Source organism: Ruditapes philippinarum, unplaced genomic scaffold (genome assembly GCF_026571515.1).
Source record: "Ruditapes philippinarum isolate M1 unplaced genomic scaffold, ASM2657151v2 ctg7148_1_1_1_1, whole genome shotgun sequence".
NCBI lineage: Eukaryota > Metazoa > Mollusca > Bivalvia > Venerida > Veneridae > Ruditapes > Ruditapes philippinarum.
This window is the reverse complement of record NW_026865653.1, coordinates 981-73,069: the sequence shown is the minus strand read 5'-3', so window position 1 is coordinate 73,069 and position 72,089 is coordinate 981. Positions and strand designations below refer to the sequence as shown.

At 32.6% G+C, this 72,089-nt stretch overlaps 1 protein-coding gene and 3 long non-coding RNA genes across 5 annotated transcripts; all 4 read right to left on the bottom strand.

The window, feature by feature from the left end:
* Positions 1 to 22,836: 22,836 nt before the first annotated feature.
* LOC132729920 (uncharacterized) lies at positions 22,837 to 28,703 on the bottom strand. Of its 2 annotated transcripts, XM_060715759.1 has the most exons (4): positions 28,555 to 28,703; positions 26,510 to 26,623; positions 24,128 to 24,246; positions 22,837 to 23,456 (listed from the first exon to the last, which is right to left on the bottom strand). In XM_060715759.1, exons 1-4 carry the CDS (start codon positions 28,568 to 28,570, stop codon positions 22,848 to 22,850), a joined length of 858 nt encoding a protein of 285 aa, XP_060571742.1. In that variant the 5' UTR covers positions 28,571 to 28,703; the 3' UTR covers positions 22,837 to 22,847. The 2 variants fall into 2 exon arrangements, with proteins under 2 accessions (XP_060571742.1, XP_060571741.1); XM_060715758.1 differs by lacking the exon at positions 28,555 to 28,703 and having other exon boundaries at positions 26,510 to 28,102.
* A 7,062-nt stretch (positions 28,704 to 35,765) lies between these two features.
* LOC132729922 (uncharacterized) lies at positions 35,766 to 46,312 on the bottom strand. Its single transcript, XR_009625691.1, has 6 exons — positions 46,192 to 46,312; positions 43,924 to 44,061; positions 41,924 to 42,096; positions 40,366 to 40,438; positions 37,863 to 37,955; positions 35,766 to 36,404 (listed from the first exon to the last, which is right to left on the bottom strand). It is a non-coding gene; the product is annotated as an uncharacterized LOC132729922 (long non-coding RNA).
* Positions 46,313 to 50,115: 3,803 nt separating this feature from the next.
* Positions 50,116 to 53,300, bottom strand: LOC132729924 (uncharacterized). Its single transcript, XR_009625692.1, has 4 exons — positions 53,157 to 53,300; positions 51,557 to 51,852; positions 50,841 to 51,099; positions 50,116 to 50,243 (listed from the first exon to the last, which is right to left on the bottom strand). It is a non-coding gene; the product is annotated as an uncharacterized LOC132729924 (long non-coding RNA).
* An 8,764-nt stretch (positions 53,301 to 62,064) lies between these two features.
* On the bottom strand, positions 62,065 to 71,026 carry LOC132729921 (uncharacterized). The gene is made up of 5 exons (XR_009625690.1): positions 70,433 to 71,026; positions 65,997 to 66,069; positions 65,751 to 65,933; positions 63,937 to 64,022; positions 62,065 to 62,272 (listed from the first exon to the last, which is right to left on the bottom strand). It is a non-coding gene; the product is annotated as an uncharacterized LOC132729921 (long non-coding RNA).
* Positions 71,027 to 72,089: the final 1,063 nt, after the last annotated feature.

Here is a 72,089-nt window from a genome sequence, read left to right as displayed (position 1 = left end):
CAATACATATTTCACCACCCGATGCATCGATATAGCGAGAAAGTATCGCAATACACCAATGGTTATGGTATAATGAAAAATACCTTTAATCCTTAAGTAAAAATCCTTAAGTAATAAGTAATGTAAAGATCAAAACTTGAGGCGAGTTATAATAACAAGTTGAAGAGTTTATTGTTTTGTTATTGTAGTAGTTTTATATTACATTCGTAACTATGCTGAGAACAAATGACCAAGTTTTTATATAGATAAAGTCTGAAAGTCAGTATTGTGATACGTATTGCATCGAAACATAAGAATCCCAATATGCATCGCATTTTATCAAAGTATGCAATACATATTGTGAATCGCATCGTTTGGAAATGCAAGTATTGTGATATGTATCGTGACAGAAAAAAATGGCAATGCACAGCCCTAATTATAATGTTTTTTTCTATTGGGAACGGTACCGTTTTAGGGTAGTAGTTATATAAAGAAAAAAACACTGCATGAGATAAAGTATAATTTCTGCAAATTGAGCACAATTTCTGCAAATTGAGTACAATTTCTGCAAATTGTCAATTTATAAATATAAAGTACATATTCATATTGTTTCGTTATTAAAAATAAAAATGATTACTGTTTTTTAAACTTAAAATTGTGAAGTAAAATAAGTGTTTTTTCTTTAATTTTTAACAAAAGAGGCAGTGGTAGTACATCCAAATGGTCCAATGAAAGGACATTTGTCATCAGGCAAAAGATCTGGGTTCAAGTCCCAGTTTGGATACAACTATCCTTGCTGTCTTCTTGTTGAAATTAAAGTTAAAAATACTTTAGAAATAATGTTGAATAAGAAATATGATATTTTTTTTTAATCATTTATAAGAAAAATTGTATTATAGTTTTATACCTTGTATCTCGAGGGTTACAACCTGATCTTGTTTTTGTTTGTCTCTCTCTCTTTGTCATACATTAAAAATTCTTCCCCCGTCACCTCGTCGATACATAATTGTACTTCTCCCCAGCAGAGGTCATGGCATTCTTTGCCTGTTCGCATGCCAAAATAACTTGTACAAATAAGCCACATGGAATGTATTAACGCTCTTGGATTGCCATCACCAAGTGTACCATTTTCATACATTTTATCCAGGGTCGCATCATCCAACACTTCTGCAGTTTTTGGTTTGTTGCCTAATCCTAGACTCTTGAGTTGCTGTTGTTTTTTTGTTAATACAGCTCTTGTTTTAGAGAATTCTACATCTTTAAAAATGGATACATGGCTTGATTTTGATTGTATCCATTTTTAAAGATGTAGAATTCTCTAAAACAAGAGCTGTATTAACAAAAAAACAACACTCTGGCAACCTGGCTTCATTTTTTGCCATCAAAAATGACATAAACAATTTCATGTCACTTTCTGTTTTTCTTTTTGTATTTTTATTTTCATTTTCTAACAGGAAGTCATCAGGATCAATTTCCCTAAAATTTCTGTTTGCAACCTGAAAATCTCCATACTCTTCTTTATCATAGAAGTTATTAAAAATATCATCTAGGGCAGAAGCATCCAAATTTGCAAGTTCTTCCATTTTTGCAGACGACAGGAAGTAAATGAATAAAGAGGAAGTACATGTAATTTGTTGTTTGTAAATTAAGAGAGTAAATAGAAGGGAGACAACTCAAGTTGTACTTTAGTACATGTATATGGGGTTCATTGAAGGGGAAAAAAGTAGTTCCGTAGCAGTGAAATTATCAAAATGATAATTTCACTGTTTGAAACAGTGAGATTATCAGGATTTAATCTACTGATATATTTCAATAATCCATTGAAAAGCATTAAATAAAACGTCTTCATGGATTGTTTTACGTATTAATCGTAACGTCTTCATGAAATGTTTTTGGTAAAAATGAGAAGAAACAAGTTGACATGACGTAAAACTTTTAGATAAGAGGAGGCCCTGATAAGCTTCCGTACATATGTAATTTATTGATGATGTGAATGTTTTTATGTTTATTATTTATTGCGAAGTACAAATTGTAAATGAATATTTACAGAAAATCGCTTATCATCGCTTATTGACGTGTATCAAGGAAATAAAAGTTAAAGGCGCATACTCGTTTAGATTTATTTGAAGTAGAACCCAAGTTCCCGAACATACATGTTCTGCTCAAGCACTTTTACAATATAATAAATATATGCTTAAAGCAGCATGCTAATTTTCATGAAAATTTGAAAATGTATTAAGCAGTATAATATTGTTAAGTTACCAAAATAATGCAATTTACACATTATCAATGGCACTTTACAACCCAATGTCCTGTACATTGCTATAAAGAGGTAAAAAAAAATATGCAAAAATTGACCTTACCGCATTAGTAACGCAGTAGAAATATAGTTATAAATACTGAAAAATTAGTAATTAATCGCTAATAACATGTAAATTATTACTAGAATTTGAATCTTTATACCTTTCCAAAAATCTGAGAACATTTTTCCCAGGTTTGATTTTATCGAAATATATTTGCTCATCTGGAGGCGTGCAGCTTTAATATACAAAGTGTTCTAAACATAAAGAATATTTCTAATGATTACAAGATAATGCAATGTTGTGGCTGACTTTGTAATATATCTCGGACAGGTTTAGAGTCCGTTTAAATCACTAAATGAACAAACCAAACTGACTTAAATTAAATTGTTGCTTATTTCCGAGACATATTTATAATTGATTCAGGCTTATTATTTATACACGGTAATTTACAAGTTGTGTTATAAAGTGTAGACATGTCAATGATTAAGTTCATTTATTCCCCAAAAGTTTTGATTCTAATGTCAGTAATCAGTTTTATGTAGCTCAATGTTGTCAAACATTCTTAAAGGGACTCCACTGAGGTTTTTTGACATGACGGGACTGGAAAGTTGTTTTTTAGATAATTACTCCATTTGATGAAGATCTATACTAATAACTTATTTCAGATCATTAGCTCGCTCTGTTTTTCAAAATGATTATTATGATAGCGAAAAATGACCCAAAATTAATTTAAACGCTTTTCACTCAAATCTTACTGACAATAGCACAAACTATTTTCAATGTATTTCTTAGTTATATTTTATTTATATTTCTGTTTAATGTGCTCATGTTTATCTATGTGAAAAAATAAAATGTTATGCGTTAGGCTTATAAAGCTCAATGGAGTTCCTTTAACAGATAAAAGTTGTATATCATCACTTTAAGAACTAAGATTATCATACATCCAAACTGCTGAAAGTTTTCACAAGATTTGAATGGAAGTAACTATAATAGGCCAAAAAGTAACTTCAGAAAAGTAGTCATGCATTCTCATTTAATAAATTTGATGCATTAAAAGTATTTATACAATTTATTTTATTATTAGCATATTTAAAATTTTAATATGGCCTAGTCACTCGAGTTTTATTAGCTGACAACCACTAATCTTGTCCCAATATAAACTGTAAATCTATATCGATATGCTAGGAGACAGAATAAATGCAAATACATGTAATGAGACTTTGGAAAGGTTACATTGTCTTAAATTCTTGAATTTTTGATTATCTACCGCGACAACCAAGGTCAATTAAAGGCCCAGGTCATATCAGAATAACTGAAAACTGTCGGTTTTGTCTTGTGTGTTCTTTTGTCCAAGTATGAATAATATCTGTGAATAATTTATGTTACACGAGTTATCACAAATCAAACTCTTAGGAGATGCATAAATAAATTGCTAATAACAACACAGACACTTTCAAGCTTGCCACTCAAAACTAAGCGCTCAAGCAGAAATAATCAAGCCTTGACATCGTTGTTAGCATTTATTTTTCTTTATTTTCTTTACAATTTAAAAGAAAAAAATCTTTCAGTTTGCTTGTTTGTACATTTAGCACAAGTCTAACTGCTACATATGATAAATTATAATTTAGTTTCCTCCTTCATTATCTTACACTATTACACTATATGTATAAAACAATCATTCACAAGTACACTTACCCTAGTACACACTAAGTTCACGTTTTAAGTTTTTAAATCAAAAACTAAATGTTTAACCGTTGCATGAATTTATTCAAGAAAATACATAGTATAAAAATAAAAAAAAAATTTTAACTTTTACATCAGAAACTTCTTTAAAAATACCATATGAAATAAAACAAAATGTACAGTTCTGACTGATCTATGAAAAACATTATGGTAAGAACATTCTAGTATCAAATAGAGGATATTGAATGAGTGTAAGTTCAATACTGAATTTATTGCACGAGTTGAATAAAATTATATTATGCGAGCCTCTGGCGAGCATAATCTTATTTTATTCAACGAGTGCAATAAATTCAGTAATGAACTTACACGAATTTGATATTCTATTTATCACATACCCAAAATAAAGACTGTTTAAATTGAAATAAGAGTCATTTTTCATTGACACGCCTATAGTATAACGCTAACATTTAGCTGTTTGTATAACGCTAATGACGTCACGTAAAAATATATGCACGTCTGTGCAATACCATTTTTACGGAGTCGCATAATCGGCACGGGTGTGTGATAAAGGTACATATTGCATTACTTTTGTTATAGAGGTAAAACCCCCTTCTTGCTTGTAATAGAGATGTGTAGATCATCATGTGACAGTAATGCAGACATGAACGTGCATCAGTTATCAAAGAACAGTAAAATGTTTCTTGCATATCAGACTGGCGTACCCATGCCGGAAATTTCATCTGGCATGGGGGGTTCCAGATGAGTCGCGTGCTGTACAATGGCACGGTTAGGATGACGTCACTTTACCGTTACATATTATGAAGTTGTAATTCATACGCTGTTGCAAGAAAGTAGTTACGGTTGTAATGATATAAATTTTCATTGAAAATAAAGATAAACAAATTTAATATCCGCCCCTCGGTCACCCGCTCATGGGCGGGTCACCTCGGGACGGATATTCCGATCCGAACCGCAAAATATGACAGATATTATTATTCTTTTTTTTTTTCAAAAATTGGATTGAATAAAAAAAATCGTTTTTTAAATAAAAGACATCATGCGCTATTTTCATTTGCTTTATGCGTATATAAAATATAAGACGAAGAGGTCACTCTAGACATGCAGAACTCATTGTGAAGTCTAACATTAAGGTGTTGATGATGTATAGGTATATTGACAAAAGGTCAAAAGGTCACTTGGGAGGTTCTCATAGTTGTTTTTCAATACTTTGACTACACATACAAAATAAATAAAAAAAAAACGTTATATATATATATATATATATATATATGCTGGCATAACTACAATCAAAGCACAGAAGGCGCTGAATTTGTTTGGGTCTCAGAATGTAAGAAAGGTGCAGGTTGTGAGATTATAAACCAATTTGTTTTTGTATAGTGCCACCAATGCTTTCCAGCGTTTTAATTGTAGTAAATTGGCTATAAGACTAATTGCAACACTGATATTCAATCCAATTTGACTTAAACAATTTGAAAAAAATGAGCTGACTTAAGTGGGATTTGAACTCAAGACCTCTCGCTTCCTAAGCGAGCGCGCAAACCCCTCGGCAAATGTGTATTTATATGTTAACGGCCTGAAGAAAACCATATTATTCTAAATTAGGGTTTGTAACGACGCTAACTGTTGTTTTAACACAAATGTAAATAATCATGGAGCTTACTATAAGCATGTATATCTATAAAGAATAAAACAATATTAGAAATCTTCGACCATTCGGGAATTATTTTGTTTGAAAATTAATGCGCCTGTCATTTGACCATCTTTACGCAGTGATCTCCCCTGAATTTTTCGGCGTTAGTGTACATATAGAGGGAAGTAACCATTTCAAAAAAGCGGACTACTTTCGGCATTTGCAATTAACAGCATTAGAGTCTGAAATTTCGCTACCATTATTTGTTTGGTCTGACGACCCAAACAAATAAAAACAGCATTTCACTAACAAACCAGTTTATGACTAAACAAACAAAACAACTGCTTCCAAAAACAAGTAATACAGTAAAATCAGAAAACATAAGAGGGCCGTGATGGCCCTGAAATCGCTCACCTGTATATAGCCCCCAGGGCAGGGCCAATTTTAACCATGGGGCTTTTATTTGATCAAACTTGGTAGACAACCATTAGAAAATGTGACATGATAAATATCTAAGCTGGGGTTTTTAAAAGAAATGTTTTTAAGTTTATACACATATAGGAAAAAACAATGACCCCCTAGCGGGGCCAGTTTTGACCCCAGGGTTTTTATTTGAACAAACTTAGTAGCATTCCTTAGAAGATATTTCATGCGTACTATCTTAACTTTAGCTCCTTGGGTTTTTTAAAAGAAGATTTTTAAAGTTTTTACTATACAAATATAAGGAAAATCAATGACCCCCGGCGGGGCCAATTTTAAACCCAGGGCCCTTATTTGAAGAAATATGGTAGACACCCATTAAAAGATGTTTCATGCTAAATATCTTAGCTCTAGCTCTAAGGGTTTTTTAAAAGAAGGTTTTTGAAGTTTTATAAGTTTTTATTATATGAAAATAAGGAAAATCAATGACCCCTAGGGCAAGGCCAATTTTGACCCAAGGCTTTTATTTAAAAAAAAAACTTGGTAGACACTTACCAGACAATGTTTCATGCCTAATAATCAATAGCTCTAGCTCTTTAGGTTTTTTAAAAGAAGATTTTTTTAACTTTTTTGCTACATGGAATTAAATTCTTTGAACAATTTTCAAAGTTCACTTCCAAAGAAACATTCCTGTGAAGTTTGGATGAAATTAGCTTAGCAGTTTATGAGGAGATGTTGTTTACAGTATAAGTTTATGGACGGACGCCAGACAAAAAGCGATAACAAAAACTCACCATGTCACTTTGTGACAGGTGAGCTAAAAATGTGATGCATATATATATATGAACAAAATATCCCTGCAACTAGTTTATAAAAATACAATCTTTACTCAATGTTGAAAATGAGCACTTTCATTTTAAATGAAATCAAAGACTTTCAAAAGTTAAAAACAATTATGGTATGAAAATGAAATGGTATCACTATTTCTCAAAGCTTATATAACTTGCATTCTTGACAGATTGGACTTCAGGCTTTGACCTGTAAGACCTTCAGTAAGACTTTTTCCATCATTCATACATTAATATATATAAATTTTCAAATAAAACTAACACTGATACATGAGCAATATCATATAACTCGAGGATGAGTGCATTATTTTAATAGAGTAGAAAAACAAGAGGGCCATGATGGCCCTAGATCGCTCACCTGACCCATCGAACTAATCCGAACAATTACCTAGACAAGCATTCTGACGGGTGAGTCAAAAATGTGACCACTAGTGTGTTAACAAGGATTATCCATATTTGAGCAGTGTGACCTAGTTTTTACCCAGGTGACCCATATTCGAACTGTACCTAGAAATCATCAAAACAAATTTTCAGACCAATTTACAGGATACTTGGATCAAAACAGTTGCCACTAGAGTGTTTACAAGATTTTTCTATTTTTTTCTTCGGTGACTTAAGTTTTTTCATCCGCGACGACCCATGTTAAATCATTCGAGCAATTACCTAGACAAGCATGCTGATCAAGTTTGATGACACTTAAGGCAAAAATGTGACCGCTAGAGTTTTAACAAGGTTTTTCTATTTTTAGCTCCGGTGACCTAGTTTTTCATCCGAGATGGCCCGTGTTCAAACTCATCCAAGCTATCAAGTAGATAAGCATCCTGACAAAGTTTGATTATATTGAGGCAAAAATGTGACCACTGGAGTGTTAACAAACAAGTGTGGACGGACGACAGACATTCAATGACCCTAAAAGCTTACCCTGAGCTAGCTCAGGTGAGCTAAATATATAAATTCCTTATATTTCAAATGCAAAAAGGTTAGAAATTACAAATTCTCTAGACAATTATGCCATTTAACTCTACTTCATGATTCTCTGTTCTTAATTCAAACCCAAGAATATAAAATTCATGTGCAAGCTCTTATACACTCAGATCACTCATTTAGCCGCAACTGCGGAAGAATAAGCATATGTATCAATCACATCAGAAACAAGAGCACCTCTAGGCGGAGCATTATATGCCCGAAAGTGTTTTGTTTCTTTCGTAAGAATGAAGAATTTGTAAGACATGGGAATTAAATAAAGTATTACCTCGAGTTATGCTCCGGAAACTGTTTTCAGTTTTAAGGTAATAGTGACCTTGAACTTTGACCTTGTGACCCCAAAATCAATAGGGGTGTTTTACCCAATATAGACAATAATCCCATGAAGTTTGAACACTGTGGGCCAAATGGAATTTAAGTTAGGGTATGGAAACTGTTTTCAGTTTTAAAGGAATAATGACTTTGACCTTTGACCTTGTGACCCCAAAATCAATAGGGGTCTTCTACCCAATATGGACAATCATCCTATGAAGTTTGAACACTATGGGCCAAATGGAACTTAAGTTATGTTCTGGAAACTGTTTTCAGTTTTAAGGTAATAGTGACCTTGACCTTTGATCTTGTGACCACAAAATCAATAGGGGTCTTCTACCCAATATGGACAATCATACTATGAAGTTGGAACACTGTGGGCAAAATGGAACTTAAGTTATGCTCGGGGAAACTGTTTTCAGTTATAAGGTGATAGTGACCTTGACCTTTGACCTTGTGACTCCTAAATCAATAAGGGTCTGCTACCCAATATGGACAATCATCCTATGAAGTTTGAACACTCTGGGCCAAATTGAACTAATGTTATGCTCCGGAAATTGTTTTCAGTTTTAAGGTAATAGTGACCTTGACCTTTGACCTTGTGACCCCAAAATCAATAGGGGTCTTCAACCCAATATGGATAATCATCCTATGAAGTTTGAATATTGTGGGCCAAATGGAAGTTAAGTTATGCTCCGGAAACCAAATTGCTAATGGATTCTTAGGACGGACGTACGGACGGACAGGACGCCAGGGGGTATAACATAATATGCTCGAAATTCTTTCGGGCATATAAAAAGCATCTGCATGAAAACAGATCAGAAAATCTTTAACATAATCCAGATCAAAAAGCTGCCTATGTCTGCTGCTGCAAAGTTTGTTTCTTGCGGAAGATTTTGTTCATTGTCTCAACAGTATCTGTCAATAAATCATTAAATATTGTTTCAGTTAGTTGCATTTTCACTGCTAATTCATCGTCATCATAATTAGCTCACACAGGCTCTTTTTCGGGCAATTCTTGTACCAAAATTGAGTCAACAAGATCCTTCTTTTTACAAATACCACCATTTAGTCTTTCCAACGATTTTTTGGCCCCATTTAAACCTAATATGTCAATAACTGCTACCTGAACCACGGGTTTTAGCACATCTATGTTGGTCTAAGGGGAAGCACCTTTATAAAACTTGTTAGTTTTGGTTTGTGCCAAGCAACGGGAGAATCATATTCTTCCTCTTTATAAATGTTTCTAATAATTTTCCAGATAAGTCAAATATTAGTTTCTTGAACATACGTCTACTGTTACTTATCAAATCTGAGCAAATCTCTTCATGTGTATAAAATGCTTCTGAAGGGTGGAGATCGGTAAATGGCTTGTTATACTGTCTTTGTTCCTAGAATTCATCTACGGCACTGGAAACTATAGAGACTATTTCTTTCTCCTCATGACGCACAACATAAAACACCTCCTCTGCAAACTTCTTCATATCAGATCTTGAAATGTTTATTTGATCTAAAAGATTAAAAGCAATTAAAACATGGTCAAAGGAATGTAGGAAACAAGAGCTGTCAATGAAAAGTGAATTATGCCTACAAAAGGAAGTTTTTACAATTGTGTTAAAAAATTAAAGTGGAAAATCAATTAACTATGCACAACTAGGCATGGTGACAAACAATCCTGCAAAGTTTCACTGAGATCCACCCAGCGGTTTTGGTGAGAAAAGCGAAGAAAAGCTTATTTTACTCGAAAATTGACCTTTAAGGACAGTAACTGTGCAAAACAAGAGCCGGTTGAGCCAAGTGATGCTTCCCAAATAGGATTTGGATACAGGAAGGTATACCTCTTGTAGTGTCAAAGTTATGTCACAGACAAAGTTCAAAGAGTAAAAACAACCCAAATGTTGTGCACGACACATTGTCTCAATATGGTGATCATTTCTGTGAAATAGTTGTAAAATCCGACTACAAATAACAAAGTTATGGGCCAGACACGATTTTGCTGCAAGGTCATGCTGTGACCTTGACCTTCAAAGTAGCGACCCAAATGTTGTGCGCCACACATTGTCTCAATATGGTGATCATTTCTGTGAAATAATCTTAAAATCCAACTACAAATAACGAAGTTATGGACAGGACACGCTTTTGCTGCAAGGTCATGCTGTGACCTTGACCTTCGAGTAGCGACCCATATGTTGCGCGCGACACGTCGTCTCAATATGGTGATCATTTCTGTGAAATAGTTTTAAAATCTGACTTCAAATAACAAAGTTATGGGCCGGACACGAATTCGGGACATACATACCTACGGACGGACCTATGGCGGGCTCCTGTGTGACAATTTACTTATGTGGCGATAATTTTTTACTTCTGTGACTGCCTCAAAAAGTTATTTACAGCACCAGTCTCCTGCTGCAGTCACATAAGCTTTTAGTTTTCTGTCACACAAGCCTTTAGCTTTCTTTATCTCTTTTCTTGCTATCACAATGCCTTCATGAGAGAAAAATACAAAAGCATAACAGAAGTCTATCTTTTAATGGTGATAGTTTTATTTGACTGAATTCGAGGAAGCCTTAACAATCAATTATAACATAAATAAACGGATTAGTTGAGAAAATTATCCAGAACATTGTGTAATAGTTGTTCAATAAAGTAAATAAACATTCCTAAACTTTGGTGAATTTGTATGCAAATTAATAAAAAATAATCCTTGGATAATGCTAAAACTGTTGAGAGTTTGAGCAGTCTAGTAGTGTTTCATTTTTAATATCACGTTCATGCAAGGGACTTCCAACAGGGACGTTAACCAAATAAACCTCTGTTACTTCTATTTAATACAGTCAACTCCACGTATAACGAACTCGCTTATAACGAATGATCATTAATAGCAAACTAAATCTGACATTCCCGGCCAATTCCTTCTTTATTTTATAATAAATCACATTGCTTAATACATACTCGCTTAAAACAAATTTTCGGCTATAGCGAACCATTTTTTCAAGTCCCAAACAGCAAAAAAGATGTAAATCTCCTTGGTTAAAACAAACAGTTATAATTGAAATATTGGGATGCTCTCTATTAAGATCAGTATATGAATAACGCTATCCGATAATTATGCAATTGAAGTTTTCACAGGTAAGATTAAGATTTTTATAAAAATGAATCTCACAACATAATTTCCTACTTGTACATGTTGTAAGGAAAAATTTGTGTTTCGCACCCTCAGTTTATAAATTGCTGTAAATACCCTATAATAACCAAATAACCCATTTTTTGTTTTAAATATTGACCAAACAATAACAAACAAATAGTAAAAGACAACAAATGGTAAGCACTTTATAGACAAGTACTACATGTCTAAATACATGTAACATGTACATAATATATTGTTCAATAAAATGGCCCGCATTAAATTACCGCTGCGGTAAAATATCGATTATAACAGTAACCAGCTACAGGTATGCCTTTTTCATGGCAAATTTACCCACCCAAACAAGTCAGCAAGTTGTTGCTACTTCCCTTTTAGCGAACTTTGGATACAAAAAGAACGATATCTAAATGTCCCATTGAGTTCGTTATATGCTGAGTCGACTGTATATCAAAAGAACTAGAACTCCGCAAGTCGGATGTGTCGCCTTGTGAACAATATAGTTTAGAAGAAATGGCCAGGAAAAAATGAAATCTGAAAATTAACAAAGGTCAATAACTCAAAATATAAAAAGTGCAGAGCAACAGTTTCTATGTACTGCACTTCTTATCAAGATCTATCATTCTATGAAGTTTCAAGTCAATATCTTTTATAAGTTATGAGAAATAGCCTGGACAAAAATAAAGTATGAAAATTAATAAAGGGTAATAACTCACAAATAAGAAGTGCAGAGTACCAGTTCTTAAACACTGCACTTTTTCTTAATGAAGTTTCATGTCCATAGCTTTTATACTTGAAGAGAAATGACCGAGACAAAGTATGAAAATTAACAAAGGGCAATAACTCAAAATAAGAAATGCAGAGTACTGGTTATTGTGCACTGCACTTCTTCCTAATGAGATCTATTATCCTATGAAGTTTCAAGTCCATAACTTTTATACTTTCGGAGAAATGGCCCGGACAAAAATAAATTATGAAAATCAGCAAAGGGCAATAACTCAAAAAATAAGAAATGCAGAGTAACACTTCTTGTGCACTGCACTTCTTCTTAATGATATCTATCATCCTATGAAGTTTCAAGTCCATAGCTTTTATAGTTGAAGAGAAATGGCCCGGACAAAATTAAAGTATGAAAATGAACTAAGGGCAATAACTCAAATATTAAGAAGTGCCGAGTACCGATCCTTGTGCACTGCACTTCGGGTAATTGAAAGAAACTTGCATACCAAGTTTGAAGTCAATCAGACTTAAAGTGACTGAGTTATGCTTCGGACAAGCCTTAGGGGACACCGATGCCGCCGACTAAAGTAATCAATATATGTCACCTTTTCAAGGCCACACAAAAATTGTAAAATATTCCCTGCATAACTATAACAAGAGGGCCATGATGGCCCTAGATTGCTCACCTGACCCATCAAACTCATCCAAACAATTACCTAGACAAGCATTCTGACCAAGTCTCATAACAGGTGAGTCAAAAATGTGACCACTACAGTGTTAACAAGGATTATCCATATTTGAGCAGTGTGACCTAGTTTTTTACCCAGGTGACCCATATTCAAACTTGACCTAGAAATCATCAAAACAAACTTTCAGACCAATCTCAAGGATACTTAGATCAAAACAGTAGCAACTAGAGTGTTCACAAGATTTTTCTATTTTTAGCTCCGGTTACCTAGTTTCACATGCGATTTCGAACTCATCCGAGCAATTACCTAGACAAGAATCCTGACCAAGTTTGATGATAATTGAGTCGAAAATGTGACCATTAGAATGTTAACAAGGTTTTTCCATATTTGGGCGGTGTGACCTAGTTTTTCATCCAAGATGACCCATGTTCGAACTTGACTTATAAATCATCAAAACAAACTTTCAGACCAATTTACAGAATATTTGGATCACAACAGTTGCCACTAGAGTGTTAACAAAATTTTTCTATTTCTAGCTCCTGTGACCTAGTTTTTTATCTGACATGAAGCATGTTCAAACTCAAGCAAGCAATTAACTAGATGCGCATCCTGACAAAGTTTAATGATGATTGAGGCAAAAAATGTTTCCACTGAGTGTTAATATCTATTTCACGCGTTTCGTTAGTAAAGCGTGAAATATTTGTCTATTCGTAACGTGTATAGTTTATAATGTAAAGTATTGGTCAGTACTTGTGCACGAGTTTTACGTGCTTGATAGTGTAGTATTTAAAGGTTTATGTGTATGAAATATTCATTCTACCAGACGATTCAGTACAAGCAACATTTAATTCGATTTTACTGCCGGAAAGACCACGTGTTTAGCAGCCATGCTGGATCAGCAAAATGAACTTCTTTCAAGCATGGAAAGAATGATATCTTCCAAATTGGCAGAATTTGAAACCTCTCAAAAAGAATTCTCTCAAGCTCAAATATCGAGGATTCATCAGAGTTTGGCGTCGAACGAAAGTTACACTTTCCGTAAAAAGGGGAATGAAGAGCAACACAAGGTCAACGTGCGTGTCCTTGACACGTTGAAGGAAGCTGATGGTTACCTTCAAGACGCTGTGAAAACGGTTCCATGTGAGGAAATTACTTCAGCGCAGAGAAAAATGTCGAAGGTATTGACATTCTTAATCATAGAGAAAAGTTGATAAAGCTAGCAGATTCGTCCGATAGTGGGTGGCGAGTTGTACAAGAATACGAGGCGCATCCTTTAGCTGACGATTCCGACGACGAAAAGAAAATTTTCAGAGCTCAAATGAAAGCAGATCGTAAGCTGAAGCAGGAAAAAAACGCTCCAGAAGTTTCGTTTTTTCGCCTTTCCAACGAAATGCTTTTTATCAGACAAAGGATTCGTCTGTTCCGTCAACGTCTCAGTCTCCAGGAATACAGTCATGGAACAAGTCTAATCCAGGGAAAAGACCGGGCACCTGTTTCCGTTGCGGTAGACCAGGGCACTGGCGCGCTGAATGCAGAGTCATTGATGACGTACACGATGAATAAAGATTCACAGATAAGTAGAAATTTAAATTTTTTATTTGAGAAGTCTGAGCTTTTTAAAGAAAATTTTAGTAAACGACAAATGTACAATTTTGTCACCAGTTGGTAAATTAAAATGTCTTTGAAACATTGGGAAAATGCTGGTGGCAAGTCAATACATTCTTGAATTTGTAAAATCTGGTATAAAACTTCCTTTTAGAGATACTTCCTAGTTCTGTTTATTTTTAAAAATAATAAATCAGCACCAGAGATAATTCTTCCTTTGTAAGGGTGAAAATGAGAAAGTTTGCTAAGAAAGGGCTTGATGTATAAACAGAAACTCTAGAAATGCCGTACATTGTTAACCCTTTAACAGTGGGCTTATGGGAAATCGGGGAAAAGCTCGTTAGTTTTAGATTGTAGGCAATGTTTAATCCTGAGCTTTTTAAATTCAAAAATGTCAATTGAGGAAAATCAGTTGCCCCTAAGCAACTGTTTAAAAGCCGGAGATTTCCTGTTTTTTCTTTTGAATATAAGAAAAGTGCTTTATCACCAATGTCACTATCTTCAGGGAAAACATCGAAAATATTTAGGTTTTTCATGGAATTATGACAATCATACGCATTTTTATGTTTTCAATGTTCTTCCTTTCGGAATTTCTACTGCAGGTTTTGTATTTACTAAAACTGTTAGAGTTGTGGTAACTAAAATTGGAGATCACTTGGTTTTCGAACAAGTTTATTTTTAAAGATGCTGGGCTCCGGGGTGAAAGCCTACTTATAATAAAGCTTTTAGAGAGCTCAAAATTTCATGCATCAAGACTTAATCAAGTTCGGGTTTTTGATAGCAGCATTGTTTGCGTTTACCATGTCCAGAGCATTATCTGGTTGGGATACATTTGGGATACTTGTAATGGTAAAATCAAAGTTACAGATTGACGCATTCCAAAAAACAGAACTTCTTTTGAAGGATTTATAGAAAAGATACACGTAAAGGTTGCGTCCTCTTTCCAGTGCGTAGAGCGTGGCGGCGTTTTGATTGGTCAATTAATTTCCATGCAGTCGGCAATTGGTCAGTTTAGTAAGATTAAGGCAAGGGCATTATATAAACTGTTGTCAAAACTAGCCGTGCTAGTTGGGAAGCTCCGTGAACGGTTTGATAACTTCAAGAGCTTTTGACGAGATAGTATTTTGGGATAAAAATTTAAGAATTTTGAACAGTGGGAAATTAGAGTCTTTCGATTTCACTTATGATACAGGGTAGTACCGTCTTTTGTGACGCCAGTGGAGCTGGATATGCTGGATTTATCGTTGAAAATGTTTTGATAGTCCCGATTGTCGCTGTTGGTCCGAATTGAGAGGTGAATTAAGTTCAACGTGGCGGGAGCTAGAAGCAGTACTATAGAGTTTTGAATAGTTTCAATTTCAAGCCTGGAAGGGCGACAGGTGTTAGTTAATACTGATAATAGAAATGTTGTATCTATTTTAAAAACCGGTAGTTAGACAGCCATTTTTGCAAGACATATTTCAGTTAATGTCTACGAAATGTGTCATGATCACAAAATAGATTTATTTCCTAAATGGATTCCAAGAACAGAAAATAAAGAAGTCTGATTTTTTAAGCAGGCTGTACAGATAGTGACGACTGGTCACTCGAAAATAAAATTTTGTCTCATTAGAACAGAAGTGGGGCCCGCATACTTTTGATCTTTTTGCGTGTATTATAATACAAAATGCCAAAATTTTTTATTCAAAGTACTGGTGTCCAGGTACTTCCGGCTATAGATGCTATGAAATTTTATTGGTCCTTTGCGCGAAAAATTATTGGCTCGTTCCACCGCCTAGATTTAGCTTAGTCAGTGTGTACGTAAAATACAGAAAGAAAAATGCAAGTGTACAATGGTTTCTACCCATGTGGAAGTCTGCGCCATATGGCCGTTGCTTTTTTCTGATGATGTAAAGAAAAATGAATATATTCAGTGAATATGTTGTTTTTTCAAACCAGGAAAAACTTACAAGAAGAGGTCGAGGCCGAAATAGGATTTTCGCATTGGTAGACCGATATCCATTTTGCTTCATTGCTTTAAGATTGATATAATAAGGAACACGTGATGTATTCAATGTTTTGTTATTGCGATTTTTGCAGGTCTGAGTTGAAAAACAGAATTGCACGAGGAATACAGCCAGAGGCTGGAATACCAACATGACCGTTCGATGATCTTTCCTTTTAAGATGGCTTCTGTTTTTACACAATCTGAAAGTGAGTAACAGTTTAACTGTCCACCAAGTATTATTTCTTATTTTCAAGAAAAGGGAACACTTCATTAGTTCCAAAAGGGCGGATTATACTATTCCTGCAGTTCTCCAATTCAGTTATAGCATTATATTTAAGCAGATCTTATGTGACTAAACATTCGCCGAATGTCTGCTGATTTGCAATACTTGTGACTTATAGTGTATTAATGGGCTCATTCGTCTTAAATAGAATCTTACCCGACCCAACAGACAATATGTTTGTGATTAACTTAATGGAATCTTCCAAACGAACACTTTCAAAGCTGTTATAAAAAGGAGCAATCACAATCAGACGTTTTTAATACAACTTTTATGCTCCGGATAAATACTGTCACTGCAATTGATGTGCTAGTCATTCGCGGATTTATCAATGATTTTATTAGCTTACTCAGGTTTTTTGAGGTTTAATGAGCTTAACAGCTAATTTGCATTGTAACGATATCAGTTTTTACGGAAATCATTTTTTCTTTGTATATCAGAAAAAAGCAAGACTGACCAGTACCGACACGGTAATACAATCGTTATTTCAAAGGGCGGTATCAGTTAGCATGTCCGATATAACATGATTAAAAGAGTTATTTTTCAACATTACGGGTTTTCGTCAGTTTCGGATGACAGCTTTCATGTTAAATACGTGGTATTTAGGGGGATGATATCAAAAGGAAAATGTAGTTTTATACACAAAAACAAATCATTACAGTTATACTAGGGTTAGAGAATGTTTGGTTTCTAGATTAAAAGAGGTTTGTTGGAGATTCGAAAACATCGGTTTACATTCTCTTCGCGCTGGGGCGCTACCATGGCGGCTAACGCTGGCGTTAATGATAGGTGCTGGAAGAGGCACGGACGTTGGAAAGGAGAAAATAGTAAGGACGGGTATGTGTCGGACTCCTTGGAGAGGAGATTGAATGTTTCAAAATCATTAGCGCATGTAGCAAGTAAATCTTCGTTATTTCTCAAGCCCGCTCTTTTTTGTGTTTTTCTAAAAATCGCACGTCTGGTATTGCATTCATGTTTTTTGTTATTTCTTTAAACGAATGATTAGTGAAGAAAAGAACTATCTATTTCACGCGTTTCGTTAGTAAAGCGTGAAATATTTGTCTATTCGTAAACGTGTATAGTTTATAATGTAAATAGTATTGGTCAGTACTTGTGCACCGAGTTTTACGGTGCTTGATAGTGTAGTATTTTAAAGGTTTATGTGGTTTATGAAATATTCATTCTACCAGAACGATTCTAGTACAAGCAACATTTTCTAGTAAAAATAATAGGTGGAAATATATGCATATGCACATAATGTTTTTTAATTGTCGTAAAACATTAGCTGAAAATGTAAAAGTAAAAATCAGACTTTATACATACATGTACATCAATCGTTATTGTATAAGCTTAAAATCAGATTTTATGCATGTATCAATTGTTATTATATAATCATTAAGAAAAACATCTTTTTTTTTTTTTTTTTTTTTTTCTTTTTTTGAAAATTTGTAGTAGGGTTTTTGATAATTATTTTTAGAAAATTGTTTTTGAAGACCAAAAAATTTGAGTTATAATTTTTCTTTTATATTGTGTATTGGCTATAAGCCGCTTATTATGATGCTATTAAGGTTGTTGAATTTTAACTCTTTTTATATTATTCATACGTAAAGATGTTTACAATAATAATTAGATAAATTATTTATGGTTTTCAATGGGCAAGATTTGTTATAATGAATATTGAATTAGCGATGTTCATAACTTTTATATCCACAAGGAATGAGGCCCGACATTCAAGCGACTGAACATTGACAAACGGGCACAGGTTTTTTCAGAGAAATTTCCATTTATTTTAAATGTTTTGATCTTGTTGTGTTTTCCTGGGCGAGTCGGTTCGCATACTTAATATTTTTGTCTTTCCTTTCCGGCGTAAATTAATTTTCAAAACAGTTATACATCAGACTAAGTCTTTGTGTTTTTCTCTTTTATTTTTTAAGAAAAGGAACGTTATACATTTACTTGAGTATCTCGTGGATATTTGGTTGTATTATTTTTTTGCAATATCAAAACTGCTTAGCTTCATTAACTGCTGTTGAATTTGTTCCTCTCTGCAAAATAAATCGCACGTCTGGTATTGCATTCATGTTTTTGTTATTTCTTTAAACGAATGATAGTGAAGAAAAGACCAAGGTTTTTCCATATTTGGACAATGTGACCTAGTTTTGGACCCCAGGTGACCCATATTTGAACTTGCCCTAGAAATCATCAAAACAAACTTTCAGACAATTTCAAGGATATTTGTGGATCAAAAACAATAGCCACTAGAGTGTTAACAGGATTTTTTTCTATTTTTTTAGCTCCTGTGACCTTTGTTTTTCATCCGAAGATGAATGCGATGTTCTAATTAACCAAGAAAAGTATCCTGAACAAAGTTTGATGATGATCGAGGCAAAAAATGAATGACAGCTAGATCTGTGTTAACAAACAAATGTGGACTACGACGAATATTCAACGATCCTAAAAGCTCACAGTGTGATAGCCTAGCGTGAGCTAAAAAAACTTAAGGGAAAGAGTGACAAGCTTAATATAATAGTCAAGCTTTTGAAAAGTGAGCAAAAACTGGCATCATAAACTGGCATCATTTAATTACAAAGCTTGCTAACCTTATGGTGTGCCTTGACAAGCTAATAACACTGGTTTACCATATAAACATTAGTTATCTTAGAACCATGGTTATATGTAATACTGATATATCAATCAGACAAAAACATGTAATACAAAACATGTACTAGTATCTCAACCCTAAACAAACAATGTACTAGTATATCAACCCGAAACAAACAAACAATAACAGTAATACATGTTCCAGTCTATCAAAAGGAAACAAACAGAAATACACACTGGGGTTTATCAACCGGAAACAAACAGTAGAATAGATTTACCAGTTTATCAACTGGAAACAAACAATAATAGATTTACCGGTTTATCAACTCCGAGATGACCCATTTTCGATTTAATCACAGCATGCTCAGGTGAGCTAAAAATCATCTCTCTTAATAACTTAAATAAACCCTGCTGACTGCTTCATGAAACAAGAGCTGTGCTCAACTTTTCTTTTTTTTAATTCAAATTTAAAAATGTTTTCTTGACTAGTTTTGACTTTATATTAAAAATCAACAAGTACACTGTACTACTGATCATTTTATGTCCTCAAGGCAGTCTACCAAACTGTATTCAAATTCCCAGCAGATTAATCAAAATGAATTATCCATTTAATCTGAAATTGATGCATTCAGATTTTAATACCCCTGAATTAAAAATTCATATCAATTCCAAACAAGTAATAGAGATACAGAACGAAAGGGAGCAATAATTTGCAATAAATTCAATCAATTGATATCTACTCAGACACTTTACAAAACATAACACAACTTCCAAGTTAACATTTGTGTTGTTGACAATGTTTTTGTAACATATCTTCATAAAAAAGATGAAATGCAAAACATAATTCTTAAAAAGCTTTCTCTTGAAAAAAATATATATACATGATTTGTAAAACATAAAAAATGACACACAAATCAACAACCCAATTGTGACTAGAAAATGTCTGAATAGTACAACTTTTGTAAGCATTTCACATAAATCAATGAAGCAAGGTTTTTTAAGTTACAGATAATCATAGCAATAATCAGTGTGGGAAATAAAAATAATTTGACCTTAGTCAAGACAATACAGGAGTCGAGGTAAATTTGAGTTTGATGTACATGAAGGTCCTGACCTAAGAAAATTAAATGTTGGGTCATAATATGAAGTAAAGCCATTCATTAACAACAGTTATAGCCAGTTTGTAGATTGTAGAAGTAAGAAAAACAAGAGAATATCATTTATTTGACATTGACAGTCAAAGTCAATTTAAGGTTTTTAATCATAACCACCCTAATTATTTCAAATGGACTTGTCCATCTTTAAAAATTTGAAATATTTACTGTATAAATTGTGAACATTGGAGACCATGATCACACGGCATGGATGCACTGGTCGCACGGTAGATTATTTTGCTGACAGCAGGCTAAAAGTTAAAAACTTTAGTACAAAAGGGAGCATAATTCAGTCAAAATACATGGCAGAGTAATGAATCTTCAATTATGACCCTAAGAACATGATTGTGTAAAGTCTCAAGTAAATATCTTTGAAGACCTTTAACAAAAATTTCTAAGTTTCAAATGGGCAAATAATTCTGTAAATATTGCAGGCAGAGTTATGCAATTTTGCAAACTGATGTACATTGTTACTATAAAAAGTATTTAAGTATTGTAAATTTCAATTGAATATCTCAAGCAATAATCGAGGTATTTGACTTTACAAAAAACTTTAAACAAAATTTCCAACATAAAAAGGGGCGTAATTCTGTAAATATTGTAGACATTCTGTAAATATTGTAGACATTCTGTAAATATTGTAGACAGAGTTGTCCAACTTGTCAGTCAGGTGTACATTGTTACTATTAATAAGTATTGTAAGTTACAATTGAATATCTCAAGCAATAATTAAGATATTTGACTTTACAAAAAACTTTAACAAAAATTTCTAAGTTATAAAATGGGCATAATTCTGTCAATATTGTAGGTAGAGTTATCCGACTTGTCAATCTGATGTACATTGTTACTATAAACAGGGCTCATCCGGAAGGGCGATTCAGGCGAAAACTTCGCCGTGTATATTCCAATTTCGCTCTTCCGATTGATCAAAGAGAAGTCAACATCGCCGATAAAATCTTAATTCCCAAATAGTAATTACTTAGCGATGTAAAGAGCAGAGATTGTATCCGCCCATATGACGACCGCTAATTATCATTATCCAATCAGAGCGTCGCTTTATACTACCCTTCTACCTGTAAGCGAAGCGATAGACCGCTTACTCTAAACAGTAAATAATGAGAGCATCGACCCGAAACGGTATAATTGTGTGATAGTTTTGCGAGGTTAATACGGGATTTGGCGATAATTATACATTGTTTTTTCCCCGATTATCTAAACACGTGCAATCTTCCCCAATTGATATACACGATGCACTTCGATGGTGGGTTTTTAACTCGAGTAAAGGCGATGTGCAATGGATTTTTCATGGCTATCACAAAACTGTTAGTCAATTAAAAATAATCAATTTCATTAATGATCAGCGACCGGATTAAAAACTTAATCATAGTTTTGAATGATTTCAGTCTGTTAACATAAAATTTTTACTGTAAAATTGTTATGTCGCTCACGTCATGGCTACCGGGCGAAATGCCCAAACCTAGCAGTAAAAGAAAGTTACTGATTCTGATACACCTACGCGAAAATTTAAGAAAACCATTACGCAAAAATCTTGCGATTGGTATGTTGTAGCCAGGGTGGTGTTTTGGCATTGTTCTTTTGTAGAAATGCCAAATTTGACACAGTTTACGCACGTGGGCAAGACTACATATCGGTCGTATATCATGCAACGTATATAACAACAAAATTTGTCAAGAAGAAGAGTTCTTATTGTTTCAATATACATATTTATTTTAATGTCGTAAATATGACGCTCAGATTAAGATTTATCAATATTGTAAATTTTAAAAAGCATTATTTATAAAGATATTACCGAATTTAACATTTCATGAAAATAAAGGGAGGTAATTAGAAATTAATTTTCTACAATTTCTCAGTCAAATTTTTCAATAAGAAATGAATGCATGTAATTTTAGTGATCAAATATAATGTGCACAAATGTTTGCAATACATATTTTACATATTCTTTGATGTTTGAAAATTGCTTTATAAGCATAATTATATGCATATAAATCTGACATTACAACATTGAGGAGTTTCAAAGAAATTTCTGTTACCAGAACAGAATAGAACATATTTTATTAATCAATATCCAAGGTGACTTCATCTTCTAATAAAAGTGAGGAAAGAAAAAAAAATGAAATTGAATTTATCATCACATCTTTTCTTACACATTATTATCAACAAATGTACATGAAAATATATAAACACATATTTAGAGAAAGCTTATAAATAGCTGATCAATAGAATTATCAAAAATAATTTTTTATATTCATATTTGCAGCTCAAAAACATTTAGATGCCATTGCCAGATCTACTACTAATTAATCTACTTTTAATTAATACTACTATTAATTAATCTACTATTAATTAATTAACTATATGTTAATGCATACACATTGGGTTGTTTCCCTTCTCCCTAATTTTCGCGAGGAAGTCACTTCTCCCTAAAATTTCCCCCCAGGATGAGCCCTGATAAATAAGTATAAACTTTACAATAGTCTTATTTTTTTATTCTTTTGGATCATAGCTGATACTTTCTTAACTATGAGGTGCCAGTAGCGCCTATGGAGTTCACCTCCATTCTTCAGGCTCTGTTGCTTTGCTTTCACACAATCTTTTTTTGATGGTGTCTTTCCTGATTCAATGAGTTTCCCCAAATACAGATGTATTTCTTTCACTTCTTTTTCAGTCCATCTTTGTCTATTTTTCTTTTTGGATTTCGAGGGCTTGGCAGATTTATCAAATTCCATCCTTTCTTCTCCGCCTTCCTCATCTGTTTCTTCCAGGTCCATCATTGGTTCATCCATCTCTTCATCTTCCCCATCTACAGACCTGGCCCCTTGTGTTTCACATGCTTCATGTTCCTGCAGTGGCAGCCCTGATTGTTGTTGCTTGAACATTTCTGTGAATTCTACTTCTTCCAACTTTTTCCCAACAAAGTTAGACTGCAGATTTAAATCTTGCATGAGGAGAATTTTACCTATGTTCACTCTTTCAATATAGGGACTCATGGTCCTGTAGTGGTTCAAGTGTACTTTTGTTGTATGACCCAAATGTCTGCAAACTTGCTGAAGCTCGTTTGGTGCCAAATTCATCACCTGGAATATGAATAAATCTGTAGCTGATTTTCAAAATAACCTCGGACAAGAACAACTCCTTGCCTGAGGACTGAAACCAGGGCTGTGTTTGAATATTTACTACTGTCTTTTTATTCATTACAATTTTTTTTTGTATTTTAACGTGAATCATGAAGAATTAGATTAAATAAAATAAACATTTTTGAAAAATAGTTTATTTTAACCACAATAGCAGGAAGTGATACAACTGCTTTGCATTCTTAGATCCCAAAACTAAAATCATATACAATGACTAGTAACCAGTCAACAGTAGACTGGGGTTTGTTTTGTTTATGTGCAAGATACTTTAGATGTGACATAACCATTTTACAACAGTCTTAACTAAATAAAGGATAAAGTTGCAGCACAGAAAAAGCCAATCTCATATAATTTGAGCTTTGACTTCTCAGTGTGAACTTCACCTTAAGAGATGCAGACCTGGCAAACTGTCTCATGCAAATAAAGAAGTATGCTGAAGCATTGTGAAATCAATTGAAGAAGTACAAAGTTGGAGCCCTGATAAAAGAACAGGATGGATTATGACTTTGAGCTCAAGATCATTCATGGTACAATGGGTGGCGGTATAAAAAGATTCGTTCATAGACACTTCAAAGATTCTACTAGACAAATGGTTCCATAATCATGTTACTTACCTGACAGAGGGTAGCCATGTATTTCCTCAAATTTGTGCTGGTTAGCTGTTCTGGTCTTGTCAGTTCACACTCTGAACAGACAGCATTAAGACTGTCATATGCCCTTCTTGGTCCAAATTCTGAAAATTAGGAGTTAAGTTTATCACAAATACAATTTTCTCTAACAATTAAGATAATTTTTAATTAGAACTAGAACTATCACTAAATGTGATTAATACCCCAACAAGACTGCTTCGGAAATGAGGATGTTACTGGCAACAGAATACCTTGTAAAACAAAATTTTGTCATTGACTTCTATGTCTCTTCCGAAACAATCACACAAGCATACAGAAATAAATTTTGATTTTACAAATGGATACAAACTGATTCAGTTGAGCTTGTGCTGCAATCAATTACTTGTGTGACAGTCACACAAGAAAACAGGTATAATTTTGATTTTTTAACTTGTTACAAACTGAATCAGTTGAGCTTGTGCTGCAATCAATTACTTGTGTGACAGTCACACAAGCATACAGGTATAAATTTTGATTTTACAACTTGTTACAAACTGAATCAGTTGAGCTTGTGCTGCAATCAATTACTTGTGTGACAGTCACACAAGAAAACAGGTATAACTTTTGATTTTACAACTTGTTACAAACTGAATCAGTTGAGCTTGTGCTGCAATCAATTACTTGTGTGACAGTCACACAAGAAAACAGGTATAATTTTGATTTTTTAACTTGTTACAAACTGAATCAGTTGAGCTTGTGCTGCAATCAATTACTTGTGTGACAGTCACACAAGCATACAGGTATAATTTTGATTTTACAACTTGTTACAAACTGAATCAGTTGAGCTTGTGCTGCAATCAATTACTTGTGTGACAGTCACACGAGAAAACAGGTATAAATTTTGATTTTTTAACTTGTTACAAACTGAATCAGTTGAGCTTGTGCTGCAATCAATTACTTGTGTGACAGTCACACAAGCATACAGGTATAAATTTTGAATTTACAACTTGTTACAAACTGAATCAGATGAGCTTGTGCTGCAATCAATTACTTATGTGACAGTCACGCAAGAAAACAGGTATAATTTTGATTTTACAACTTGTTACAAACTGAATCAGATGAGCTTGTGCTGCAATCAATTACTTGTGTGACAGTCACACAAGAAAACAGGTATAATTTTGATTTTACAACTTGTTACAAACTGAATCAGATGAGCTTGTGCTGCAATCAATTACTTGTGTGACAGTCACACAAGCATACAGGTATAATTTTGATTTTACAACTTGTTACAAACTGAATCAGTTGAGCTTGTGCTGCAATCAATTACTTGTGTGACAGTCACACAAGAAAACAGGTATAATTTTGATTTTACAACCTGTTACAAACTGAATCAGTTGAGCTTGTGCTGCAATCAATTACTTGTGTGACAGTCACACAAGAAAACAGGTATAATTTTGATTTTACAACTTGTTACAAACTGAATCAGTTGAGCTTGTGCTGCAATCAATTACTTGTGTGACAGTCACACAAGAAAACAGGTATAAATTTTGAATTTACAACTTGTTACAAACTGAATCAGTTGAGCTTGTGCTGCAATCAATTACTTGTGTGACAGTCACACAAGCATACAGGTATAATTTTGATTTTACAACTTGTTACAAACTGAATCAGTTGAGCTTGTGCTGCAATCAATTACTTGTGTGACAGTCACACAAGAAAACAGGTATAAATTTTGAATTTACAACTTGTTACAAACTGAATCAGTTGAGCTTGTGCTGCAATCAATTACTTGTGTGACAGTCACACAAGCATACAGGTATAACTTTTGATTTTACAACTTGTTACAAACTGAATCAGTTGAGCTTGTGCTGCAATCAATTACTTGTGTGACAGTCACACAAGAAAACAGGTATAAATTTTGAATTTACAACTTGTTACAAACTGAATCAGTTGAGCTTGTGCTGCAATCAATTACTTGTGTGACAGTCACACAAGCATACAGGTATAATTTTGATTTTACAACTTGTTACAAACTGAATCAGTTGAGCTTGTGCTGCAATCAATTACTTGTGTGACAGTCACACAAGCATACAGGTATAATTTTGATTTTACAACTTGTTACAAACTGAATCAGTTGAGCTTGTGCTGCAATCAATTACTTGTGTGACAGTCACATAAGCATACAGGTATAACTTTGATTAATATTCCAATCTGGTAGTCCGACCAGCCTAGTCGATTCAAATCCTAATTTCTTACACTGATAATAGCGTATAGGGTGCGTTTTCAAGACAAAATTACTATTTTTTCATGGAAATTTTATTTAATAACTGTAATTTCTATTTCAGTTTCTTTAATCAGATCATTATAACTACTGGAGGTTCTACTTACTATGCGTTGTCTGCATGACAATAAACAATGCCCGGTTTGTGCATCCTAACAGGCCATTTAACCTTTTTTGGTAATCCAGGTAAATGGCAATAATAAAACATATCCATCTTGGTTCTGAAATAAATATGAAAATGGTTGAAAGGAAAAGTGCATCATTGCGGAACTCAAACATATGACCTAAAGAATAACAGAACAAGACCAGGGCATCCTAATGCTTTAAAAATTTTATATATATATCCAAAATGTAAAGTTTAAAACAATACGGATAAAAATAGCGGGAAAAAAGAGAATGAAGTGATGCCTTTTCCAGTTTACATTGCAATTGTTTATTTACAAAACTGTAATTTATAAATAACTGAAGAGAAATATCAACCGGTTTCACCTGTTAAAGGGATCTTCAAGATATATATATATCATCATTTTCTAGATTATTTTTTAATCAAGTTTTTAAAGATCCTTTGTATTTCTTATTTAATATGAAGATGACTTGTATGGATCATGTATACTTATACTAAACTGTTTGGAACAGTTGAACTTCATACAAATATGGCAGTGTATTAATCATTCACTAGGGGCCTACCATACATATTAAGTTAATTATAGTACAATTAACATGTAATATTGTAAATAAAAAATACTTTGCATGATGATAAAGTTTTTAAGGGAAAAAAACGATAAAGTGGTGACTGACTCTTCCATGTTGTGGTTGGACCAATGCTTGGCATATAAAATATTTCTTTAAATTATCTGAAAATCTTTCAAGTTATATCCAGTTTAGGTCACCGTTGCTTTTATTTACATCTTTCTAAATTTTATCCTGGTGTGGTTCACTTCCTGTGTAGTCATATGACAATGCTTTATAGTACGCAAGGGACCATGTGTTATTTGTACGTATAAACAATTAAAATCTTTTAAAATTTGAAGACTGGGGCTGTAAAATTTGCATTATATTTTAGGTACTTGTAAATGTATTTACCTAATTTGCTAGTTTCAATTTATTCAAAATGTTTTCTTCGTCAGATTAAAAAAGTTTTAATTCGAAAATCAAACCTGCATCATTTAGTACCGTACGCTGAGCAATGGTACAATTTCACACAAACCACACTTGTTTAATTCCGGGGTATCTTAAGCTTACTGCGATGTACGTCATTATGTGATTAGCGAAATTTACACAATGGCTATTTGAAACAATATAATTGGCCTTGAAATAGAAAATCCATATAACATTGAGGTAAGTTGACTTCAATTTAAATTTGTCGAGCCTTGGTCCACCCATTCTAGTTCAGTATTATAATAATTTATACACCGATACAGTCTATGTATACATAAAATTACTTTAAGCACTTTTAGAATCTGTCCACAATAAAATCCATGTGTTATAATCCTAACCCTAACCCTCTAACCCTAACTCATAACAATAACCATTAACCCTAGAAGAAATTATTCCTTAAAAAAAATAAAGTAGTAGACTTTACAGTGGGTGGGGTATTGTCAAAATTTGTAGTTAACGGTCAGGAGATGCTATAAAAGATAAATTTATCAATCAATTATTTTAAAAAACCTTAGAAAGGCTCATTAGAGAACAATTTTATATGCTAATGTATCATTCAGACTATACCAAAGTCTTAAAAACAGGTGCATTCCAATCAAACCATACAACCTATTGTTTATATCAGATTCGTACTCAAGACATTTCGTACTCAATATTGAATGTACAAGATTATGTATAAACTACCATATATCCATTGTCAAACTAACTGAAGGTATATTCACATTTCTCAAAAATCGTTTCAATACACAAAAGGGCTTCAAAATGAACAATTAACAACCCCATTGTAGTAAGAAATGGGCACATGACAAATAAAAATTTGTCACACAGGTCGCCCATTTAACTTTTTAGGAGTTTTTCCATTTAATTTAACTTTTTAGGACGCCCATTTGACTTTTTAATGTAAAAAAGAGGAAAGAAACTGTAATACACAATTAGTGACAGCATAAATTAACTTCACTGAGTGTGAAAGAAGTATTTAAAATTTAAAACTTACCTTCAAGAATCAGCATCAAGGCTAAGGCTAAATTCCCGCCAAAATCTATGGTCACTGAGACGCTTTTGAAAAATACGAAAATGAAAGCATCTCATAGACATGGATCAAAACCAGTCTACGAATGAAAATAAACCAGTCTAATGATGAAAGTAATGGTCTTGTCCAATGCTACACATGGCACTTACGAACTTTCGCTATACGTGTATGCAGTATTTCGATAGAGCGGAAGTCAGTGCGCGAGCATGCGCTTTGCCATATCTCGTTCAGTTACCGCTCACGTTTTAAACTCGGTTGCTATGAAGCGACCGTTTTAAACTCGGTTGCTATGAAGCGACACTAAGTGTACATGGCTTTTACAACTAAAATATCAGACAAACACATTAAAACAATACACATAAACTACACATAGCTGTTTTCCATATTAATATTTTCCATTTGAAACTGATAGTCAAACAAATATCTCAATATTCTTACCGATTTAATGTATTGTTTACATGTCATGACAGCAACGCTGTGTGTTAGATTACTTTCGGTTCAGAAAATTCATTTGTTTACCATCAAAACTCATATGTTTACCATAGGAACCATATATAGATAGAAAGCAAATTAAACAAAGGTAAAGAAAAAATTGTCCGTTTCTGAACAAAAAATCGAATAAATAAATACAAAGTCTTTTTAAAATGTCCTTTCTTTGAGTTCATTTGAAAGGGGAATAATTTGGTGGAATTTTAGACAGGGAAACAGGGAGTTATCTTACATGGCTAGGGAAAATGGCCGACTGAAATCATGCAAGCAAGTTAGTGCATGGACCCCAAAAAATTATTGGACATATTGGTGCTTGTGCTGCAATTCTAAAAATATAACAAATCGTCACAGAAGGTATTTTGGACACAGTTTGGACACTATTTCTTGTGTGACTGCCACATAAGTAAAAAAATGCACCACAAGTATACTTTTTTTGGAAAAAGTGCCACACAAGTACACCTCTGTAAAGTCGTCCGGACAGATGGACAACCCGAAGACTATATGAATAAAAATAAAAATCAAACGGAAAAATAAAGAGAGTATGCACAACTAGGCTTGGTAACAAACAATCTTGTGAAGTTTCACTGAAATCACCTAAAACTTGACCTAATAAAATAGTCAGCAATACCACAGTAATAAACATGTACTACCATAGTCTGTTAGATTCTACTGTCCCAATTTTTTTATTTCTGCTCCACAAAAAAATGTGATTAAATGGTATGTTTAAATATTAAAAATTTAATAGAGCTCTATAACAATTTGATTATATAATTACATGTATTGTGACAATATTTTCTATTACACCCTGTATTAGTTGTTATGCTGTTAATAATAACACATTTAACAAAATGACCTATATAATATTACTTTCAAAAACTGTAAGGTAGGTAATATCAGTATAGATTAAAGCCATGGAACATTTAAATTAACGATAATGCCATAGAAAGAAAACACTACAATTTTTTCTTCTTCTCCCAATATTGTTCTAACTTTACTTGTAAAATAATGTATTTTTGAGGCATGTTATATTATGTACTGTGTATATACCTGTATGTTGTTTAAAAATGTTTAATATATTTGCTATGTATATGCTGATGTCTCATGGAAGATATGGAAACTGAATGTTTTAGCCTCATTAAATAAAGTTGTTACTTACTTACTATCACATTAAATCACTAGAAAGTAATGTAGCATGTTACGTCAAGTTAAGAATATCCTGATTGAGGTAAAAAAAGAAATTGGTATGTTTTACTTCTATGCATGTAACATTATGATTTAGTCTAAGAATAATAGTTAGAACAATCAGTAAAATTATGTTCATATCATTACACAGTACAGTAACAAAGCCATGCACACCAAACAAGAAAAAAAAAATGACTTTTCATTTGATGATGCAGAACAATTAAAGTAAAAAGTAAAATCCATACAAGGTGGGGTCCTATTTTAGAAAAGACAAAAACTCTGTTGAACATGCTTTGGTTACACAAATTACATTATAAGTAAATTCTGACATCGAGGTTTACCAATCTACACATATGCTTCAGCTGAGATTCGAACTCAGAACTCCTCTTGAAGTCTCTCATGTAAGAACAGACTAAGAGATGTTTTTCGAATTAAACTACAAAAGCTAATCAATTGGTAACCAGGATGATACAAATTAAAATGCCCGTAGTATTTGGAATGTTTCTGAAATGAACAATGAATTCTTTACTTTTTTCTTAAAAATCTTACATTCATAGTTATGATAATATCTATGTGGAGATCAAAAATGTTAATATAATTTTATCATACATAAGTATTATCATTGGATTTTAGCCTTGTTTCCAAAGTCCAAAAAAATCCATATCAAATTTACACTGTAGTCTATTTAACCTAGTTTTATTCCAAAAAGTCAATATCAGAAACATATTGTACTTGAACTAAAAATGTTAAAACATTGGTGGTTTAAAATAAGGATGCCATTACATATCATATTAAATACTGCATGTTTGTAACGTCTCTTTTCATTGGATAATCGAGACGTTTATATAGTTTTACATACACAGCTGCTGTCAATTCATGAAGATATTGCGCTTTAATCCTCTCAAAATGATGATTGCTGTATTATAAATTTGTTATAAATATTTTTTGACAGGTTATATGGCCATATATAATCGGTTGTTGGCAATATAACACTCGCCTAGCAGCTTGGGTTATATTTACAAGCTTTTATATAGGGCCATATAACTTGTTACTGAATTAAGTATATACTGATTCTATTATCAATAGGACTTCAAAACCTTTATTGCACTCATCTGTTTAGGTTTTATAGTTTTATATTCATGCAAGACATTTCAGTATTGTACTAGATAACATAAAACAACCTCATAATTTTTCAGATATGAGAACACAAGCTGTTAAATTCCAGTTTCTAAAAATTGACACAATTCTTATTGAATTCCATATTTTTTTCTAGAATAAATCTGACAATCAATATTATGATAATATAGCATGAGCTGCAATCGCTTAGCAAGGGCCACACTTGACTTTTTCTTTTTCCTAAAGTCAAACACGTCAGACAAGGAATTATATTGTAGTATATTGTTTCGGAAAGTTTCTTCTTGTAGTAAATCTAAAACATATAAGCTAAGGGAAGGAAATATTATATCCTATACAAGAGCGAGAGAAATATTTTTGTATCATATTTCTATTTTAGGGTTAGACAGGTCGAAATTTGGTCTCCATTCATTAAGGTCTGGGGGAGCTACAGCTGCAGCTCTTAAAGGTGTGACAGATAGGCTTATTAAGAAGCATGGTCGTTGGAAGTGTTTGTTGTTTTTTTCAAAACAAGGATATAATATTGTTTAATTATAAATAATTTATGTTTGTCTTAAGTTCGAAAGAAAACATAAATTTACTTATTTGATCTTGAGCGGCAACAACAACATGACTGTAGCAATACATCTTTTATTCTCAAAAGTCAAGCTAAGGAATAAAATATTAAAAACATAATAATTTTTGCATTTTAATTGTACCTAGAACTGCTTGCTTACTTTAAAGTAACAAAAGAACCTACACTGTTATTTTTTGCTGTTTATTTGTGATTCACAAGAAGAAAACACAGAGACTGATAAGTTGGTCATGAAAATAATTTGATATATGATAATTTTATGTACCAACATTATATAATCAGTTCAATAAAAACAAACGCTTTTCTTAAGCTTTCGACGTTTAGTCTTCTTCAGAAAAAATTGACGTTTATAACATAACAAATGACGCAACGTCCATTTAACTATACGCTAAACACAACGTGACATTAACACGGGAATAAAACTTTGTCAAATAAATACAGAATCTTTCATGAATATAAATACAGCAATATACAATAAATTACACATATAATATGGATCTGCACATGTGATACAAAAATTCTCATAATTAATAATAATAAAAAACCTTGATATGAGAAAAAACATACTACATGTATATGTATACCGGCTCAATAATGACAAAGTTATATATTGTACAAAACTTTTGCATTCATGCCATAAGGAGATAATGTGTTAAGCTTATGAATCCAGTATGATTCTTGTAATAAGCGTTCCATATCATCGGAGACAATCTCTATGGGCATAAATTTAAAATCCTTAATACAATGATTAGTTTTATTGAAGTGTGTAGCGACATTGGTTGAAAATAACGGATCGGAAAAATTGTTGATATCAAACCTATGGCTATTCATGCGTTTAGACACTTGTTGCTTTGTTTGACCAACATATTGACCTTTACATTTATCACAAGTGACAAGATATATAACATTTTTCGTAGAACAATCAGTATTGTTATTTACATGATAATTCTTACCAGGAATATTAGTACTACTAAATATATTGCTTTCAATAATAGAGCTGCAATGTGTACATCTACTTCTATTACATTTGGATGAACATTTCACATTTTTGTTATTAGACCTAACATTAGAATTAACGAGAATGTCTTTTAGATTTTTAGGTCTTTTAAATGCAACCAAAGGTTTACTTTCATGAAGCTTTTGCACAGAACATTTACTTAAAAGTTGAAGTAAATCCCAATACTTTTTAATGATATTACTAATATTAGGTAAAGTTGAGTTATACTCAACAACAAAGGGAATTACACTGCCATCACTTGTTTTGTTGTTAGTGCACTGGGCCTCATCTTGTGTTAGACATGAAACCTTACTAAGTGCAGTATCAATAACATTGATTAGTAAGTAAGTAAGTAAGTAAGTAAAGTCTTTATTTACTGAGGCTACACATTTGGTTTCCCAATCTTCCAATTGATTATTAGGATAATTTCTTTCTTTGAAGTATGTACGTAAATTCTGTAAAGAATCGTTGAAAACATTATCGTCAGAAATGATACGGCGATAACGTTTTCCTTGACTGTACGGAATACCATTTTTTTTTTTTTTTTATGTACCAACATTCAAATCTTTGTTTAGTGTTTAAAAAGAATGTATCTTTGTTTTGTTACACAATTACCAACAACAAGTGCACATACCAAGTATCAATAGGTCAATGTGACTGTGTACTGAAGTTATTGAAGCTGAAAATTCTATTGTAAGCAAGTGACCTTGACCTTGCACCTAGATCTAAGCTACCCATACACCAAGTTTGGTGTCAATAGGCCTAAGCAAACTCCAATTATTGAGCAGGAACTGAATTACTACAGTGACCTTGACCTTGATCACAGACACCTTATTAGCAATCCCAAGCTGCCTCCTAATAAAAGCTACCAACACACAAAGTTTGGCATCAATAGGTCAAAGCAAACTCAAGTTATTGAGCAGAAACCAAAAGTTGACGCCCGCCTTCCAACTTCAGCATTACAATTACCAGTTTTCGTTAAAACTCTGGTTAAAAACATTATATACTTTTCTATTGTTTTAGTTATTAACAGGAATTATCTAATCAAAATGATAGATTGAGATAACATGGATGGTCAATGAATATTTTATAGGCACATTATAATTTATGCCTCAGAAATAAATTATAGAAAACAGAAAAAATCAGTTTTATATGAGCCGCGTCACGACAAAACCAACATAGTGCGTTTGCGACCAGCATGGATCCAGACCAGCCTGCGCATACGCGCAGTCTGATCAGGATCCATTCTGTTTGCTATCAGTTTCTCTACTTGTTAAAATGTTTAAAAGCGAACAGTATGGATCCTGATCAGGCTGCGCAGATGCGCAGGCTGGTCTGGATCCATGCTGGTCGCAAACCCATTATGTTGGTTTTGTTGTGACATGGCTCATATGTTTAAATCATTGTTTTATATCAGATGCTTGTTACCAGAAGAAAATACCGCTTAAAATTATAATGTGAAATTATTTTCAAAATGTAAACAAAGTAATAGTTTCTTCCATACAAAATACTAAATCACTATAACTGTACCAATTAATGAAATAGCAACAGAAGAAAAAGATGGTTAAGGTAATTGACAATCAGTAACTTTTTTTGAAACAATACAAACACACTAAAAATAAGAAGCTTTTGAGAAATAAAACTAAAAACATTTCTGGGCATAAAGGGCCTTTAAAGCAGAAAAAGGCAGAGAAGTTAAGCAAATGCTTGTGAACAATTAAAAGTCACAACAAATTTGTTTGTGATGTAATTAATCAGTCTGCAACACCTGTTATATATAAATGTTGGAATGACTTCCTAAAATTCAAATTGACACATTTATACTTCACCTACTGTGTTTACAAAAATAATTGATTGGATTTTACTCAATGGGTATTTCAAAATAAATGTTTACTAAATCCTTTATTTAGTTCTGGGAAAAGTCAGAATTATTTAGTACTTGTACAGAATTATGAAATCCCAAAACTCTCTTTTATACAAACCGGTGCTTTTTAATGATGCAAATGGAAAGTTATTAAATAGCTGGTCAAAAAATGTTAAAAATATGTCGTCAGATTTAGGTAATTATACATGTATAGAATAATGATAATATTACAACTGTGCCTGTAAATACCATAATACAAAATATTATTGATCAGCAACTACAACAATGGTGTGCTAACTTATTACTTTTTCAAAATTAGAAAGTTATAATTTATTCAAATTTGAATTTACCCAAGAGAAATATTTAAGTTGTGTTAATAATTTTAAGCATTGTAGTTTAGGTGCTCTTCACCTAAATTAGTTATTGAAGAGGGTAGACATAGAAATATTGAAAGGAACCAAAATGTACAAAATGAAATATGAAATTGAAACTGAGTTTATCTATAATGAAATGTACAAACAAATGTGTAAATATAAACTTAGCAAAATTTGTTTAATAAGCGATGCAACTATGAATTGAATATACATTAAAGGAACTCCACTCAGGTCCAAAATCCTAGGAACATAAAATTTGAATGTTGTTGATGGATCAGCTGGGGCACTTAAAACAGAAAGATATGCAAAATATAATTAAGAAATACCCAAAAATAAATTCAAAATTGTATTTTTTGCTATTTTCAACCTGATAAAAGTAATAAAATGTTGAAACACTTTTCAATTTTTGGTCATTTTCATAAGAAGAAGAATTATTCTGGAAAAACGGAGTGAGCTAATAATCTGAATTTTTTCATACATATTACTGGTGGAGACCTACATCAAATGGAACATTAATCTCAAAAAACAATTTTTAGTATTGTCATGTCAAAAATAATTTTTAGTATTGTTATGTCAAAGATATGTCAGTGGAGTCCCTTTAATACAATTGTTTGAATTATTTTACTCTGAGACATAGGTGTATGTATAATAATTTATAATACATCTTACTTTTCTGTACTTATTGTACCGCTTAAATGTAACTTGGCAATGAACATGTACCGGGTATATGTTTTTGCTAATAAAACATTTGATTTGACTTTGAAAATTTAACAAATGGCATAGATATTTGTATTTCTTACAGCTTTATATTTTTATGACAGAAAATTTCCAAAGTTATTATTGAGAAAATTTAATCAGGAGTAAGAGTACTACATTGCCTGCTGTACTGCATGTAAAATTGGGCAAATAGATATAGTGACAATTATTCTTGTCCAGTTATATTATAATTGGTTTGAACATTTAAACAGAAGTACATATAAATGGCCAGACAACCACAATGACTCGCAGCCTCAAACCAGTATACCAGCTGCATAACTAAGTTGTACAGAGGTATAATAAAGATCTTTAAGACATATCTCATTGTTGTAGATTTTTGGATCCCTACAGTGTCATCAATTAGTCCACTAGAATGTCTCATTCCATTTTCATGTTGAGAAAAACAAATGTCAATTCACTGTCCTCCCAGAAGTTTGTGTCTCTCTGATAATAAAAGAAATATATATTAATATCACTTATTATTATCTATTTAGGAAATAGATATCAAATTTACGTGTATTGTTGTAAAATAATGCAGGCTTTCAATTAAAATGTGCAGGAGTATAATCACAAAGACAGATATGCATGAGCGATTAATTGGAAAGCATTTGAACAATAAACCATGCATTTTTATACTACAATGCGAGAAAAATTAATATCTATTTCCATTCTTATATGCTTATTAAAAGAGAATTGATAAAAATATGTTGAACTACATTGAGCATAAAAGTAATTTCCCTGACGTCATTTGTTCTGATTTCATATCTGACATCATATGATGTGTAAGCATTTTTTATGCTGTGCATATATTGTGTAATAATTTTTGTACACATCTCAAATAAAATATTGTAAATTACTTTGCCTCATTAATTTTAAATGAAAAATTAATATTTGTCAATTATTTTTTATTGGCAGATTTTTCATTTTAATTTTGCATGTAGATTAATATGCATATAAAATGTTCCTGTGACAATAAATTGCAGGAAGATTATGAAAGCACCCTGAAATAATTTAATTTGACAAACTTATATGATTTCATGTTTTTCTAAGTTCTAGTAATTTTATTCTACATGTATTAACTTTAAATATTTATAGATACAAACATGGATAATGCAAAAGAAATGCAGTGTTATATTTTTGCTTAAGAAACGTTTTCAGTATTAATCCTCAACATACTAGATATCTGTACTGAACTTGTCCATTTGTTAATATATATATTACCATTCATTATTGTACTGACTATAATATTACAGTGCAGACCATCTTGGTTACAATGGTGCAAGCCAGCTTAAATTTAGTTAATACATTAGTCATTTTTTATATTCATATGCTGATTAAATGCTGGATAAAAACAAATTATTTGTACCATCTTATTGCAACACAAATCACATACATTACTGACATTCACAAATAAATTGTAATGGTAATAATAAATTATTTCAATAATCGCGAGCATTTGATTTACCTGATAGAACTATCATGTTCATTTTGTAAATTGACTTATATGAACCTGGAAAAATGAAGAAATTGGTACTATATATTTTCATGGTAGTGAAACTTGTTTACTAAACCATCTGTGGGTTTTGCTGTTTGAAAGAAGTTAAAATCATGCAACACTTTTACCAGGAATTTTCTCAGTTGATAAATTGCCATAAATCAGTCATAATCCGTACTTTGAACAGTAATCTCTAATTACTAAGAGATCTTAAATATATATCTATTGAGTTTCAAGTGAATACCTTTAATATTTTTGAAAACTGTTGTCTATGTAAAACATATAAAATAAATACATACAGTCAGAGTGCCTTTCTCCAGCTATTTTGGGGAAAAAATTCCCCTGACATAAATTGAGGAAAATTATGCATCAGTTTTATTCTAAGAGTATTTAACATATATATTTACCAATTGATCTGTATAGGGAAGTCTTTTTTTATAAAAGTATTATATCTTAAACTTCACAACAGTAGAATAGTCCAGACATCAACACTCTGTTTCCTATAAAATATAAAACAAGAGCGATCAATAATCACATGTGTCGCCTCATAATGGCCAATTTCATGTTGGGACAAAGTTTGTGACAGACGGACAGACAGACGGACAGTGCACAACTAGACTTGGTACTGATCATTCCTGTAAAGTTTGGATAAAATTGCACCAGTAGTTTATGAGGAGTAGTCCGGACAAGAATTTGCGTATCTGGCAACACACAGAAAAAACACCTTTTTATCAAAGGGCCATAACTCGGCCGAAAATCATTCAACCAAAAAAACCCGTGCAATATGCGCAAGGACTTGAGCTACAGATCAATCCTGTAAAGTTTCACTGAAATTGCTTTAGTGGTATAAGAGAAGTAGTCCGGACAAACTTTAAAAATAAAAATTATTAAAGGGCCATAACTCTGACAAAAATCATTGAACCGGAAAATGCTGATAATATGCACAACTACCCTTAGTACTGATTATTCCTGTAAAGTTTAGATGAAATTGCACCAGTAGTTTATGAGGAGTAGTCCGGACAAGCTTTTGTGTATCTGGCAACATACAGAAAAATAAACCTTTTTTATCAAAGGGCCATAACTCGGCCAAAAATCATTCAACCGGAAAACCCTTGCAATATGCGCAAGGACTTGAGCTACAGATCAATCCTGTAAAGTTTCATTGAAATTGCTTTAGTGGTATAAGAGAAGTAGTCCGGACAAACTTTAAAATTAAAAATTATTAAAGGGCCATAACTCTGACAAAAATCATTGAACCGGAAAATGCTGACAATATGCACAACTAGACTTGGTACTGATCATTCCTGTAAAGTTTGGATGAAATTGCACCAGTAGTTTATGAGGAGTAGTCCAGACAAGTTTTGTGACGGACAGACGGACAGACAGACGACGGAGAAGTGATCCCTATATGTCGCCACTACTCCACGGAGGCGACACAAAAACTTAACACAGAAATAAATACAGAATATATTTGCATCATACAATCTTTGTGAAAGTCCTTAAATCTATAATGTACAGAAGATCTTTTTCAGGAACCAAATATCACAGTGTATATTTATTTATCAATTAATTATTTCATTCATTCATTCAATTTTATTTATTCAGAATGAAAGTATAAAAGTATTTATATACTTTTGCTGAATGATAATATATCATATATACGAGAAAATAAAAAGAATAATACAACTCAAAACAAAATTGTTATTACCGGTAGTTTGAAATAAATATAACGCATAACTGATTTTGAATGTGACTGTAAAACTGTTGACAAAATTTCACCATAAGATCATTGATGAAATTGTTAAATAAGTAGAGTAGTAAAATAATTATACAGTTGTAAACCAAGAACACAATAGTTAATGTATTACATTTCCCATTTTAAAATCCTTTAGTTAATTAGAATTGACTGCACTGTCCACTAACTACTGTCAAACATTGTTGATATGTCCGCAGTTATTCGCCTGTTTTATTTTTCAAAGTCTCGGCAATTGATGTCACAAACATCCTTGAAAATTTCTTCTTTCTGCCTTTGCCTGACTTGTCTACAATTTCTCCATTACCCTTTCTTAATCGATTATGCCAACTGAAAACTATGATGTGGCTTCCAGGACATTTTCTCTTGATATTCTACGTTTTTAGACAGTTTCTAATCTTACTTTTGACAAAATTTCGATTTATTTTTGAGACATTCCGACGACATCAGTTTTAATGCAAGTTTTTCTTTAACAAGTGACGTTTGAATTGTGATTGCAAAGGCAAAGGTGGTATAAATGAAGTCATTTATTCTGACAACGTCTATTAGATAGCTCATGATGTTTTGGCGTATTTCTGTAAAATATACCAATCATAAAGCGCCTGTCATCAGTGCAAATTTATGCATTTTGCCGGGTGTGCGTTACCATGATTTTGAAATTCGCAGTTACGAACAAGCTATTTGAGTTATCAGATAAGATATAGTATCAGTTTATAGGTAATGTTTTCTGATTAAGTGTGATATATAAAAGTAATAGTTTGTGACAGCACAAGTCCAGTTTATTTATGATCATCCCTCGTATATCAGATGATATGGTCTATATGAATAAGATTTAATCACCAATTTATTAGGATATTACTTATTCAACAGACCAGAAACATTAGAGCAATTCTTGAAAAGGACTACCGGTAATGATCATGGTGAGATGTGAACCCATGCTTTATTTTTCAAGCATTCAAAATGAAAGTAGAAAAAATAGTAGTGACGTAGCATCACATGTCTGTCAAACCACACACCACTTACTGCAGAAGTCATTGTGTTTATACTGTATGAATTGTTTAATTCACTGATATTGAGTGATCTATTTATTATACTTTGGAACAAAATTTGTGGTAAAGTAAATTGACTAATAACAGTTTTGTCTGTTGCATTCTTACCTAATTTCCATTTAACGATTCCCGGATGCTGGCAGGCAATACATTTTAAATCCTTCCATCAAGAAAAGAGGTCCTGAAGAATACACAGAAAACAACTTTTGATTTTATCATATAACACAAAACTACACAGATGTAATAAATACACTTTGAACAAGACCAAACAAACCATTGAGATGACTTGAATTGGGGTTCTTCAAATCTATTTTCTATCCCACACCAAGTTGGGTCTATTTCCGTACAGGGGTGACAACAACAATAGCCATGTACGGAACATTAATCTTTCTATGTTGCTTTATCATTCACAATAACAATATCAACACATCAAGAACTTAAAAAGCAAATTATTTGTATAAGACATAAAAACATCAGTGATTGTTACTATCGTCATGATGCTGAAATTTTAAGCACAGTGCTGTAACAGACAAAGAAACACATTAAAAAATGTGCACGCAGATCATTCCATCGTTCAAATTTCTTGTAGCTAAAATAATTCAAGGTCACATGATCACAAGAGAACAGACATGTTTACATCGGTAAATTAATGAAGAGAGATTTTACACACCTTTTTTAAATAATGAACAACAAATTATAAAATATAATTGACACAAAACACTTGCTTATTTAGAAGACAGAGCTTCTGTTGAATAGGTCAAGATCATGTTTTCTTGCACTTGTTATCATTTAAGTGGCACAAATGCCGGGTATAATTTACTGAAAGTGGAATTTACAGACTCATATTTTTTTAATTTTACCTGGCAACTGAATTCCACGAATTAACAATCTTACCGTTCACAAACCACCAAATTCATGCCCTCAAATTTAAATGATTTTGCAGTACCTTCAATACTCTGTGCTCTGGTAAACCAAAAACACAAACCTTTTCTTTAGACCTGCTATTACAGGTTTCCCTCACTAACTTATAATTATAGAAACTTATATATCTTTGCCACATTCTTTTGCAATAAAGTACATAATATGTTGAAATCATATCACAGCCTAATTAATTTTAACTTGAACAAGTGCTGTCAGCAGAGAGGTGTTGCTGACAAACATTATATATTTGATGTTACAAAAACTTCCTTCAAGAAATAAACAATTAAGAGTAATTCTGAGAGTATTGGTTAAAAAAAATGGCCATAATTCTGGCAAAATATCTAAGTTAGACTTATGGGCCAAAAAATGGCCATAATTCTGGCAAAATATCTAAGTTAGAGTTATGGGCCTTGGATAATTATGCTCTTAAGTTACTGTGTGAAGTTTTAATTATTCCCTTTAGTAGTTTTGGAGATACCAACTTGCATGCAAAAACTTACCAAAGTGTGACACCAATGCCTGGGTGTGTACAATAGCTCACAGTTGTAGACCATAATTGTAAACTTAAGTATTGCAAAGTCATTATCAATGAGGCATTCATTTTGTGGATTTCATGGACAGGCTAATCCACATAATTGAACTTGACCAGTTACATACTTTTATGTAATGAGAAAAGTGTATTGCTTATCAAAATGCCCGAAAATAAACAAAAGTAAATGTCACATAAACTTTTCTAAACACTTACATGGATATTTCATAAAGACACCATCTATCTGCTTTGTATTTCAATGTGCTATTGTCCTTGAATACAAGGCCATATGCCGTCCCACAAACACACTTGTCTAAACCTGTGTTGCTGGCATCAAGACACCAGCAACATGCTAGACTCACGTTTGTACAGATATGTACATCTTGTTGCTGAAATGGAACAAATATAAACCTTTTCTCTACACATGCTGATCAACATTCCTGTAAGGTTTCCTGACTGTAGGTCAATTACTTTTTAAGCTACGTGCGACACAAAAAGAGACGAATTGACGGACAAGGGTAAATCTAAATGCCCCTGCCCCTAAAGTGGGGGCACAATAACCAAAAACATTGCAGGAAACTGCAAGTACTGTCTCAACATGGATGCTGCTATCTTTTTTTCTTGGCTATATCCCGTACTGAATGGTACTATTTCTTGAAATCAGTTGCTATCAAAATATTGTCATTTTCTTGGTTATTTTTAGTAAAGTAATATATTTTGTATTTCTTATTATGAAAATGACTCGTATGGAGCTAAAGTGTGTCACACTATTATACCTATAGTATACTGTATTAAATTTCATACAACAATAGAAGTATACAAGAGGTCCATGATGGCCCTGAAATCGCTCACCTGTATATAGGCCCCTGGGCAATGACAATTTTAAACCAGGGACTTTTATTTGAACAAACTTGGTAGACAGCCATAAGAAGATGTTTCATGATTAATATCTAAGCTCTAACTCTTTTGAGTTTTAAAAGAAGATTTTTTAAAGTTTTTACTATATATATATAGGAAAAAACAATGACCCCCCCCCCCTTAGGGGCCAATTTTGACCCCAGGGCTTTTATTTAAACAAACTTGGTAGACACTAACTAGAAAATATTTCATGCTTAGTATGTAAACTCTAGTTCTTTTGGTTTTTTAAAAGAAGCTTTTTTAAGTTTTTACTACATACATGTACAAATAAGGAAAATCAATGACCCCCAGGGCCTGGCCAATTTTAACCCCAGGGCTTTTATTTGAAAAAACTTGGTAGACACTGCCTAGTTGATGTTTCATGCCAAATATTTAAGCTCTAGCTCTTTGGGTTTTTTTCAAAGAAGACTTTTAAGTTTTTACTATATAAAGGGAAAAACAATGACCCCCGGGGCTGGGCCAATTTTGACCCCAGGGCTTTTATTTGAACAAACTTGGTAAACACGCACTAGAAGATGTTTCATGCTTAATATTTAAGCTCTAGCTATTTGGGGTTTTTAAAAAAAAGATTTTTTTAAAAGTTTTTACTATATACAAATAAGGAAAATCAATGACCCCCCGGAGCGGGGCCAATTTTGACCCCAGGGCATTTATTTGAAGAAACTTGGCAGACACTGACTAGGCGATGTTTCATGCCAAATATTTTAGCTCTTGCGGTTTTCTAAAAGAAGATATTTTAAGTTTTTTCTTTTGGTTGCCATGGCAACCAGAGTTCTGCTTGGAATTAAATTCTTTGAACAATTTTGAAAGTTGACTACCAAATGAACATTCCTGTGAAGTTTGGATGAAATTGGCTAAGTGTTTTATGAGGAGATGTCGTTGAAAGTAAAAGTTTACGGCCGGATGCCGGCCGGACGCCGGACGAAAAGCGATCACAAAAGCTCACCATGTCACTTTGTGACAGGTGAGCTAAAAAATCATTCACTACCATACATATTAAGATGTTATACTGCAAAGAAATTTTGCATGATGATAAAGTTTTTATGTGGAAAAAAGATATAGTTGTGACTCTCTACAATGGAGTTTAGTATATAGTATAAATAACGTCATAATTTTCCCCAAATTGACTTTCATATATTTTTTCCCCTCCCTACCAGCACCCAGCATCTCCCCCATTAACTAGGCCACCATTGTTCATTGTTAAACTTCATGTTGCTAACTAGTGTACAAAATTTACACATGAAACAGAAACAGACATAGATACATTGTAAATATAATAAATGTAATAAATAAGTTACCTGTATTTGTAAAGTGACTAGTTCCCCTTCAAGATTAACTCTGTTAGGTGTTGAGCACGGAGAGCATTTCTCTTTTATATAAACCGGATCTCTTCTTCCCTAGTTTGCACTCTATGTTACCATTCCAGATCATTTCATCTACAAAAGACGATATTAAACTGATAAATCTACGAGAAAGAGCCTCAATTCTGAAAAATGTATGTGCCATTACTTAATAAGAAAAGGAAAGTTAATTGCTGCATTTTGACATTTTTCTGCACTAATTATTTGTTACTTTACCAAGTATTCAAAATATACAATTTGATTTTATAAGTTTTATTGAAAAAAAAAGACATTTCAGAATGAGATTCATAATTGTCTGATGTCATTTTATAATTTTAACATGTAGTATGTAATTCAAAATGTAAATTGATCTCTTCATTTAATGATTAAACAAAAATCAAAGTATGTACATTTGTATTTTAAGGTATTAGGACCCTAATGGGCACTATCAGGAACTAAACAAGAGCTGTCCGTAAGACAGCGCGCTCGACTTTTTTATTGCTTGCCAATAAAAAAAGTTTTTGCAGTAAAAGGCAATACAAGAATCTCTGTATTTTTAAAGTGAACAATGGCCATGAGCATTAAGATATTTAGTGAAGAATTATTTTATTATGACATAATTTATGGTAAAGTGAACAAGTGGATAGGAATGAATTTTTTTAGATTTTTTAAGTTTTTTAGTGCTTGCCTATAATACAAAACATTGACAGTTAAGGGCCATAATTCAAATAAAATCTTTGACAGAATTACCTTCTCCTGGACATGTTTGGGAATCATGATTGTAAACAAGTATTCCAACTTTCAAATTAATATCTCAAACAGTTCAGTCAAAAAGTGGACTGGTACTAAAAACTTAACCAAGATTCTAAGTCGATAAAAGGCCTTAATTTTTAAAACAAATCCTTGACAGAGTTACCTTCTCTTGCGTACAGATGGGGGTAATGATGTGAAATAGCATTAAAAGTTTCAAAGCAATATCTCAAAGGGTTAAGGCAATAAGTGGATTTTACCCATATTCAATGTATTTTCTAAGTCAAAAAGGGGCATAATTCTGTCAAAAACCTTGACAGAGTTATGTCCTCTTGTCTGTTGATGAAGGTCGTGATGGTAAACAAGTATGGTCAGTTTCAAAGCAATACCTCCAATGGTTTTGAAATAAAGTGAGGTGGTACAAAAAACTTAACCAAGCTCAATACACTTTCTAAGTCAAAAAAGGGCCATAATTCTGTCAAAAACCTTGACAGAGTTATGTACTCTTGTCTGTAGATGGAGGTTATGATGGTGAACAAGTATGGTAAGTTTCAAAGCCATACTTGTAATACTTCTGAAATAAAGTGGGGTGGTACGAAAAACTTAACCAAGGTGTGACGCCAACGCCAACGCCGACGCCGACGCCGACGCCGACGCCGGGGCGAGTAGGATAGCTCCCCTTTTCATAGAAAAGTCGAGCTAAAAATGTATACCTTAAAGTACACCTGTATGCAAAATTTAAACAAAGTTTACCGTACGGAAATCAAGTTATGGCCACTTTTCTGAACTCAAGCTAGGATGTTATAAGGGCCCTTTTTTAGAAAATAGGAACCTTTAAATAATCTGCAATAACATTCTAATGAAAAATGTTCTCCCATTAATTTTTGGTAAGAAACAAATAGTACCATTCAGCTAACAATCTAAATAAGCAAAATTATTGTTTCTACTTAAAATTTATGAAATCTGTATAAAAATGTTACCCTACCCCACCCATTTTTACCACGTGTCTGACCATTTTTCTACTTAGGGAGCCCAATTTAAAAAATTCTTAAAAATTACCTAAATGAGTGCCTGTTTTCAAAGTTTCCCTAAATTTTTAAAAAAGTATATTGGTTGATCTTGTAAAATATGAAATACTTTTACCGTCTAGTTTTGATTATATTACACTTTGAAAATATCAGGTACTATACATATGTATTTATTACTATATTTAGCATAATTTAGCCAATAAATACCTATATAAATAAAAAAATCAAAATTAAACACTTTTTTCTTTCCAAATGGGACATGAGAGATACATAAATAATGTTAAAAGAAAAAAAGAAAGAAAAAAAAGTTGACCCTTCTGGGGATTGAACCCATGGCCCTCATTTTCAATGTAGTTAACAGTAGTTCTAGCCTATTTGAATACTCTTCAAAGCTGAGGTAATGCATTAGGGTGCTAATACCTTAAGATGAATATACAAAAAGCTTTACCTTGAATGTCAACTTTTTCCTAGAAAATGCACACCTCATTTCTTTCAATCAATTTTCTTTCTCTCAATACCTCTGTGATAAAATAAATACAGTAATAGTTAATTAAAGAAATGAAAAAGTTATGAAATATACACTATGCAGTAATGCATTTTATTATCTAAATCAGTATTTGATTATATCACATGTTCAATAATAAATTTACCTATTGCAATATGAGCAACACATTTATCAAGGGTTATTTGTGCAATTAGCAACATTTATCACCTCTGTTTGGTTGCTATAGAAACTTAATTTTAGTGGCCATTATTTACCTCAAGAAGTTTAATGAAGAGAATTATGTGCTTCTTATTTATTTAAACATTTTGTTTATAAATGTTCATATACATAATACTTTACAAATAAAACTGACTGTACATGAACAAACTAAATTTGAATCTGTAGATACTTTTTTCTAAAACACGCTCTCTCCATTGAGATAGGCTACAAATGTTATCACAGTCATCCAGAAACAATCATACATAGCTCTCATTCCTATGTGTTATGGCTTTTTCATATCTATTTCTTAATTTTATCATCTGTTCCTATGCCGGATTAATCATAGTGTTTAATTTTGAAATGTCCATTTTCTGTTGTTCACGTTTTTCATGCATTTCTTCCTCAATTCTTTGCTGCCTGAAACCATCTCTCATTACTGTTCATATGTTTTAATCTCTGTTTTTGTAGATGTCTGAAATATAGTTATCATCAGAACAAAATGAAATGAGCAGTTTATGTTATAAAAAGAGACATTCTACATTCAAATGACAAAATACTAATGCAATCATAGCAGATGAAATTTGTAATAACATTAAAATGTAAATACTAAAATCGAAATAAACGTGCGTTGACGCTATTATATCATAAAATTTCAAAAAAGATTCATGATGTATATTTAAAACAAAACACATACATTAAATCATTTAGCTTGGAAGGTATTTATCCAATTCTACATGCTTTACGTATGTGTTTTATTTTTCCGGTGCCAACTACATGGGAAATGCTGAGACAGAACCGTTCAAAATTCGAATTTTAATTGATTTAAAAAAGCTTATCATTTGAGATTTATTAACTCAAGAAAAAAACAACATAAAATTACTCTGCCAAGACCCTCAGAAATTCTTAGAATGATTTCAGTTTGACGGTAGAAAAAAGATCAGTGACATCGGAATTTTTTTTCAAGCTCACAAGTTTATAAAAGAATATCATGCACTTAACATTATTCTCTCAAAGAAATATAAAAAGCATTTATCAATATAAACATTAATAAAACAACATTTTCTCATATTCATTTTGTGTTTTCTAAGTTAATTAAGGGTTAAACTGAATCACATTATTTGTTTACATTATCATAACATTGACAACTGTCCATTTCTTAGAAAGGGCGACAACCAAGATTAGCGGCGATGTCTATTTGCCGTATTTCCGACATAGTTACTTGAATGTTACTCGCCGTTATGCGATTGAGGCCCTCACATCAATAATTTCAATATAACACTTTGGCAAACAGGCCAAATCGTCATTTTTGTGTTTGTTTACTTGACCCTGTATGTATTGCCCGTAGGTAAAACTGGGCTATAACAAGAGCCATTACAATGTTAACACATGGTTTTGGTCCCATTATAACATGGGCAAAAGAGGGAAAAATAGCCGATTTTTATGCTATAATAGATAATATGACAACAAAATCAATGTGCTATGACATCACAATAGGTATAGTATCATAATGATCATGTTATGACATCACAATAGATGATATGACATCATAGTTCATACATGATGACATCATAATTGATGATATGACATCATAATCTGTACACCATGACATCATAATTGATGATATGACATCATAATTCATACACCATGACATAATAACAGATGATATGACATCATAATTCATACAACATGACATCATAATCTGTACACCATGACATCATAATTGATGATATGACATCATAATTCATACAACATGACATCATAACAAATTATATGACATTATATAAATAACACATGGGATTGTGGGTAACAGTAAAAACATCATCCCAAGGAAAATACAGTTACCATGTGTTATTTATCTATTACACTGAACAAAAAATACTGTGATGATCTGAAATTGTCAACTTAATCTAACTTTAACAAAATAAACCAAGAGTAACAATAACTAAACTGTTTTAAGTGTACTTTAGGCATATTTGAGAAGTTTTCTTTTTCGTTTATTATTCTTTAAGCAAGTGATGATTTTTACTGGTCATAAACATACAATCAGCTGTGTTTTATTTAGAAAACAAAACACTAACCCATTAATACAGTTATGATCCTTCTGTATCCAGAATATTCTTTGCATGGTTTTTGACAAAATAACGATGATATCCTATGTCTGTCCACCATATCTGTAACGTTTCACTAATTAAAATTGTTAAATGTTCCTTTGTTGCATGCTTAAATTGTCTGACACATAATTATTCACATTGCAATTACTTCTGTTGAAAACGGATGTTTACTTTTTGACTATTCAATAAAAAAATATTTTATACGCAAAAAGCACTCCAGGGTGCAAAACAACTAAATTTTAAGGGTGTCATAGTTACTCTGTTGATGTCCTATTGTGGTGAATGTCAAAAATAAGAATGAATTGAGAAAAAAATGACGGCCATTTTATTTCATTTTATTTAGAATATAGACCACGTGACCAGATTTTATACTGTTAAAAAGCACTGTTACCTATGTAACAATACAAAATTCATAGTCACGTGGTACACTTGCATTAACAGTTAGAATAACTCCCAGAGGCCTACTGTAATTTATATACTATGACATCGTAATTCATACATAATGACATAATAATAGATGATATAACATTATAATTAAAATGCTATAATAACAATGATTTGACATCACAAAATATGTTATTACAACATTATTAAAGTGTTGACAATGGAAAGAAGCATTATAATTAAAATGCCAATATCACAATTGATATAACAACTTAAGATATAGCAAAAATGCATCAACATCCCAGTATCTCTGAATGACAGCAAAGCAAGAGGTGTAACATAATTATTGTTCATTCTTGCATCATACGTACCTGTCTTTTTGAGTGACTGCTGTGTCATTCTGCAAGATGTTGATCTTCTCTCTCATTTCTGCCCCTTTCTGTGTACATGTCTGAATCAAGTTCACACACTTGTTATGCTCATTCTTTATAACATCATACCACTTGGCAAAATCTGCAATTTTAAGTCACCCATTAAAATACCTTTTCTGTAATTTGTACAGATTACATATGTAAGTTTTATTAATTAAGAATTTTTATGGCACACGTATTGCTAAAAACTTATGCTTAATTATGACTTGGAAAATAACTAAATAGAAAACACTTTGACTTCAATCCAATTCTTTCTATCAAAAAATGTAATAAATAAATATCATTCTAACATGCTTCACACTATTCCCCTATCAGACAGATAAGGCAATCAAGTGCAGTTTTACGCATCAAATTCAAATATGACATCAGATATGAAGTTTATAAGCCAAATGACGTCAGAAAAATTAATTCTACACTCAATGTAGTTCAACATATTTTTATCAATTTTCTTTTTTAAACTGATGTTAGAAAGGAAATAAATTTTAATTTTTCTTACAAAATAGTAAAATAATGAACAGTTTATTATTACAATGCTTGATAATTAATTACTCAGGCACATTGTGATAATATTCCTGCAAATTTGAAGTCAGTGCATTATTCTATAACAATGCAATCAAAATTGATACCTGTTTCCTAAATAGACCCTTTGTTCAAAGTGAAGTAGATTATAAGTATGTACAGTTATGTCTAACATAGAAATCTATAGCAATAATATCGACATTCTATAGAAACTTACATGACTTGCATCTCCTTATGTTTTTTTCTCATGATCTTGTATTTGTAACTGTTTAGTTTTTAGATCCTCAACAGCTTTGTGAAATCTCATCTCAGCACGCATGAAATCTCAAGCTTTCTGTTCCCTTTCATCAGCCTAATAAATCATTTTGTAAGCAACTTTAAATATCACCATTTTATATTCAAATACATGTGCTTGACATGTTTATATAAACAAGTTGTCACCTTATTGAGTAACGAGTTAAATCCATCTAAATTTAATAGGAGTTAACCAGTTATTGCACTAAGGTGACAAAGTATGTGAAAGAATGAAACAAAGAATAAAACAGAGTATTCAAAACAATAATGATCAAGGATGTATATAGTGAATGAACTGTAAAAGTGCATATATCTGTGTCTTGAAAAGTTAGCGAATCTAAAATTCCAGATATTTTGCATGAGGCAATATTAGCAAATCATGCAAGGGCAGAATTTAATTACTGGCTGGGTGATATCTGTTCTAGAGGAAATTTTCGTGGTTTTTGTCAATTTGCGAAATTTGCCAATATTTCCGCTTCGCTACCTTAACCACTTATACAGGAATGTCATAAACATTGCTTTTTGAAAAGTACATGTGTACAGCAACAGCAAAACAAAAATAAAGAATCAAACTAACATCATCAACAAATTTTTTTAATGAAAAGAAATTTCCTATACATGTAATTAGTTTAGAAAACAGGATACAATAAAATACCTTAATAGCAGCCAGTCTCGTGAGTTCAACCACTTCAATTCTAAGATCACTTTGTTCATACAATAAATTCTGCTCCTCTGCTGCACTAGCCTCTAGTTTAACATGCTCAACAGCTGTTACAGAATTCTGATATATATACACATAGAATGTTATCATTCTAAACTGATGAAAGCTGGTTAATGTTGTTTTTTAAATCTATAAACTCAGTCTTAAACAGGTAATGTTAGTGAGTCTGGGTAGATTTTCAGCAGTTAGCTCACTGAAAACAAACAAAGAGTAACTGTACAATAATCTTTCTTTTTAATTTATTAAAAAAAAGTCAAGTTATATTTTATATTGATCTAAAAATTTCAACAAATATTTTATTAAAAAAAAATCACATAAAGTAAATGAAATAAAAAAAATGTTTTATACAGCTAAAACTTATAAGTTATTAGAAGGATTTTAGTTTATTCACCTTTAGTTAAAATTGGCTAATAATGTTCTTTGACTAATGAAATTTAACATTTACAAATGATCAGCAAGTTACAACATTTATACTTACATTTAGGCAATATACCTATGGTAATTGAAACAGTTGGGAATTAAGTTACAATGTTCTTTAAGCAAAAAAATCCTTAGTCAAGACCTTACTTAAATTTTACTTTATTGTGTAATGAAAGAAGAATTTGTACACATAATTATTCAGAAGTGTAAAAAGTTTCAGATTTTCTTACATCTTTTTTCTTCCCAGTTTATCAGCTTCTTTTGCATTCTGGTTTGGTGTTAACTTGTACACACTTCAGTGTTGTTATATTTTCTGGTCCTTCGGGATCATTGATGCCAACACTATAAAGTGTTGAGAATTGAGTACCGCTCAAGCCGGTGCTAGGGGGCGTGAGGGATGTTGCACTTATTCATTATCCCTCATGTACAGACTCAATCAAACCGAGTCTGCAATTCTTATGTTATTTTGTTGTTATTAATGCTTCCGAGGGATCACTTTGTTTCCAGAATTTTGTACCAAATCACCCTGTCAATATATAAATCTGATTTTAAAAATTACATTTTATTATAGCCATTTCTTTTCTTCTTTTTTTGTATAAGAATTATAAGATTATATAGTCTGTTAATCAAAGAATAATAGATAAAATGAAATGTCTGTTCAGGAATCACAAGGGTTTTTTTTAGGGATGGCAACGAGTAACCGGTTAACCGAGTACTCGATCGAACGTCCGAATATCGGTTAACAAAATTGATATTCGATTACTCGGAAAAAATGTATAATTTCTATTTTATTTGCTATTTAGACAGTTTGGTGTATCCAATTAGTTCAAAAATTCGGAGATGTGCATATACCTTCATAAATACCTGTTAAATGCAATCACAACTTCCTTGCAGAGGTGCGAAAATGATACCATAAATTTAATGAGGCGATCAACAGTTTGACACGCGCACATGTGTCGCTTACGTCATCCGGCCTCTTATGATATTTAGTAACCTTTAATTGTGTAACACAATGCAGTTTGTACCCGAATCTTGTTTTAAGGTAACATTTTTGAAAACAACAAAGGGCCGTATTGCTATTATGATATAATAATTAAGGTAGTATTTAGTCCCGGTTAAACTTTTGTTGCCGCCGATCAGTTTTATTACAAGAAGAAAAAGATGTTTCAACTGCTAAACATGTTTTAAACTTGATATTGCATTAATTAAAATGTTCTAAAGTATAATGTCGTTGATTTAATTTTAATTAATTTGTCTCCTTTGCAGTCCTATCTATAGTTACGAATTCTATGAATGTAAATAGAAAACGAAAGTAGCATACGGACGGTGTTGATATTGTGTGATAAACTTTGAAGATCATTGGAAATCGTCCGAGTAACCGAGTACTCGATCGGAAAAATGACCGAGTACTCGAGTATTAATTTTGGTATTCGTTGCCATCCCTAGTTTTTTTCCCCTGAAGAATTAAATAAATTTTGACAAAATACTGAATATATGACAATCTAAATTTTTTTACAGAATGCACTCACTAAGTATCAAAATAACTCCAAAAAAAAGTTTGTTTTTATTTTCTTAAACAAAAAAGTAATACTTACAATAAAAATTTGAAAATATCAACTTTAACTTGTTGTTAATATTTTCAAAATGTTTTAAATTTCATAGAATTTTAAAACCAACTTTTGGCCTAATCTTTATCGTTTCCTCTTTGAAATGTATGTATAAAAAAAAAGCCTCCTTACTTAAGAAAGTCAAATACTTCTGTTACAGATTAAAAGATATACATCTACAATTTACACGGTTAGTTGATTGTACAAGAATGGTAAGGCTAACCTGAAGATTTTCCTATTTTTCAGTGAGCTTTTCATATTCTTTACTATCCATGCTTGTCTATTAGATGTATCTAAATCTTCTTTCAATGTTTTAACCTCTAGCTGTCTCTGAATTATTTCTTTCTTTATATCATCACATGCTTGTTGTTACTCTTTAATACCTTATCAATTTCCTGAAATACCACAAACATTACTTATATTACTAAAAAATTACCAAAGTACAAACTGCTAAATTTATACAACGGACCTGTCTTCTTTAAATTTCAATTTGGAATACTATTTAATAGTATATAATTACTTAGATGGAATTTTTTACAAAAACAACAACCCTTCAATTGTTTTGAAGATACAAACTTGCACATAAAAATTTAACCTAAGTGTGACAGCCACGACAAGATAGATGCAGGCACCTGGGTGAGCACAATTGCTCAAGTTAAGTTATTCAATAGACAAGCTAAAAAAAATATTACTATTTCAAATATATTATCAAATAATTTTGCTTTAAGACACATTTGCACAGGCAGAGTTCCTGTAAACTATACAAATGTGTTGTAAAATTGTATTACTTCATATTGTCACATATCAAATGAGTATTTACTTGGAGCCAATTTTTAAATTTCTTTCCAGCTTTTGGCATTCTAGAGTACTCTCATTCCATTAATTTCTTCTCCTCTGTAGAGTTATAATATATCAAAATTATTACAATTTTAAAGGAGTCAAAATAACAAAACAACAATAAAGAATTACAAATACATGTGAGAGTAAATTAGAAATGATTATGGATGCTAACAAATAAATGTTTAAAAAAAGACAATAACACAAAGTAAACAAGAGCATCGTTAGGCGGAGCATTATATGCCCGGAAGTGATTTTCTTTTTCAGTAAAGATGAAGCATTTGTAAGACATTGGAATTAAATAAAGTATTACCTCCTTCAAATAACAATCCTCCAAGGAAGTTTGAATATTGTGGGCCAAATGGAACTTAAGTTATGCTCTGGAAACTGTTTTTTCAGTTTAAAGGTAATAGTAACCTTGACCTTTGATCTTGTGATCCCAAAATCAATAGGGGTCTTCTACCCGATATGGACAATCATCCCATGAAGTTTTAACACTGTGGGCCAAATGGAACGGAAACTGTTTTCAGATTTAAGGTAATAATGTAAAGTAACCTTGACCTTTGACCTTGTGACCCAAAAATCAATATGGGTCTTCAACTCAATATGGATAATCATCTTATGTAGTTTGAATATTTTGGGCCAAATGGAACTTAAGTTATGCTCCGGAAACCAAATTGCTACGGACAGATGGACATTCTAACAGTAGAGTAATAATGTGGCTTAGACTCTCTTGTTCTCTCTATTGTTCTTTTTAGCCAAACAAAAGAAAACAGCCACATAAAAGCATTACAGAATAAATGACATCAAAGAGAAAGAACAGTTACCTATTGTCTATTTGATATTCTAGCTCGTACTGCCTTTCTTGTGCTTGTTTCAAGTCATTGTTATACTTTAACAGTTGTTGTCTCATCTTTGAAACCTCTGTATTTGAACCATTGGTAAAATATCAGCTTTCTCTAACTCTATACATTGACGATCAAGTTCAGCAGAGCATTCTTTTGTCTGAGACAATAAACAAGTCTCATTCTCCCGGGTACTGAAAAAATAAGGCATTGAAATCAGTATTATACATTAAACATTAATTCTTTGAAAACCATATCAAATTCAGTTAAAAGATAAATTCAGTATCAATATTGCTGAAATTTAATTCATTTCATTGTTTATATGAAGAAGAAATTCAAAAATGTAATATTGAAATGGATTTAACGGATGATAATTTCATATCTTACAGGCAATCTGTGGGTAAACAATTTTTTCAAATTAAGGTAACAAACAATTAATGCAATTTTTCTGTATAGATGGTTAAAATAAAACATGTTACATATTAATAGCTGTTTGTTTATGGAAAAAATAATTTACAATTTGTACATTGTAGATTATCTGCTAAAATGAATGTTCAGAAACAGCAAAAGTGTGACAAATTAATTTAGTTACTTACTTACTTTTTAAGTATTTCATGTAAAAACTCTGTGTACTTTTGCTTTCAAATGGGCAATTTTGGTACCAGTCAGCTTTCCTTCATGAAATAACTGAAATATTCCAGTATGTTATAAATATTCTTTTCCATAGCAACTCACTTGATACTTTGTAACGTGGCCTGTCTAATGTAATAATCATTTTAAACCAATCTGACCATTTTAAGAAAAAGCATTGTCCCCAGCTAATAATAATAAATTTTCATTAACAGTGTTGAGTGAGCACATTTATATTCACATATTTATTATTAAGTTTATTTCAATTTTGCAACAATATATCTATCACTTCAACGTTTCAATTAATAAACAAGAGTCATACAGTATTATTATTGAAAGAACATTACCATTACAGACAAACTATTGTAAAAAGTCAAAATAATAAAGATAACATACAGAATATATCTTAATTAAGGTCAAAATCTCATTTTTCCACAAAGTTTTTCAATATACACATATATAGAAACTTCAAGAAAAGTCATTTTAGTGTGATTTGAGTACATAAGATCATTTTAATATTTTTGTCTTTATTTTGCCTGAATATTCCTTTAATGGAGTCTTTTTCATAGTCATTTGCAAAACTATACACATAAGGAAAATCAATGACCCTGGGACGGACCAATTTTAACCCAAGGGCCATTATTTGAAATTGGATTGAACAAACTTGGTAGACACCAATTAGAAGATGTTTCATGCTAAATATCTTAGCTCTAGCTCTTTGGGATTTTTCAAAGAAGACTTTTTAAGTTTTACTATATACATAAAGGGAAAAACAATGACGCCCCTGGGGCGGGGCCAATTTTGACCTCAGGGCTTTTATTTGAACAAACTTGGTAGACTTTGACTTGATGATGTTTCATGCCAAATATTTCAGCTCTAGCTCTTTCTGTTTTTTTAAAGAAGATTTTTAAGTTTTTTCTTTCGGTTGCCATGGCAACCAGACTTCTGCATGGAACTAAATTCTTTGAAAAGATTTTAAGTTCACTACCCAAGGTACATTCTTGTGAAGTTTGGATATAAATTGGTAGAGCAGTTCATGAGGAGATGTTGTTTAAAGTAAAAGTTTACGGACGGACACCGGACGGAGCAAGGACGCCGGACGAAAAGCGATCACAAAAGCTCACCATGTCACTTTGTTGCAGGTAAGCAGCACTGAACTTTCCATTATAAATTAAGTAATGCTTCTTAATTACAGCTGCTACAAGGAAAAACATATAATATATGACTTACTTATTAAAGGGACTCCACTGAGGTTTTTTGACATGATGGGACTGGAAATATTTTTTTGAGATTAATACTCCATTTGATGTAGATCTAAACTAATAACTTGTGTGCGAAAATTTCAGATCTTTAGCTTGCTCCGTTTTTCTAGAATAATTATTATAATAGTGAAAAAATGACCCAAAATTCGAATTGAACTGAGAATTAGTACAAACATCATTTTTCAATAAATTTCTTGTGTATTTCTTGGTTATATTTTATTAATATTTCTGTTTCAAGTGCTCATGTTTATCTATGTGAAGAAATAAAATTTGATGTTTTTAAGCTTATAAACCTAAGTGGAGTTCCTTTAAATGATAGCAATAGTACCTTACAGAAATTTACTGTAAATAAACAGCTTTTGTTTAAGTTATGAATCTACCTTTATACTGATAAATTTATTTCAGTTATGAAAAACTCTGTTAATCTTTCTTAAAACATGAAAACTGTATCCACTTCCTTGAAATTATATATTGTAACTTAAACACTATCATGAAGATTTACAACATAGTATAACATTTTTGCAAATTACCTAAATTACATATTTACAGTTGAACTTTGTCAGCTTGTCCTTGGATAGCTTGAATACCTCCCTTGGCTTGACCTCATTGCCCAGTCTTTGCCAACTTTCTATGTATTATATATTGTTGTACCTCGGATCACTAGAACACAGATTGCTGGAACACTCGAACCTGATCGCTGGTCACTTCTGCAGAAATATAGTGTAAATCACATCTCGGTAAAAACACAATAAGACAACAAAAGTTGTGGGTTAACATGTTCTAAATTAGTGATAGTTGGCGTCACATGTTTTCAACACCTTGTGATTGTGATAAAGCAATTAAGGTTAATTGATACAAAATTAGAGGTGTTGTTACCAATTTGTTTGTTATAATAATATTGTTTATTTGCCGTGTTAAGTTACAATACAAAGAAAAATACCATGTGAAATAAATAACTTTTTTCCAAGTGAACATCAGCTTACTCTACATGTAACTATATAAACTCAGTTTTCAAATGCCAGTAAAAAGAAATAATAGAAAAAAAAAAACTTTCTGTTAGTTTGTAGTATTTGAAATGTCTAATAAAAGCATGCATAACACCATGATCCCAATTTATAACACATATTTAAATGTTTTTCATTGTATCTACTGTCTTAGTCGATATATTGTCGATATTTGTCTCTTGAAATATCAATGCAAAATTTTCCATCAATGACAGCCCTAGTGTACTGTGAGTATTACTCATTTGAATGTAATGTATTTATTACGACAATATTTCTTAAGATTAAGAAGAAATGACATTTTCGACAAACTGATGTACTAACAAAAAAATTATGGGAACGTATTTAACATTCGACCGATGTATGTAAGCTGGAAAACCTTCAGACATATGTCAGATGTAAGATATAATACAATACATGATAATAGTTCAACCTCGGTTAGCTGTAACTACAGATCTCTGGAATAAATGTGCTGGTAGAATCCTGCGTGTTTAATCTGTGTTCGTGACTACTGTCAAAATAGTTAATTCCTTTATTTCACACTAAAGATGTTTAAGTTTGGTTGTATATGATGCAGCCACAATTCATATGTAAATCTACGTTATCAATCCATCGGAATTTAATTGCAAACATTGTATATTTATGATAAATTGTGATGCACTTTTCCATGTCGGCCATGTTGGACTATAACGTCTACTGCTATTACGTAGCAAGGGATAGTTCTTTATCCGATGATAATAATTTGTTAACTTATATAGTCACTTAGAAAATGTAATATTTTAATGTGATTATTCTTATTATAAGTTTTGATGTATATACTGTTGATGAGGTGCCTATTTTTGGCGAAGTTTGGATGAAATTGGCTCAGTAGTTTATGAGGAGATGTCATTTAAAGCAAAAGTTTACGGACGGACGCCGGACGGCCGGCCGGACGCCGGACGAAAAGCGATCACAAAAGCTCACCCTGTCACTTTGTGACAGGTGAGCTAATAAAACTAGAACTATCACTAAATGTGATTAATACCCCCACAAGACTGCTTCGGATATGAGGATGTTACTTGTAACAGAATACATTGTAAAAGAATTGAAATATAGAGTTATGGTTGTGGGCAATTAAAGATAGTTGTGGTTCTTATATGTTGCATTTCCTTTCAGTGTGGTTGGCCATTGATGAAGTTTAATTGAATTACTCTGTAATAAGTCCAGAAATACAAAGAAAAGGAACAAAGGGCAATAACTCTATAAATACTGAAGATAGAATTATCGTTCTTGTGCACTGCACTTCCTCTTATTGTGCTTGGCAATTGTATGAAGTTGTTTTGAATTCCAACCAGTACGTTTTAAGTTATGCTCCTGACAAGGAAAAGTATCAAAGGGCAGTAACTCTGTATTTTGTCACAATGGAGTTATGGCTCTTGTACACTGAACTTCCTTTTAATGTCCTTGACAACTGTATGAAGTTGTATTGAATTCCAAACAGTAGTTTTCAAGTTATGCTCTGGACAAGGAAAAGTAACAAAGGGCAATAACTCTGTAATTAGTCATGATGTAGTTATGGTTCTTGTGCACTGCACTTTCTCTCAATGTGCTTGACCATTGTATGAAGTTACGAGGTATGTTCAAAAAGTTCGTGGATTTTTGCTGTCTTTTTTTACTTGGTTCATAAAAACACCCTTAATGGATATGAATCGAACGAGTGTCTTTATTTTCAAAAGTAAGATTTACTTCTATTGTTAACTTTTATTTCCTTTACGAGTTATGTGCACTTTAATAACCATGGCAACGCAACATCGGCGCACGCCGAAATTCTCATATAATGTTTAAATATAAACAAATGTTAAAACAAATTAAATGATTGTTTTATGAAGCTAAATACAAGTAATCATCTATTAATATTTAAATGACATAAATCTGACTTTTGGCGTCGTTATGACGTTGAATAGGTGAACAAACAGGTTTTGAGCGGCAGTAGACAGACTGGTAAGTTGGGAAGTATTAACCCCGTTTAAAAACTAGAAATTCGCTCTTTCGGAAATTTTTACCAATAAATGTGGTATACTCCTTTATATTTTATGAGGTTATTAAATTAACGAAAAACAATGAGTTTTTGAGCAAGTCTCTTGGTTTCAGGTCGCGCAAGCGATTCAAATACGGCAAATACATGCTCACAGACAGAAAGGGCGACGAGTAATTTTAGCGCAAATTGTTGGGACGTTTGTAACGTCAATTGCAAAAGATCTACAGAATTTCAGACATTATGACAGTTTTGCGAGATGTCCAACATGTTTAATTTCTGCATCGGGTCTATGCATTCAATTCTGAAAAAAAACAATTGAATTAAAATAATATTTTATTTCATTCATCAGGATATATGCGTTTTTACAATAAATACTTGTAGTTATTATTTGTATTTCCTGTATTTACCCTGGTCCGTTTGATAATTAATGCTAGCCGGTGTTCAGTAGATTTACCGCATAGAATAATTGTCAGTTGATAAAATATTTTCTTTATCATCGATAATCATATTGTTTAAAGATCGGACGAGGGCGGTTTCAAATTGATACTATCAATCAACAATTGAATTAACTTAATAACACTGTCCGTTTAGTGTCTAAATTACCCAAAAATCCCGATAAAGAGCGGAAAGTATGCGGTACTCGGACCTTTATACGGGGAATGGAGCGAATAGATGACCACTTTATATCTCGGGTCATCATCGCAAACAGAAAAATGGTTTTGGTATATGATCCGCAGATATTGAACACTTAAAAGAGTACTTTCAGAAACAATGACGCTGGTAAAATGTTTCATTTATATTGCGACGTCACGAACGTCATTTTGTTTCATCATCAGCGTGCGCCGGATTGTGCGCCCCTTGTGATTTGTAACTGTCACAGATTTTTTATTTGTAAACATATTGTATTGATTTTTTCATTGTTTATTAAGGACATATTTTCATATATGGCTCTTGTAAAATCATATACGCAAATTAAAAAATGTGAACAGTAGAGCCACAGTCCACGAACTTTTTGAACAGCCCTCGTATATTGAATTCCAACCATTAGTCTTCAAGTTATAGTCCGGACAAAAAAGGCAATGGAAAAGTAACAAAGGGCAATAACTCTGTAATTACTTTAGATAGAGTTATGGTTCTTGTGCACTGCACTTCCCCTTATTGTGTTTGACAATTGTATGAAGTTGTTTTGAATTCCAACCAGTAGTTTTCAAGTTATGCCCCGGACAAGGAAAAGTAACAAAGGGCAATAACTCTGTAATTAGTCAAGATAGAGTTATGGTTCTTATGCACTGCACTTCCTCTCAATGTGCTTGACCATTGTATGTAGTTATATTGAATTCCAACCATTAGTCTTCCAGTTATGGTCCGGACAAAAAATCAATGGAAAAGTAACAAAGGGCAATAACTCTGTAATTACTTTAGATAGAGTTATGGTTCTTATGCACTGCACTTCCTCGTATTGTGTTTGACAATTGTATGAAGTTGTTTTGAATTCCAACAAATAATTTTCAAGTTATGCCCCGGACAAGGAAAAGCAACAAAGGGCAATAACTCTGTAATTAGTCAAGATAGAGTTATGGTTCTTGTGCACTGCACTTCCTCTTAATGTGCTTGACCATTGTATGTAGTTATATTGAATTCAAATTATTAGTCTTCCAGTTATGGTCCGGACAAAAAAATCAATGGAAAAGTAACAAAGGGCAATAACTCTGTAATTACTTTAGATAGAGTTATGGTTCTTGTGCACTGCACTTCCCCTTATTGTGTTTGACAATTGTATGAAGTTGTTTTGAATTCCAACAAGTAATTTTCAAGTTATGGCCCGGACAAGGAAAAGTAACAAAGGGCAATAACTCTGTAATTAGTCAAGATAGAGTTATGGTTCTTGTGCACTGCACTTCCTCTCAATGTGCTTGACCACTGTATGTAGTTATATTGAATTCCAACCATTAGTCTTCAAGTTGTGGTCCGGACAAAAAAAAGCAATGGAAAAGTAACAAAGGGCAATAACTCTGTAATTACTTTAGATAGAGTTATGGTTCTTGTGCACTGCACTTCCCCTTAATGTGTTTGACAATTGTATGAAGTTGTTTTGAATTCCAACCAGTAGTTTTTAAGTTATGCCCCGGACAAGGAAAAGTAACAAAGGGCAATAACTCTGTAATTAGTCAAGATAGAGTTATGGTTCTTGTGTACTGCACTTCCTCTCAATGTGCTTGACCATTGTATGTAGTTATATTGAATTCCAACCATTAGTCTTCAAGTTATGGTCCGGACAAGGAAAATGCAACGGACGTCTGGACCGACCGACCAACCGACCGACCGACCACCGGGTGACTCCTATATACCCCCCCAAACTTCGTTTTTGGGGGTATAAAAAGGAAGATAACAAGTAAAAGATAACAAATGGTTGATAACAGAGAGTAACAAATGGCAGAATAATAAATGAGATATAAAACTTCAGAAAAGTTTAAACCAAATTTTACTTACTACATTACATGTAATTATTTTTCAAGAAAGAAAGAAAACAAACTTACATTTCTATTTGATATTCCAGCTGGTACTGCCTTTCTTGCGTTTGTTTCAAGTCATTGTTATACTTAAACAGTTGTTGTCTCATCTTTAAAACCTCTGTGTTTGAACCATTGGTAAAATTGTCAGCTTTCTCTAACTCTATACATTGACGATCAAGTTCAGCAGAGCATTCTTTTGTCTGAGACAACAAACAAGTCTCATTCTCCCGGGTACTGAAAAAATAAGGCATTGAAATCAGTATTATACATTAAACATTAATTCTTTGAAAACCATATCAAATTCAGTTAAAAGATAAATTCAGTATCAATATTGCTGAAATTTAATTCATTTCATTGTTTATATGAAGAAGAAATTCAACAAGAACTGTCGGAGGACAGTAACGCTCGACTATTCGAAAATTTGTCACAAGGGTGTTTCATTGAGTATAATAATGCTTACCTATATGAATACATAAAATTGTCCGAAAAGGTACAAACTCTTCAAGTTTCAATACATTCCCTTCAGTAGTTATGGAGATACAAGCTTATATGCAAACACTTAACCAAGAATTCATGAGTCGAAAAAGGGGCATAAATATGTAAAAAAGCAAATCAGAGTTATGGGACTTGTGCCAATTATCTTAGATAATCACAGAGAACAAGTGTGTGAAGTTTCAATCCATTCCCTTCAGTAGTTATGGAGATACCAGCTTACATACAAAAACTTAACCAAGAATTTCTAAGTCGAAAAAGGGGCATAATTATGAAAAAAAGCAAATCAGAGTTATGGGACTTGTGCCAATCATCTTAGATAATCACAGAGAACAAGTGTGTGAAGTTTCAATCCATTCCCTTCAGTAGTTATGGAGATACAAGCTTACATACAAAAACTTAACCAAGAATTTCTAAGTCGAAAAAGGGGCATAATTATGAAAAAAAGCAAATCAGAGTTATGGGACTTGTGCCAATCATCTTAGATAATCACAGAGAACAAGTGTGTGAAGTTTCAATCCATTCCCTTCAGTAGTTATGGAGATACCAGCTTACATACAAAAACTTAACCAAGAATTTCTAAGTCGAAAAAAGGGGCATAATTATGAAAAAAAGCAAATCAGAGTTATGGGACTTGTGCCAATCATCTTCGATAATCACAGAGAACAAGTGTGTGAAGTTTCAATCCATTCCCTTCAGTAGTTATGGAGATACCAGCTTACATACAAAAACTTAACCAAGAATTTCTAAGTCGAAAAAGGGGCATAATTATGAAAAAAAGCAAACCAGAGTTATGGGACTTGTGCCAATCATCTTAGATAATCACAGAGAACAAGTGTGTGAAGTTTCAATACATTCCCTTCAGTAGTTATGGAGATACCAGCTTACATACAAAAACTTAACCAAGAATTTCTAAGTCGAAAAAGGGGCATAATTATGAAAAAAAGCAAATCAGAGTTATGGGACTTGTGCCAATCATCTTAGATAATCACAGAGAACAAGAGTGTGAAGTTTCAATCCATTCCCTTCAGTAGTTATGGAGATACCAGCTTACATACAAAAACTTAACCACAGGGACGCCGACGCCGACGCCGACAAATGGGTGACTGCATTAGCTCGATTATTCTGCGAATAGTCGAGCTAAAAATGTAATATTGAAATGGATTTAACGGATGATAATTTCATATCTTACAGTCAATCTCTGGGTAAACAATTTTTTCAAATTAAGGTAACAAAACAATTAATGCAATTTTTCTGTATAGATGGTTAAAATAAAACATGTTACATATTAATAGCTGTTTGTTTATGGAAAAAATAATTTACAATTTGTACATTGTAGATTATCTGCTAAAATGCATGTTCAGAAACAGCAAAAGTGTGACAAATTAATTTAGTTACTTACTTACTTTTTAAGTATTTCATGTAAAAACTCTGTGTACTTTGCTTTCAAATGGGCAATTTTGGTACCAGTCAGCTTTCCTTCATGAAATAACTGAAATATTCCAGTATGTTATAAATATTCTTTTCCATAGCAACTCACTTGATACTTCGTAACGTGGCCTGTCTAATGTAATAATCATTTTAAACCAATCTGACCATTTAAGAAAAAGCATTGTCACCAGCTAATAATCAATTTTCATTAACAGTGTTGAGTGACCACATTTATATTCACATATTTATTATTAAGTTTATTTCAATTTTGCAACAATATATCTATCACTTCAACGTTTCAATTAATAAACAAGAGTCATACAGAATTATTATTGAAAGAACATTACCATTACAGACAAACTATTGTAAAAAGTCAAAATAATAAAGATAACATACAGAATATATATTAATTAAGGTCAAAATCTCATTTTTCCACAAAGTTTTTCAATATACACATATATAGAAACTTCAAGAAAAGTCATTTTAGTGTGATTTGAGTACATAAGATCATTTTAATATTTTTGTCTTTATTTTGCCTGAATATTCCTTTAATGGAGTCTTTTTCATAGTCATTTGCAAAACTATACACATAAGGAAAATCAATGACCCTGGGACGGGCCAATTTTAACCCCAGGGCCATTATTTGAAATTGGATTGAACAAACTTGGTAGACACCAATTAGAAGATGTTTCATGCTAAATATCTTAGCTCTAGCTCTTTGGGATTTTTCAAAGAAGACTTTTTAAGTTTTACTATATACATAAAGGGAAAAACAATGACGCCCCTGGGGCGGGGCCAATTTTGACCTCAGGGCTTTTATTTGAACAAACTTGGTAGACTTTGACTAGATGATGTTTCATGCCAAATATTTCAGCTCTAGCTCTTTCTGTTTTTTTAAAGAAGATTTTTAAGTTTTTTCTTTCGGTTGCCATGGCAACCAGACTTCTGCATGGAACTAAATTCTTTGAAAAGATTTTAAAGTTCACTACCCAAGGTACATTCTTGTGAAGTTTGGATAAAATTGGTAGAGCAGTTTATGAGGAGATGTTGTTTAAAGTAAAAGTTTACGGACGGACACCGGACGGAGCAAGGACGCCGGACGAAAAGCGATCACAAAAGCTCACCATGTCACTTTGTTGCAGGTAAGCAGCACTGAACTTTCCATTATAAATTAAGTAATGCTTCTTAATTACAGCTGCTACAAGGAAAAACATATAATATATGACTTACTTATTAAAGGGACTCCACTGAGGTTTTTTGACATGATGGGACTGGAAATATTTTTTTGAGATTAATACTCCATTTGATGTAGATCTAAACTAATAACTTGTGTGCGAAATTTCAGATCTTTAGCTTGCTCCGTTTTTCTAGAATAATTATTATAATAGTGAAAAATGACCCAAAATTCGAATTGAACTGAGAATTAGTACAAACATCATTTTCAATAAATTTCTTGTGTATTTCTTGGTTATATTTTATTAATATTTCTGTTTCAAGTGCTCATGTTTATCTATGTGAAGAAATAAAATTTTATGTTTTTAAGCTTATAAACCTAAGTGGAGTTCCTTTAAATGATAGCAATAGTACCTTACAGAAATTTACTGTAAATAAACAGCTTTTGTTTAAGTTATGAATCTACCTTTATACTGATAAATTTATTTCAGTTATGAAAAACTCTGTTAATCTTTCTTAAAACATGAAAACTGTATCCACTTCCTTGAAATTATATATTGTAACTTAAACACTATCATGAAGATTTACAACATAGTATAACATTTTTGCAAATTACCTAAATTACATATTTACAGTTGAACTTTGTTAGCTTGTCCTTGAATCGCTTGAATACCTCCCTTGGCTCGACCTCATTGCCCAGTCTTTGCCAACTTCCTATGTATTATACATGTATATTGTTGTACCTCGGATCGCTAGAACACAGATTGCTGGAACACTCGAACCTGATCGCTGGTCACTTCTGCAGGAGTGAAACAGTATTTTGTAAAAATTCATGCATTTTCAAATCAAATATTGCTTTTACCTCATTCTGTTACTGATAGAAGAGATCGCCATCATTCCAACACAAATTTCTGTCTGAAAAATGCCATCGGAAACTGTAATAATACTTAATGAAGAAATGGGTAAATACAGAATCAGATGTTTTAAAGAAATACCACAGAAGAAAAATGACTATATTATTAATATATTGGCCAAATTTTGTACCATGAATTGTTTAATAGGTATAGTAGCAGGAACTTTGCCCGAGGATTGAACTAAGGGCCACTGGATAAATAATCTGATGCTCTCTCTCTATTGAATGTCCAACTAAATACATCAGTTTAATAACAAGGCCATCCTTAAACAAGAGGGCCATGAATGGCCCTGAGGTCGCTCACCTGTATATAGGCCCCCCAACCCCCATCCCCCCCCCCCCAAAGTTGCAGAGCCAATTTAACCCAAGGGCTTTTATTTGCACAAACTTGGTAGACACCCATAAGAAGATGTTTCATGCTAAACATTTAAGCTCTAGCTCATTGGGCTTTTTAAAAAAAAAGATTTTTTTTAAAGTTTTTACTATACACATATAGTTAAAAACAATGACACCCCTGGGGCCGGGCCAGTTTTGACCCCAGGGCTTTTATTTGAACAAACTTTGTAGACACTTACTAGAAGATGTTTCATGCTTAATATCTAAACTCTAGCTATTTGGGTTTTTTCAAAGAAGATTTAAGTTTTTGCTAAACACATATAAAGAAAATCAATGACCCCGGGGCGGGGCCAATTTTGACCCCTGGCCTTGTATTTGAACAAACTTGGTAGACACCTATTAGAACATGTTTGATGCTCAATATCTTAGCCATAGCTCTTTGAGTTCTTTAAAAGAAGATTTTTTAAGTTTTTACTATATGCATATAGGGAAACTCAATGACCCCCCGGGGCGGGGCCAATTTTCACCCAAGGGCTTTTATTTGAACAAACTTGGTAGACACCCAATAGAACATGTTTCATGCTAAATATCTTAGCTCTAGCTCTTTGGGTTCTTTAAAAGAAGATTTTTTAAGTTTTTACTATATGCATATAGGGAAAATCAATGACCCCCGGGGCGGAGCCAATTTTGACCCTAGGGCTTTTATTTGAACAAACTTGGTAGACACACACTAGAAGATGTTTCATGCCAAATATCTAAGCTCTAGCTCTTTGAGTTCTTTAAAAGAAGATTTTTTAAGTTTTTTACAATATGCATATAGGGAAAATCAATGACCCCCGGGGCGGGGCCAATTTTCACCCCAGGGCTTTTATTTTGAACAAACTTGGTAGACACCCATTTGAACATGTTTTCATGCTAAATATCTTAGCTCTAGCTCTTTGGGTTCTTTAAAAGAAGATTTTTTTAAGTTTTTACTATATTGCATATAGGGAAAATCAATGACCCCCCGGGGCGGGGCCAATTTTGACCCCAGGGCTTTTATTTGAACAAACTTGGTAGACACTCACTAGAAGATGTTTCATGCCAAATATCTAAGCTCTAGCTCTTTGAGTTCTTTAAAAGAAGATTTTTTAAGTTTTTACTTTATGCATATAGGGAAAATCAATGACCCCCGGGGCGGGGCCAATTTTCACCCCAGGGCTTTTATTTGAACAAACTTGGTAGACACCCATTAGAACATGTTTCATGCTAAATATCTTAGCTCTAGCTCTTTGGGTTCTTTAAAAGAAGATTTTTTAATTTTTTACTATATGCATATAGGGGAAAATCAATGACCCCCCGTGGCGGGGCCAATTTTGACCCCAGGGCTTTTATTTGAACAAACTTGGTAGACACTCACTAGAAGATGTTTCATGCCAAATATCTAAGCTCTAGCTCTTATGGTTTTTTAAAAGAAGATATTTAAAGTTTTTTCTTTCGGTTGCCATGGCAACCAGAGTTCTGCATGGAATTAAAGTATTCCTGTGAAGTTTGGATGAAATTGGCTTAGTGGTTTATGAGGAGATGTCATTTAAAGTAAAAGTTTACGGACGGACGGACGGACGACGGACGGACGGACGCCGGACGAAAAGCGATCACAAAAGCTCACCCTGTCACTTTGTGACAGGTGAGCTAAAAAATGTTTGTTTGCAGTAAAGCGACCGACTCACAAAATTTGCCCCTACTCAAAATTTTTTATTCATGGTCTGAATAAATTTTTTATTTTTAATCAGAAAAATTATGCCTTGTGCTTTCTTTTCGTTCTTTAAAGGTTAATTCAAAGAAATAAAATGTAGTTCTTATTAAATAAGAATTCAGTTATCAATTTATTAATTGTTACCAGATTAGCAAGCATATACTCGTCCAGCATTTTTGAAATTCCATGTTCATTTGGGAGTACAGTTCAATAAACAAGAGGGCCATGATGGCCCTGAGGTGCGCTCACCTGTATATAGGCCCCCCCCCAACCCCACCCCTCCAACGTTGCAGAGCCAATTTAACCCAAGGGCTTTTATTATTTGCACATACTTGGTAGACACCCATAAGAAGATGTTTTTCATGCTAAACATTTAAGCTCTAGCTCATTGGGCTTTTTAAAAGAAGATTTTTTAAAAGTTTTTACTATACACATATAGTTAAAAACAATGACACCCCTGGGGCCGGGCCAGTTTTGACCCGAGGGCTTTTATTTGAACAAACTTTGTAGACACTTACTAGAAGATGTTTCATGCTTAATATCTAAACTCTAGCTATTTGGGTTTTTTCAAAGAAGATTTTAAAGTTTTTGCTATAACACATATAAAGAAAATCAATGACCCCCGGGGCGGGGCCAATTTGACCCCTGGGCTTGTATTTGAACAAACTTGGTAGAACACCTATTAGAACATGTTTTGATGCTCAATATCTTAGCCTAGCTCTTTCAGTTCTTTAAAAGAAGATTTTTAAGTTTTTTACTATATGCATATAGGAAAATCAATGACCCCCCGGGGCGGGGCCAATTTTCACCCCAGGGCTTTTTATTTGAACAAACTTGGTAGACACCCATTAGAAACATGTTTCATGCTAAATATCTTAGCTCTAGCTCTTTGGTTTCTTTAAAAGAAGATTTTTTTAAGTTTTTACTATATGCATATAGGGAAAATCAATGACCCCCCGGGCGGGGCCAATTTTGACCCCAGGGCTTTTATATGAACAAACTTGGTAGACACTCACTAGAAGATGTTTCATTTGCCAAATATCTAAGCTCTAGCTCTTTGAGTTCTTTAAAAGAAGATTTTTTTTAAGTTTTTACTATATGCATATAGGGAAAATCAATGACCCCCGGGGCGGGGCCAATTTTCACCCCAGGGCTTTTATTTGAACAACTTGGTAGACACAACACTAGAAGATGTTTCATGCCAAATATCTTAGCTCTAGCTCTTTGAGTTCTTTAAAAAGAAGATTTTTAAGTTTTTACTATATGCATATAGGGAAAATCAATGACCCCCGGGGCGGGGCCAATTTTCACCCAGGGCTTTTATTTTAACAAACTTGGTAGACACCCATTAGAACATGTTTCATGCTAAATATCTTAGCTCTAGCTCTTTGGGTTCTTTAAAAGAAGATTTTTTAAGTTTTTACTATATGCATATAGGGAAAATCAATGACCCCCCCGGGGCGGGGCCAATTTTGACCCCAGGGCTTTTATTTGAACAAACTTGGTAGACACTCACTAGAAGATGTTTCATGCCAAATATCTAAGCTCTAGCTCTTATGGTTTTTAAAAGAAGATATTTAAAGTTTTTTCTTTCGGTTGCCATGGCAACCAGAGTTTTGCATGGAATTAAATTCTTTGAACAATTTTTAAAGTTGACCACCAAAGGAACATTCCTGTGAAGTTTGGATGAAATTGGCTTAGTGGTTTATGAGGAGATGTCATTTAAAGTAAAAGTTTACGGACGGACGACGGACGGACGGCGGACGGACGGACGCCGGACGAAAAGCGATCACAAAAGCTCACCCTGTCACTTTGTGACAGGTGAGCTAAAAAAAAAAAAAAAAAAAAAAATCGACCTACCTACCCACCTTGAAAATTCTGGGTCGGGTTACTGCAAACAAACATTTTTTTAAGGATGGCCCAAAGTTTTAGAAAATTTCTTAAAATTGAAACAAAAACATTGTTGAAGATCATTTTAAGCATTGAATTATTACAGATAACGTTTAACGGCCACACTTATATTGCTGCAAAGTTATCACAATTTCAGCACATTGTACTTTACCCAGTTTTGTTTTGTTTGGTAGAAACTTGTTGATGGATAATGTCAAATCATGAAATGAAATAAACAAAATTGCCTGTACAACATTATCACAACTTGAAACCTGAAAGCCCTGCAAATTATCCTATTATATAAATATTTGAATATTGTTTACTGGGTTCAAAACAGACAACATGCTATTTCTAATGTCTGGATAGATAAAAAATCAACAGTCAATTAATGTCTCCCGTTATTTGAAGTGTGATAAATTCTTACCTGTACTTTCTTCACATTTCATAATAACATGGATTATAAAATATGTCTGAATAGTTGGTCAAGGGATCAAAATATGAGTTGTCTCCCTTCCACTGATTATACATGTATATGTAACTTCTCCTTCTCAATCCTGAAGTCAAGTAATAGATTATGTACACATATTTTTTACATATTTTTTATACTTTTGATATAATCTTGTAAGGGATTTGTTTCATGTAACATCTTTAATGATAAAATAAAAGGAAGAGTTGTAATTATATATTAATGTTAATGACCAAAACCCACAAGCACAATGTTTATAAATGTTCACTTAATCTTTTTTACATTTACATGTAGTATCAAATTTATATAATTATTCACAAATTATTTATAACTGTTCTAAACTAAGAATAACTAAATTTTATGTTAATTTAACTAACTTTCTACAACAATGAAAAACTGATTTCTTCAATAAAAAATAAATTCTTTGAATACAAATCACTTTATACAAATTTAAACATCTACTTATTGGGCCAGCTGGTCAAAAAAATCAAAATTTAAGTTGCCTCCCTTGCACTGTAAATAAATATACAAACTAAATCTTGTAAATATAAGTTTTTTTGTAAAAGAAAAACCAAAACCAAAAATAATGCTCAACAATAACAACATGACTATATAAACTATACATGGTGCAACTTTATTTCATCCGTAAAAAATAAATTACATGTACATCATCACTCGGTGTATAGTAACTATGAAGTTTAAAGTTGTGAGTGATTTTACAAACTTGCAATAAATTGTGTGCAATTCATTGACTTTACAATGTAAAAAAAATGAACAGAAATAACAAAACTCTTAAAAAGTTCAAATTGTGAAGTCAATCTACACATTTCAGTATTCATCTTTTAGTTTATTTTACATACTTACATGGGGCGTCCGTGGCTGAGTGGTTTAGGTCGTTGACTTCAAACCACTTGCCCCACACCGCTGTGGGTTCGAATCCCTACAATGACTGGATTCTTTCATGTGAGGAAGCTATCGAGCTAGCTTACGGAACTTCGGTGGTTCTACTCAGGTGCCCGTTCGTGCCTGAATGCACGGAGGGGCACCTGAGGTCTTCCTCCACCAGTAAAGCTGGAACATCACCAAATGACCTATACTGTGTCGGTGTGACGTAAAACCCAATCAAACAAACAAACATACTTACGTGAACAAGCATACTTGACTAAGTCAGTAGCTATTCCAGTATCTTGGAATAACACTTAAAGGGACTCCACTGAGGTTTAAAAGCCTAAAAACCTAACATTTGAATTTCTTACAAAAACAAGCAATTATCATAGTATTGCAAGCAATCCATAAGTCCCCTACTGGTTAGAATCCCATCAACATTCTGAAGGGCCATTGGCCATTCACTAATGTTTCATTTTTTCTCTATTTTAAATAAATTTGTTGGAAAAGTTCTTTAAATGTGATCACAGGAAACAGTTTTTATCAACAGACAGACAGACGGACTGAAGGACACTCTAAAGTTAATATTTGAAACATCCCTGTTACCAAAATATAACATTTTTTAAAAGCAAAATTCTTAAAGAGGAGATAACTCTTGAAATTTCATAAAAATTTTCAGCTCTTTTTGACTAATCACAAATATTGTTATATTTTCCATGTTTTAAGCCTA

What these genes read in the sequence shown, in the direction of transcription:
- LOC132729920 (XM_060715758.1), bottom strand. Translation starts at nt 26,681, where the DNA reads ATGTTTGAGTTCCGCAATGATGCACTTTTCCTTTCAACCATTTTCATA. An exon ending in TGTCATGCAGACAACGCATA is followed by an intron (nt 24,247 to 26,509) that starts GTAAGTAGAACC and finishes CCTAATTTTCAG; the next exon opens with AATTTGGACCAAGAAGGGCA. An exon ending in ACATGGCTACCCTCTGTCAG is followed by an intron (nt 23,457 to 24,127) that starts GTAAGTAACATG and finishes TTCATATTCCAG; the next exon opens with GTGATGAATTTGGCACCAAA.